Source organism: Magnolia sinica, chromosome 9 (assembly GCF_029962835.1).
Source record: "Magnolia sinica isolate HGM2019 chromosome 9, MsV1, whole genome shotgun sequence".
In the NCBI taxonomy this organism is placed as follows: domain Eukaryota; kingdom Viridiplantae; phylum Streptophyta; class Magnoliopsida; order Magnoliales; family Magnoliaceae; genus Magnolia; species Magnolia sinica.
Window position 1 is genome coordinate 72,966,923 of NC_080581.1, and position 72,089 is coordinate 73,039,011.

A 72,089-nucleotide genomic window follows, 5' to 3' on the forward strand; every position below is an offset into this window, starting at 1 on the left:
ACGGTTCAGCAAATAAATACATATGGCATATGTATCATTGTACTCCACTTCCGTGGCTTACCACATATCGTACGCACGACGATGGGTGACTTAACCAGATAGGTGAGTATCCGAACAGTATATATGAGATCCATCCCGTCCATCTGACAAGAAGAAATATTTTAACCATGTATCTTAAATTTTATTAAAATAAAATAGTTATGTGGACCACAACACAGGGAACAGTGTAAAATCATGTATAAAACCTCAAAATTCATTCTTCTTTCTGTGTAAGGTCGGATGAATGGATTGGATTGCATGACAATAAAGAATATTTTAATGGTGAGATTTCTAATCTCATTTTTTTTTTCTCATTGTGTAGAGAATTTGAACGTTGATTTCATCTTATTTTTTATTCCCAATATAAATACATGGTGGGCCACCTTATAGCGGGTTAGATCTTATCCACATGAGTCTATCCCGAACAAATCAGCAAATGTAACGCGTTCATCCATCCGAAAGTAGCCTAGGAAAAATTTGTAAATTTAGTTACTATTGATTGATGGCAAGAGCAGCCAATGTAAGCTTTTCAAGTGAGCGAATGTGGCCTCAGCCTCACCCAACATGGTGTGGCCCTGAGTAGGGGCCCATATTAATAAATGTATTTTGTATCCACGCCGTCTATCTTTGTTTTCAGCTTATTCTAGAGCTAGATCCCAAAATTAAAGCACCTCCAAATCTCAAGTGGACTACACCACAAGAAAAGTGGGAATTGAACTCTTACTATTTATAACTTATTGGGACCATCAACATTTGAATCAAGCTGATATCTTCGTTTTTCCTTCGTTGGCCTCTTTCTGACCTTATGAACAGGTTGGATGAAAAACAAACATTACCGTGGGCCATAGTAAGGTTTCAACGGTGGGAATACTTATTCCCACAGTTTTTTGTTAGGTGGTCTATTTCAAGTTTGGATGTACTTCAGTTTTTTTCTTTTAATCTAAAATGAGCTGCAAAAGTAGATGACCAGCATCGATTAAACACATAAATTAAGTTAGGCCACAGCTTATCCACAAGCGTGGTGAGATCTTTACTGCATGATCTTCGTCTATGACGGTATACTGGCCAGGAGCCTAGCCTTAGGGGTCGTTTGGTACCTTGGATTGGAGGGGATTGGAGAGGATTAGAGGGGGTTTCAAATCTGTTTGGCAGCATAAAGCATCTGGGGATTGCCAATCCAGGGGGTTTCCAATCCCCTCTTTGAGGGGGTTTGTAATCCAAGGTGAGAGCTTGGATTACACCTAAAATCATTTGAATAGTTGCATGTATAAAGGTATGTCACTGTACACTATCATTCTACTGGGCACATGGCCCACTAACGATGATCAGCACCGTTCCAAACATTGTTCATGTAGATCACCACCGTCCAAATATTGTCCAGCACCGTCCAAACATTGTCCATATCAATCAACGATTAAAAATCGTTGGTTAGTCACTCAGACATGATCTTGTGCTTGCGGTCCATCTAAGACTTGGAATTTCATCATTTTTAGACAAAACATATATTTTAGCGGGCTTATCATAACCATAGTGTCAAAAATTATATATCTCACTAATTGGGAATATTAAAGTTGATTTAGTAATTAAATTCAAACCCTCATGAATATACCATGTATAGGTATTTTTGAATTAAAGTTGATTCACACTCAAGGGTACCAAACACACCGAGAGGATTGCCAATCCAGGGGGTTTCCAATCCTGGGGGTTGCGAATCCAGGGGGTTCCAAATCCACGCTCCCAAACAGGCCCTTAAGTTCTTGCTCGCTGGGTTTGCATGGTACAGCTGTAGATAGAGATTGATGGTCCGTGTGCCATAAATACTGCACTTGCGTGACTTACACTCACCGGGTGCGACTAATGCTACCACCATCATTTGAAATTACTTACAATAACACACATGTTATATCTAAACTGTTCATTTGTTCTGTAACCTCATTTTATGGCATGGGCCTAAAAATGACGTAGATCCAAAACTAATGTGGCTCCAAAGAAGTTTTCAACGATAAGTATTCAATCCCTGTCGCTTTCTATGGTGGGGTCCACTTGAGCTTTAGATTTACCTGACTTTTTGGCCCGTGCTCTAAAATAATCTCAAAAAATGGGTATACTGTGTGATATAGCCCATACATCATGGTGGGACCTACACAACTTGCTAACATTGATTGAAATTGGCACGGGACCATGCAATTCCATCTAATCTAATTCCAGGCTTCCCCATTCTTCCCAAACAGGGAGTGGAATTGGCATAGGACCGGATGAAACCCATCCCACCTAATCCGTTCTAATCCAACTGCCCAAACACGCCCTAAAGATCATTTGCACAATTAGGGCGTGACTTGCACTAATTTAGTCAATATCCTTACCGTACATCAAATTAACCGTTGTATTTTGACCGTGGATACTAATTTTTATTCAAATATAAATCTTAAGTAGACCATAACTTAGGAAATGGAATAGAATTGTTATTAAAACTTCTAGATTGACATGCTGTGGCACACATTAGTTTTTGAACGTATCCAATTTCGGAAAATTAATACGTTCTTGGCATATTTATAACACACTTACTTGAACACAATTTAGAAGATTTTAATGATAAGATTTCCAATCTTAATTATTTCCCTTGATGCAGCCTATATAACCGTTGAATCATCCTAGTCTTTGGGTCTTTATCCTAATATTAGATGGGGCATCTAACAGACGGTGTGGATATTATCTGTATACAGTTATACAGTACAAAGTAAGGAAAAGTAAGGAAACGAATTGGCTACTCCCCCTGCCACCGGCCATTGGCTGGTGGTCGGTGCTCTGTGAGCCCCACCATGATGTATGTGTTTCATCCACGCTGTCCATCTATTTTTATATATCATTTTATGATATGAAAGAAAAAATTAGACATATCTCAATCTCAAGTGGACCACACTACAGGAAACAGTGTTGAATGAATGTTGACCATTAAAATGTTCTGAGGTCATAAAAGTTTTGGATCAAGCTGATATTTACTTTTTCCTTCATCTTCATCTGGGTCTTTATGACCTAATCAACAGATTGGATGTCAAATAAACAGTACAGTGGGCCTTAGAAGGATTTTAATGGTGGATATCCAATCATTATTATTTTCCTGTGGTGTGTTGCATCTAAGATTTATATCCCCATAATTTTTTCTATAAAGCCCTAAAATAATCTTTAAAAATGGATAAACGGAATGGATGAAACACATACGTCATGGTAGGGTCCACAGAGCACCGACCACCACCACGGAGATGATGTCACGGAGAGTAGCCAATCCATCTCCGAAAAGTAAGGCGCCCAATGCAGTCTCGTGACTCTCTTCGGATAGACGACGACAGAAGTACGACCGTAGTTTTGCAATACCGGTTACAGAGAGTTGGCGCTACACGAATTATCGTGGGCTAACTACGATGACCATGTAAAATCCATTCCGTCCATCATTTTCTCCTAATCATGATAGAATGAGATATAAAAAATGAGATAGATCCATTGTCCAAGTGGGCCATACTACCAATAACAGTGAGAACGGAAACATTCACCATTGAAATCTTCCCGGCGATCGCCCTGATGTTTTATGCCATCCAACCCGTTCATGAGGTGATTCCCACCGGATGAAAGGAAAAAATAAATATCGACCTATACAAAATATGCTTCAAAGGCAAACGTTTAGTGCCCACTCTTTTCTATGGTGTGGATCACTTGACCTTTAGATCTCGTTAATTTTTAGTCTTTCTTAATAGAATATGTTGAAAAAACTAATGGACGGATTGAATTTTACGAAGACATCATGTGGCCCAACAGGATTTCGTGTTGGAGGAGGTGATGTAGGGCAGTCGCGTCCGGCGCAGTATGCTGCGACGCGGACCCGAATCCCCAACAGCTCCAGTTTTATTCAGTGGATAAAATGACGCACTTTGGCCAGTGACGGTGCTGCTAGCGAAGCAGCTGGTGGTCGGAAACGGATCGGCTACTCACCCTGCCACTAGCCAATGGCTAGTAGTCGGTGCTCTGTGGGCCCCACCATGATATATGTGTTTCATCTATGCTGTCCGCTCATTCTTCCATGTCATTTTATAATATGATCCCAAAAATGAAGTTGATCCAAATCTCAAGTGAACCGCACAGTATTGATTGAATCGCCCACCATTAAAAACTTCTTAGGCGATATAAGTTTTGGATAACGCTGATATATATATATATATATATATATATATAAGATTTGGGTAACGCTGATATATATATTTCCCTTCATCCAAGTCTGTATGACCTTTTCTTTTTTCTTTTTTTTCCTGATTTAGCTTGTTAGTACACACCCATGTGTGTACACACACTCCATGTTAGCCACCCCCGCTAGGGATCGATGGGAAGACCTCTCCGGTGTTGAAACGAGGAATCTCCACTCAGTCTGCCAGTTGCGCTATGGACACGGGTGTTCCAAGTCCGTATGACCTAACCAACAAGTTAGATGTCAAATAACCATTACAGTCGACCTACGATGTTTTTAATTGTGCACATTTAATCACTACTGTTTTCTCCTGGTGTGCTCCACATAATATTAAGATCTACCTAATTTTTAGATCATGCTCTAAAATTATCTTTCAAAAAGGATGGACGGCGTCACTAGCCACTTGCCACCTGGCTGACGGCAGCGTCACTAGCCAAACCCCGTCCCTAGTGGTCGGTGCTGTGTGAGTCCCATCATGATACATGTGTTTCACGCCGTCCATCTATTTTTCTAGATCATTTTATCGCTTAATCCTAAAAATAAGCAAAATATAAATCTCATGTAGACCACACCACGTGAAAACAGTAGTGATTGAAAGCCTACCATTCAAAACCTCCTGGGCCAACTGTAATGTCTATTAGACATCCAACGTGTGTATGATTACATCGTGCAAACCTAGAAACCTGGACGATGTAATAACATTGAAAAAAAAAAAACAAAAAACATATATCAGCTTGATGCAAAAATTTTGTTGCTCCCATGAAATTTGTAACGGTGGGCATTTAGTTGACATTGTTTATGTGGTGTGGTCCACTTGACATTTGGATTTATTTTATTTTTTTCATAATACCATTAAATAATGAAGGGACGAAATTCGTTAAGTAAAACATAGAAAGATGAAAGAAGTTTGTTGGTATGAACCTTTTTTTTATGCTTCATAAAAGTGAACTTTTATCCATATTTTAGATTAATTGAGACGGTCCCCTCACTACAAACATGACATTCCTACTTTCCTCATATATTAAAATAAAAAAGATGTTCATATATTATTTTATATGTATTTCCAGTAACAAAAATACCCTCGCTACGAAAGTTCTTACCCAACAAGTCATATGTTATATATCTCATTTAACTCTTCAATTAATAATTGTAAATACGTACACATTAACGTCATGCCATATATCATTTTTTTACATGAATTAAAAGTATTAACATAATAAATTTCTTCCACAAGCATAAATGAAATTAAAAAATACACATAACTATCATAACAAACAAACAAATATATAACTTATTCACATTACCAAAGGGATTAAATATGTCGCCGTTACGGCTCTTAACTGAACAATACACATAAATAATAGATGAGCCTGATTTTTAGGCCCTAAGCCTAAGCATTAGTGTGTCATCTAGTGATTGGAGTAAATTGGGCACATTTAGCCCATGAAAAAAAAATAAAAAATCTAAGGCTCCTCAACTATGTTCCTCAACCATACTTTTTACCTGCATCTTTACCTAACCATGTCAGGAACGCCATTGATGCCACTTTGGCAAGGTCGTGATCGTGGGTCCCACCTTAATATATGTGTTGCATATTTGTTATGTTCATCGGTTGTGTGAGCTCAGTTTTGAGCATGGCCCAAAAATGAAATAATTCAAATCACAAGTGAATTGCACTACACAAACAATGATAATTGAATGCCCTCCGTTAAAAACTTCCTAGTACCCATTGTAATGTTATTTGCCATCCAACCTATTAATTAGGTCACACCGATATGAAGGGAAAACACAAATATTAGGTTCATTCAAAACTTGGGCTGCCCTGAAAACATTTTTAATGGTGGTTCACGTGGCATTTGGATCTACTTCATTTTTTAGTTCAGATGCGATTAGGTGGGATGGAATTGCTTTTGGTCTCATGCAAATTCCATCTTGGTTTGGAAAGGACAGTATGGGTTGAAATTAAGTAGGAGTTGCATTTGGTCTCATGTAGGATTTTTAAATCCGCTACACATGAGCTCCACATTGATGCATGCTTAAACCATACTGGTCATCCATGTAAGCTTTTTACATGTGACATTCTACTTATATACATGTACAAGTGACCAACATCTATTGTGAATTTGGTTCATTAATTACAATTTCATGATCCACCAAATGAGATTTTTCTTAATCCAATGTTTTCCCATGACAAGAATTTTATCCCATGGGATTGGATGACCCTAATACCAAAGTATTTCTAAACATGCAATCATTGTGCAATAATGATGTTAATCTCATCTAATTCAATTTCATACCATTTAATCCCATGGACCAAACAAGCATATAAAAAATTGGATTGACGAAGTAGATAAAACACATATATCATAGCGAGGGCAACATATCACTGTTAAATAGCTATTCACAGTAGGCAATCCACGTACACGAATAACAAATACTGGTCTGAAAGCTCTATAGTACCTACCAAGATGTATGTATTTTATTAAGCATACATCCATTTTTTCATCTTATTTTGGGTTATGAGCAGAAAAATGAGGTAGATCCAAATCATATGTGGACCACACCATAGGTAAATAGTTTTGATTGAACATCCAACATTAAAAACTATTGGAAATATACAGATTAATGTATTTCTGTATAATGTGGAAACCGAAAAGTGCAAAATAATCAGAAATCAAGATAGGCTGAAGCACGTCTGAAATGCTGTCCTTAAAGTGTCATTTGCCCCTACTCAAGCGAATTGAGTATGCTGGTAGGTTACAGGCAAATGGCTTCTAGGATACGACGACCTGGTGCGGGTCTGCGTTCAGCAAACACGAAGGCCCACCAAATGGAACTCAATTACACACTTTCTGGCAGTATTACAGTATAAAGGAAAAAAATCCCAAAAGAAGAAGAAAAGAAGAGAAAAAGAGTTTTGACTTCTTGTTAGGTTAATTCAAATCTCCAGCCACTGGTTCAGTTGAACCGTTCTAGACCACACCGCTGGTTTGTTCTTCAAGCTAAGGTTTAAGCCTTTGTATGTTGCTGGAAACACTAAAATATATGAGTGGAGAGGGGTTGGCTGTCTCAGTTCGTATGGGTTTGCTGGAGTGAGTTGAGATGGTTTGGAAACCCATCCAGGTCCTCCTTTTATAGACTATGGTGGCTAGGGGGTTAAAGTCCAGAGACTTAAATTCCATTAAGTCATTTCTAGTTGTTGGAAAACTAGCCGTTTTATGGTCATTTTCTGACTGTTGTGCATGGACCATTAAGCTGCTGCATGCTGACTGTTATGAGACAACAGCTAGCCGTTTTCTAGCTGTTGGGCTAGCCATGCAGCAGTTACAGCTGGACCCTGCACTAATGACTCAGCTGTTACAGTTTCTGCTGCAACAGCTCTTTTCAGTCCCTCTATTTATATTGAGAGATTTTTCTCTCAGTCCTCTAGTCTCTCTGCTAACCAGCCACCCGCCATAGCCACTTAGTCGCACCGCGACTCGCACACGTCTCGCTCTGGTTCGCTCAAGGTCGCGAAGGAGCGACCCTCTGCGACACGATGCGGACGTGCAAAGTGCAAAGTGTGCCACTAGCGCCTTTACAGCCACATTGCCTCACATGCCCACGCCCTCGCACCGAGCCCTAGCCCGTGCCCGTGCCCGAGACCGAGACCAAGGCTCGGGCTCAGTGCGAGGGTGTGGGCATGTGAGGCAGTATGGCTGTAGAGGCGCTAGTGGCGCACTTTGTATTTCGCACTTCCGCATCGTGTCGCAGAGGATCGCTCCTTCGCGACCTTGAGCGAACCGGAGCGAGACGTGTGCAAGTCGCGGTGCGACTAAGTGGCTATGGCGGGTGGCTGGTTAGCAGAGAGACTACAGAACTGAGAGAGAAATCTCTCAGTATAAATAGAATTTTATTATTAAAAAATATTTTATTAAAATCAATATTTTTTGCAACAAAAACTTCACGACGCTCACTGTAATGTTTATTTGCCATCCAACCCATTAATAAGGTTGGCTGGCAAGTATATGTAATTCTAAAAAAAAAAAAAAGACATCTTTGGAAGCCCAACTGATTGGATATGGTTCACACAGCCACTAACTTCCAACCTTTTATGCATGGATGACATCCAAGCCGTTCAATACATTGCATCATCATGAGGACCACCTTATAAAAATTTAATAATATTTGATCATTGAGTGTAACATACTTCTTTTTTACTATCATCAATGGTTAGAAATTATTTTATATGATGTGACTCACTAATGAGTAAATAGTGATGATCTTTGCACTAAGAGTTGTTAGGATACCACCGAATAAGTTACTTTTTCTATTTATAGTAATAGATAAGTAACTTATTTAAGATAAGTTTGGTTTATAATTAGTTATAAGTAACTTTTTTTAATTAAAAAGTACGTAATTACTTCAGGTAACTCACCTTTACCTTTTTTACTTTCAGTAATTGTCGAGGAGAGAAATATGAGAGATGAAGAGAGAAGTAGATAAATATATTGTTTACTAAACATACATATTTTATTAATAAATAGAAACTAAGATAAGCTATTTGACGCATAAGTAACTTATCTTAAGCAACTTAAGATCCAAACTAGCCTTAAATGATCCTTATGGTGAGGCTAACCTATTGGAATGGTCGAATGTTACATGCATTGTAACACCCTGAAAATCGGGGGTCGTGCATACGCTTGACTCCCGAGTTCCCGGGATCACTTATAATCGGTTTTCATTAATATGCGATTAATTTAGGTTTAAAGGTGCAGCATGGAATTACTTGAAACATGAAGCACGATCACAACTAGTCTGCTGAAATGAAAATAGATAATTATATACGGGTCCAAAAGGATATAAAAAGGGTTACATCAGGCGTTGCCCAACAAAATCACAAAAGAAATATCATGTCCAAAAAAATAGGGCTGAGTCCACAACTCAGTGATCCAAATCCTGTCTACTAGGCCGACGGGGAACCATCCATCAGCTGAAAGTAAGAGAACTCGTCCTCCTCCTCGAGGCTCGCATCACCAGGCTCCACGAAATCTGTATCACCTGCATCTATGAACGGGCCTGGTTGGTGTTTTAAAATACCGTCCCAGAGTGGGAGTGAGTGATCAACTCAGTGGGTGCTATTAGCCATGAGTTGTAACAAACATCAATTATAATAAGAATTTAATGAAAAACAATCAATTATAAACATCTATCTAGTCTTGTTAATGCGCATGCATGCAGAATGATATGATGTATGCCCTCGCCACAACACTCCCTCGAGCGACTCCATCTAACGATCGCGTATGACAACACTCCCTCAGTGCGACCTCGACTGCCGAGTCGCCAATCTAGCTAATGCCATGCAATGATGATGTTAACCGGGTTCTTAATTAAGTCCATTCATCCAGCAAATTTGGAAATCTGATACACCCCACGTATCAAATGCTCTGAACTAGTTGCGAGGCCAAGACTCCCCAATGTGTGAGGCCGAGACCCCGCGATCCTTGACTCCGTCGGGTTTCCCCCATCCTCGACTTCAAGTACATGAGGGGTGCTGAATGTGGGGTCGCTCGCGGTCACTACGGGGAGGCGCGTCACCCCAGCGTAGGCCGATAGCTCGGACACAGTGTCCCATTCCACCATGCCCGGCTTACGAGATTGTGGATCAATATTCCATCCGGTATCGATGGGCTACAACGGTGGTAGGGTGTTTCAGTTTCCATATATATGTGAGCAAACAAGGTTAACAAACCAGGTGGGTCAGCCAGTGGACTAAACTGCACGAGCCCAGATAAGTATGTGGCGGAACGACATCGGGTACAAGTGTAACGACCTTGGAATTTTTGTGCTTATCTTTCCTTAAGTAGTTGTTTTGGGGTAATTAGCGCTTTACTCGATTGCTTGTGAAATTCGCATCAATCACTTTAAATTGAATCTGCATGGCTCTAAACGTGTAGATTAGTGAGCGCTACGTTACTCTGAAACCTGGGATCCATCGCTAAATCCAGTTGTTCTGGGGAATTTTTGGAAGATCTGGATCGGACCTAGACCGCGCGTCGAAAGTCCGATAGCGATGATCTTAGGCTGTTGCGGTCACCGAGTTGGGCTTGATCTTCACCTCGAAAATCAAGTCGATCTGATGTTCTGGGTCGATTTGGTTGAGCTCGGAGTGAAGAGTGTGAGAACGGTTGGAATTTAATAAGCTTTTATTGAAATCTGAGTCGTGTCGCTTGCGCGACGATTTTAAGCATTCTGACCCAATTTCACCCTCTGATCAGGATAGTTGGCCCAGGCATATCCTAGTGCTTGTGGACCTGATCGAGTTTCCGTGACCGTTGAATTGAGTGTGGTCCGCCACGGCTGATCTGAAGAGCCGGTCGGTATGAAATCTCTGCTTGACCTAGATCCATGGTCAAGGAGCTTAAGTCCGACCTTTCGTGGTTATAGGCCCACCAGAAGTGCTTCGTTGGATCGAGAAAGGCGTGCTTTGGTTATAACCTAAGTATACCTTGACCCTGGGATTATTTCCATCATTTTAAGGCCTATATATAGACCTTAAACCCTAGCTCTCATTTCCATACGAATTTTCTCTAACCCTAGCTTGGAAAGAGAGTGGAAAAGAGAGAGAAAGTGAGAGAGATTAGTTGGTGAATCATCTTGATTCTTCCTTGTTCTTCTTCATCTTTGAACATTTACTTTGAATCGTTCCTCTGACGATTCTGAGTTCTTTTGGGGTAAGTTAACCTATCCCTAACCTGTGTTAGAGCTTAGATTAGACTTGGTGTGACTTGGTGTTGTTGTATCTCATTTCTATCCTTATTTTAGGGTATTCTAGCGTCGTTGACGAAGACAACTCGTCTAAATCAGTTCGGTGGTTCTTTCTTCGCTTAAGGTGCGGACTTTAAGTGTATAGGTTATGGTTTTCAAGGCTTTCAATCCCAGTTAGTGATTTATTCTTGTTATGGATGAGATTTCACATGTCAAATGTTGTGTTTACATTGCTTTCCTGATATGCATATGCTATATTGAGATTTGTGTATTCTAAGTGTATTTATAAAGTACCGTATACGTATAAAATACGCACTTGTGTTTGCCATGATTAATTGTCATGTATGTATGCTAGATGCATGTATGACAACTCCTTGATAAAAGGAATTGTCTAAGTGCATGTATTTCAACATACGTCATGTATGTTGTTCCTTGTATGCTAAGTGTTTGTAGAAATGCATGAATGATCTAAGTGTAACTGATTACACTAATTGTGGGCGTTGAGAAGTGATTCTCAATACTCCTATTGATGCGCATGTTTCCCTTTATGCAGTTACATTCCAAGTTATTTAAATTCAAGCATCTCCTATGCTTACATTTATGTTAAGTTCATATTCTTCAGATGTGTATGTAACATGATTTGAGTTATTGTTCCATTACTGTTTTACATTCCATATGAATATCTGTAGTAGTGTAGGATATTTGGGACTATGCCTTAGTCCAGGAAATCGGTAATTGACCCTATGAATCGTGGTTGAGATTTCTTTCGCCACGTAGGACGTATTAGACGAACCCGAGCCGTATTAGAGTTGGCGGCAGTAGTTTGGCCACGCGGAGTGTTTGCGCACTCTATGTCGTTCAACTCAACGTTCGCTCGTGCTAGTCGAGTTCGTCAAATAACCCGATTATCCGATGTATGTTAACCATGTATGGACGCTACTGCTTGAATTTAGGGTACCGAACTTACCAGTGAAATCCTAATAACCATGGTACCTGATTCGCTAAGACTCATGAGCCGGACATGGTGGTATGGGACACCGTGGTCGAGCTGTCGGCCTACGCTGGGGTGACGAGCCTCCCCGTAGTGACCAGTGAGCAACTTAACTCGTGAGCCGATTATGGTGGTATGAGACACTATATTCGTGCTGTCGGCCTACATTGATTGGTGACGAGCCCTTTGTAGTGACCTCGAGCATACCTGGATACCGCAAGGAGGTGACGAGCCGATCTGTGGTAGTAAGGGCATTAAAGGCGTGCATTGATTGGTGACGAGCCCTTTGTTACGACCTCAAATATAAAATCGTATGAGATGTCTAGGATTGACGACCCTAGTATGGATCACTGTTTGGATGGTGACATGAGGAATGTATCTTAGTTTCCCAATCCTGTTGTGTGAAATGGACTAATAACAACTTGGCAAGCATATCCATGCATCGCATTTGCATGTGCTTTGTAGATGTGGCGCACTTTGAGGCGATGTCATGCGTAACGTAAGATGAAGACTCTGTGGGTGTACGCGTGAGGGCACGCATCATATTGCATTCATACTTGCATTAACAAGAGTACTTAGGATTTATTTACTTGTCCTGCTTTATCATTACTGTTTGATTGAACTGATAACATGTTAACCAGTGCCTTATTGCTCCACTGAGTTGATCACTCACTCCCACGTTTCTGGGGCGGTATTACACACCCATCAGACTCTGTCTTAGGCTCTGATGTTGCAGATGTGGATGCGACGTCTGAGGCAGAGCGGGAGCTAGATGACGACGAGGCTGCTTTCTCCTATATGCAGTTTTCAGACAGGTTCTTGCGAGCTTCGGTCTGATGCGCGGGATTCCTGGGATATTTTGGGGACTGAAATGATGTAATTTGATACTTATAACTTTGTTAAATAACACTTTTACACGATCTGGTTGTATATGCAATTCAGGGATTTACACTTGTACACATTTTTACTATAAGTCTTCCGCTTGCTTTATTCACTTGTCCCTGAAGCATATCTGTGTTTTGGCTTAATCTATTTCATGTTTTATGCACTAATACAATCAACATACATTCATCATTAAATATGTTGCATAAGTGATGTTTTGGAACTCGGGAGCTGAGTTATGCTCGACCCCCGAATTTCAGGGCGTTACAACAAGCGACCCATGTAGCCTAACTACTGCCGCCCACACATACTCGCCCAAACCCATGGGTTTAGCCTCAAGGTGGTCCTACCAACGGAACCACCTTTGCTCTCCTCATGTTCCTAACCAACCCAAGGGTAGGAATAATGACTTATAGCATGCCAACTACCAATGTAACATCAAGCATATTCATCACCATGTTCTCATGTTGCTCAACATACAATTCAAATTTCTCTAGCAAGCAAACTATAAATATCATGAATAATGTGTATGTGTGTGGTGTGGGTTGGTGAGGAAGTTAAGCACTTCCTACACCTCAAGGGATCAATTACACAAGAACAATGAATCAACACACTAAGAAGCAACACATATGAGAGAAAAGGAAATCAAACAAACACGAGCATGTAATTATCCATACACTAGATCATGAGAGGCAAGATTTAACATCAAGGAGAACTAAACATGTTATTCCATACAATCCAACAATATACCATTCCTAGGTTCCTCTAGATTCTTCTATACAACATACCAAGCAAACAAAATCATTAAACTCCAACTATAATTGGTGCTAGGCCACCTAAGGATAATAGTCCGCACCTTAAGAAGAGATTTCCATTCTTGGAGATCTTAGGGTTTGGGGATTTAGGTAAAACCACCATTTCCTAAATCAAAATCAAGAAAGACAACATTAATGCCTAGAAATCTACACTAAGTTGCTCTATTGAAGGGAAATATACCATTCTTACCTCCACTTCTTGGCATGGGTGGGTTTGGTGGAGGTTTCCTTGGAGAATGGGTAAAGAGTTGCAAGGTTGAGCTTCCTTGGGCCCCGCCTCCTACCACATACTCATTTCCTTTCTTCTTCCTCTCTCTTTCTCCTCTTTTCTCCTCTTTCTCTTCTCCCTTTTCTCTCTTCTCTCCTTCCTTCTCTAGGGCAAATTCGTATGGGGAGAGGGGTGTCCCAAATGAGGCCCTTTTATAATGCCAGATTTGGTGTAAATGGCCCCAAGTGCAAGGTTTTTACTATACTAGACCTATGAGAGGGTCTTTCTAAGCTCTAGGGCCCACTATGGGGTGTACAAGTCGATATACACCGCAAAATAGTTAGCCTTAATGATGATCTACGTATGGATACGATCGGCCCGCCATTTGGATGCGCCGATCGACAGATATGATTAGAAATCCGTTCAACGGTCGCCGATGGTCGATCGGGGCCGCGGCTATACGGATATTAGCAGGAAAAATCCTTACTCCACGGGTAAAGTTTGGTCGCAAACCGACGGTCCGAAATCCTCAACTTTGCATAAGAGTGGACGACTCAATTCACTTAAGTTCCAACTCCTTCCTTTAAGGTATTTGCACTTCTCATGCACTCGTCCTGTGGCTCAAGTTGACCGGTTCTGGGCAGTACCTAAGTCTGACTCTCGCGATGGACGTCAAGCCCAGTGAGACGGACATTATTTTATAGTTTTGGAACTAGTGGCCCACCAACGAGCGGTGTAGAGCTTGTTTGGAGAATCAGGGTAGTTCTGGTGGCCCTCTGGCCATGAAACTAATAGGATAGGTGCTCCATGGACCTATGAAGGGTCATGAAAAATTCAGGGGCAAACGGATGCGGGGTTTTACCGCAACGGTCCGATTTGCGATCAACGGTCACCGTTTCACGATCGGGACCCGGATTTTTGTGGGCGGGTGTAGAAAAATACATTAGACCCTCATCGTAAATTATGAAGAAATCTGACGGCTGAAATGTCTTACATTTCAGTTTTATTTACACGTGCCAGATTCCACTTCTGGGTGTCCATTGGTGGGTCCGTGGTCCGCGATGGTCCCCAAGCCCAGTGAGATCTATGCTCTCTTGAATTTTTATAATTTTCTGACCTTCCCATGTCGCGGTATAGCTCGCACGGGCTGTCGCTAAGTGTAAACGGCCATCTGGCTTGGAGGCCCGCACCAGGTTCTATCAAGGCTCGTCTGGTCTATTCAATTGAGTTAATCTTGGTCTAATTTATTTGTGATACCTCACTATGAGTGGCTTAAATGAATAGTCCTGTGGCAAATCCTACGTGGACGCCCCAGGACACTGTTCTGCTTGGGTGGGACGTTACACTATAACTGATATTCAAGTGATTGGGCGGATTCATTGGCTTCCTACGACTAATTAATCGGACTGGTGCGGTTCTTTACTAGTTCCACCCGTGTTTAAACTATCATTAAGTGCTAATGGTCATTAAGTGATGTTATAAGTTAATTAAATAAAATAAAAAATAAAAATTGATGGATTTTTAGAAATCCAAAACAGTGAAAATCAAGGATGTTACATGCATGCACTTGGATGTTATATGCTAGTTAGACTGTACTTTTATGGTTTAACGGGTTAGACTCGAGACCTTTCCTCTATAAAATAAAAATAAAATTATAATAACAGATTAAACTAGAAAAGGCCAAAGATCTAACGGGAGACTCCATTCATAACGGGCCCCACCACATTAGTCATCTTAGCCCCTACCATATTGTAACATCCCAGATTTTTGCCAACTTGGAGTTAGACGTCTTTAGGCAATGGGTCGATCCTAACGCCTTATTAACTTCTCAGAACTCAATTCCAAAATCTCGAATCCCCTTTCAACCCATTTCCTTCAAAAATCTCACCTTTCACCACCTTATTCTTCAAATTTTTCTAAGTACTTTTATATTAGACACTAATCCTAAAGTTTAAATGATGAAGAACAATACTTAAATTAAAATTGACTGTAAATAATAAATATATAAATAAAATGGGCTTTTTACCATTAACCTTAGGGAATGTCACAAAATAAATAGGTTGTTTGGATAGATCAGCTTCTCCTATCCTAGGACCTTATTCTATCGTAATTAGGGCGAAATTTAGTTAAGTACTAAACTAAATAATTGATGGATTTGGGTTGAACCCCTTTCTATACGAACTACAAGACCTAAAACCATTAGAATCGCTAACCCAACATTACCTAGAAATCTAGGATCAATCTCAAAACCCAGTTGCTCTTGGGAGCATCTTGAAACTCCGTATCGGACCTGGACCGCGCGTCGAAAGTCCGATTACCGCGAAACTATACAGTTATGACCGCCTTACTGGGCTTCACAATCATCTTGGAAATCAAGTCCAAATAGTATCCCGAAATACACAACTTGAGCTCGGAGCGAAGTGTATGAGAAACGTGAATATCTTTAGAAAATGAAATCAGATTTAAGTGATTTGGGTTTTTCGCTTGCAGGCTAAATTTAAGGTTTCAGACTGTCAGATTTTAACCCAACTACACCATTGGATTAGGAAAATTTACCTACACATGTCAGTGTACTTATGGCCCTGATCGAGTGGTTATGACTGTTGAACTGAAACTGGTCCTCCACGGTCGATCCACTAATCCGATTGAACCAAAATCTTAACTTGCCATAGATTCATTGTCAGGGAACTTTCTCTGGACCGCGTGTGGAAAATGGACCTCTAGAAGAGCCCCGTTGGCCTGAAACAATCGACTTTTGATTATAACCTAAGTACATCATGGCCCTGGGGTCATTACCATCAGTTCTGGGCCTATATAAGGGCCTAAAACCACCCCATTTCTATTCCATACAACTTTCTCCAAACCCTAGGAGAGAGAAGAGAGAAAAGGGGAGAAAAGAGTGGAGATCGAAGGGAGGTCCTTAAAGTTTGCTGCCGTAGTTCCTTCCTACTGCTCTACATGTTGAATCGTCTCTATATCTAGCTATACCATCGAATTCAACTTCGATTTGGGTAAGAAATCCTAACCCTAATATTGTTTTAGGAATCCAAATAGAGAAATCAATGAAACAACTAACCTATTTCATGATTTAGGTAGCCATTGTGCTGTAGACGGTGACGTAGTGTACGAACCAAGTTCGTAACGAGCAAACCGATGAAAGGTGCGAACTATAAATGCTTAGGTTATGATTTTCAAGGATTTCAATGTCAGTAATGATTTATGTCTGACTTGATTGCTACCATGTGATCTTAGTTACGATGTATCTGATAACTATACATGTATGTGTACTATGTAGATATAGAGTGCATTTTATGTGTTTGTTGAAATGTTTGAATGAAAGTGAAATTATGATTTATGCTGGCCATACCTATTAACCTAGAATACATGTTCGTTGTATGTGTGACAATTTCTTTATGAAAGGATTTGTCATAATATATGTTATAACTATACTAGTTCATGTATATGGTATTATGTAGCTTAAGTGTTCGATAAATTATTTGAATGAGTGTGAAATCCTAATTTGTTCTTGTCATGATTATTAATCTAGGATTCATATTTGTTGTATGTATGACAATCCCCCTGTGAAAGGATTTGCCCTAATATATGCCGTAACTAATGTAGTATATGTATAAAGTAATGTGTAGTCTAAGTATTTGATAAAATGACTGAATGAGAAATTGCTTGATGGAATGCATTTTAGTAAGGGTGTTGAGATAGGATTCTCAATTACCTTAGTTTCCTTCATGTAATCTAAATTATTACTACATGATCTACGGATGAAATGCATGTGTATAATAACATGTTCAATGTGTTTGTTAAAATACTCAAATGAGATTTAAATTTGAATTGTTTGTTAAATGCCTATATGATTATCACATGTCTCCACATGCTGCATTTGAGTACGATTGAGACTATAACATAGTCCAGGCAATTGGTAACAATTCCTGTTTGAGTGGCTGAATTAGTCTCACCACACTTGATGCGTTCGGTGAATCCGAGTCGTACGATGAATGTCGACAGTGGTACCATATTAATTAATTCAGCGTACGCTCGTACCAGTCGAACTTGTTTAATAAACCGATTAGCCTATTGTGTGTTTATCATGTATAGACGCCACTGCTTGAATCTAAGGTACCACTTATCAATGTAAAACCCGCTCCAACCTTGGTACCACGATCCGCTAAGACTCATGAGCCGGGCATGGTGGTATGAGACACCGTGGTCAAGTTGTTGACCTGCGCTGGGGTGACGAACCTCCCCGTATTGTCGAATGAGCAAACCAAACTCGTGAGCCGAATACGGTGGTATGAGACACTGTATTCGAGCTGTTGGCCTACACTGGATCAGCCTGGCTGTGGTCCCTAGTCGGGTTGGTGACGAGCCTTCGAAAATAGAATGTCAGTTGGTAGTTCGTTGGTAGAGTGACCTCGAGTATACACTAGAACTACGCTAAGGTGACGAGTCTTTCCGTAGTGACTTCGAATATAAACTAGGCCTGCGCTGAAGTGACGAGCCTCTCCGTAATGACCTGGAACTGGCCATTGTATGCGATTTATAACTAGGATTGACGACCCTAGATGGATCATTATATGAGTAAATGATATAAAGGGAGGTACCTTAGCTTCCCAAACCTGCTGTATGAATAGGTCTAATAAAGAACTTGGCTAACACGCACATGCATCGCATTGCATGTGCCTTTGGCGTTGGAGTTGACCACAGCGGGAGTGTTGTATGCACGGCCGTAAGATGATGTCACTGAGAGAATGTAGGTAAGGGTATGCATCATTAATACATATCATCCTTGCATTAATAAGAGTAGCTAGGATTGGTTGATGTATTGCTTTATCATTACTGCTTGACTGAATTGATAACATGTTAACCTTTGCTTTATAGTTCCACTGAATTAGCTATTCATTCCCACCTAGGATGGTGTTTTAAAACACCAACCAGACTTTGTTGTAGATGCAGATGGTGATGATGTCTACGCTGCTGATATGAACTTCATGGGCGATGAGAAAAAATTCTCATATGTTCAGCTATCAGGCGGGTCTTCGTTGACCTTGTTCTGATTCGACGGGGTTACAGGGATTATATGAATTAGTTGGACATTTACATTTTTTTTTTTTTTGTATTTTGTATATTGTGGATCAACACATGTATATATTTAGCCTGATAACATACTCATAATCTGGGGATTGAGAAATACTCATGTACATTATATACTTATCTCAGTCTTCTGCTTGCTTAACTTAATTATCTCTGGAGTATGATATGCTGTTTTAGTATAATTTCATTCATGTTTAATGCACTAATATGGACAACATTTAAACATCATTATCTATGTTGCATAAGTGAGGTGTTGGAACTCGAGAGCTGAGCTTCTGCTCGACCCCCGATTTTCAGGACGTAATTTTCGTAAATGGCACAGAGATATCAGATGGTCAAGATCATCCAACTATGTGATTTTCATGCTGTCATCCAATCAAATGGGACCCATAATTAGATGTTCTAGAATGAAGCAGTGTATGTCGTGATTGCGGTGGATGAGTAAAATGTTTATGAAAACTCTTCAAAACAGATAGGGGAACAGTTGGTTCAACTAAGTTTGCATGTGGGTCCCTTATCGTGTGTACCTATCTCTATCAGGGTGACTCCATCGTGAGAAGAGGGTGAGTCCAAAAATAAGCCGATCCAATTATTATATGAGCCACAACATGAATTTAAAGGTTTTGGGTGGTGGTCAATTGTTTTTATTTATTTATTTATTTATTTATTATTATTATTTGTGTTGTAGCTCACATGTTGATTGGACAGGCTTGATTTTTGGGACATTAATTCCGTCATCATGACATGGATCGCCCGCATTAGATGGCATAAACAAGATAGTGGGCCCTGCATGGGTAACGATGTGCATGAGGAATATGGATTGGGTGCTACCTTGCAGTCCCTGGCTCCGAGGGGCCACCATGATGTATGGGTTTTATCCACGCTATCCATTCGTTTATGTATAGGTTTTATCCACGTTGTCCATCCATTTTAGGAGGCTTTCGCAAAAATTCCTGTGCAAGGATGCTGGATGTGGACCATTGCGATATTTGTGAGAAATCCACCCTGTCCATCCATTTTGCAAGTGCATTTTAGGACATGCGACCAAAAATAAGATGGATCCAAAACTCATGTGGGCCACACGAAAGGAAACAGTGGGGATTCAGTGAACACCATTGAAACATTCTTATAGCCATAAAAACTCCGTACAAGGCTAAATTTTTTGTCTTTTCACACTTCATCCCAATGGGGATAACCTTATAAACGGTTTGGATGGCATATAAACATCAAGGTGGAGCTCAAGAAGGTTTCAACTCCCGGCATTTATTTCCCCGATTTTCTCCCTAGTGTGACCCACATGAGTTCTGGATCCACCTCATTTTTCGTTACATGTACTAAAATAAGCCACGGGCAAATCCACAATTTTAGGTACTGCTCCAAATATAGGCAAATCCAAGCCTCATGGGACAACACTGGAAGAAGTAGCAGTGATAATAAGACCCATCATTGAAGCCTTCCTAGGGCCCACCTTAACTGATTGTTAATTGCCATCCAACATGTTCATAACGCTCCATAGACCTGATGAAGGGGAAAACACAAATATCAGGTTGATCCAAAACTTCCGTGGCCCCTAGAAAGTTTTCAACGGTGGGTGTTTAATCCCCACTGCATGGCCTGCTTGACTCTTAAGCTTTAGAAATGTCTCATCTTGGATCCATACTCTTACTCGGGTGGTAGATTCTCGGGAGTTTCAACACCCGGTCAAGGGTTCGAGCATCCATACGTGGTGAAATCCCGCTACGGAGTGAGTGTGTGCGCGCCTCACTAGTCCGATTCTCTGTTGCTGGTGAACAGGAATTTCCGGATTCCTGCATTTTCGTTGGGCCATGTCATCATGTATTATTAGGAAAGGGAGAGCGGATTGGATACTAAACGGTTCAGTAGCAAAAACGCTACTGAAGTGACGTGGTGAAATTCAGTTGGTTGAATGCCATGAGCGTGTTCCCTCACAATTAATGCTCGTTTCTTTGGAGTTCCGTTAGACGGCTCTCTCCGTTTGCCGGTGCACACACTCGACCAAATAAGAGGTAAACGTCATTTTCAACTCATTTCTTTTCTTCGCTCCCCTAATGAAATGACATCACCACTTTCTATGGGTGCCACCGTGATGTTTGTATTGTATCCACACCGTTCATCCATTTCGTGATATCATTTTAAGGCATAATGCAAAGAGTGAGAAAGATCCAAGTTTCAAGTGCACCCCACCATAGAAAACAATAGAAATTAAATGCCTACCATTAAAACCTCTTTGGGCCACAAAAGCTTTCGACCAAGCTAATGTTTATGCTTTACCTTATTCCACGTCTTTGTTAGCTTATAAAAAGGTTGGATCTCAAATAAACATCATGGTGGGCCCTAGGAAGGTTTCAACGGTGGCACTCACCTCCTACTGTTTTCTGTGGTGGGGTCCACTTGAACTTTGGATCTGCCTAATTCTTTTGCTCACTTCCTAGAATGATCTCTCCAAATGGATGGATGGTGTGGATACAACACATACATCATGGTGGGCCCAAAGAACGTCGGGGACGTGACATCGGTGGCAAGAATAGTTACCGTCTGGTTCAATAGCCAACCGGCGCCCCAACTCTACTTAATCTAAAGAATTAAAAGTCCCATCCTCTGCAAATTACAAAAATGCGGTCACATGAGTATTAAAAGTAGTAACATGTCTAGGTAGCACCCACCATAATGTTTTTAATAAATCTATCCCGGCCATCAGTTTTTCTAGATTATGTTACAACATAAACCTAGCAATGATATTGATCCAAACTTCTAGTGGGCCACACGATAGGAAAAGGTGAGGATTAAGCTTCCGCCATTGAAATATTCAAGTGGCCACAAAAGCTTTGGATTATGTTAATGTTTTTATAATTTCAGTTCATCCCAGTAGAAATGACCTCATGAACCATAGGGATGACATATATACATCATGGTGGACCCAGGAAATTTTCAACCACAGAATTCCCCCACTTACTGTTTCCAAGCCATACGGCCCACATGAGTTTTAGATCTGCCTCATTTTTGAGCCTACATTATCAGATGATATGAAAAAATATGATGGACAGAGTGGATTTCTCACAAATATCATTGTGTGCCCACTTAGCTTGCCGTGGAAGGAAGTTCATGCACGGATCGGAAAAGGAAGCTGGTTGGCTTATGAACTAGACAGATGTTATGTCACCAAGTTCTTTGGGCCCACCATGATGTATGTGTTGTATCCACACCATCCATCCATTTGGAGATATCATTTTAGGGAGTAAGTAAAAGAATTAGGCAGATCCAAAGTTTAAGTGGACCCCACCATAGAAAACAGTGAGAGGTGACGGCCACTGTTGAAACCTTTTTGGAGCCGTAGACCATGATGTTTATTCGAGATCCAACCTTTTTATAAGTTGAAAAAGACGTAGAATAAGGTTAGGCATAAATATTAACTTGATCGAAAGCTTCTGTGGCCCAAAGAGATTTTAATGGTAGGCGTTCAATCTCTATTGTTTTCTACAGCAGGGTGCACTTGAAATTTGGATCTTTCTCACTCTTTTGATCATGCCCTAAAATGATATCACGAAATGGATGGATGGTGTAGATACAATACATACATTACGGTGGCACCCATGAAAAGTGGTGACGTGACGTCAGCAGGGGAGCATAGAAAAAAGAAAGACTTGAAAAATTACGTGGTCGAGTGCGTGCACAGGCAAACGGCGAGAGATGTTTAACAGAACTCCAAAGAAAAGAGCATTAATTATAAGGGAACGTACTATTAGTATTCATCCAATTGTATTTCCCCACTTCACTTCAGTAGCGTTTTGGCTACTGAAGTGTTCAGTATCTAATCCGCTCCCGAGGAAAGGGGGCTACACCCCCACCAGCCAATGGCTGATGGTCGGTGCTCTGTGGGCCCCACCATGATGTTTGTGTTTCATCCATGTCGTCCATCTATTTTTCCAAGGTCATTTTAAGGTATGAGACAAAATATGAGGTATATCCTATTCTAAAGTGGACCACATTACAGGAAATAGTGTTGAATAAGCGTCAACCATTACAAACCTTTTGAGGCCATAAAATTTTTGGATCAAGCTAATCTTTGTTTTTTCCCTTCATTTGAGCCTGTATGACCTACTCAATGGATTGGATGTCAAATAAACAGTACAGTGGGCCTTAGAAGGATTTTAATGGTGGATATCCAATCACTATTGTTTTCTTGTGGTGTGGACCACCTGAGATCTATCTCCCTCTCATTTTGGTATTTATCTGAAAATAATCTATAAAAATAGTGAACGGAATGGATGAAACACATACATTATGTTGGGGCTCACAGAGCACTGACCATTAGCCACATGGCCGGTGGCAGGGGAGTAGCCATTTGCAACGGTGATGATGTCACGGTGATGATGTGACCGATGAAAATAAAGGAAATAAGAAATTCATGGATATAAATCTAAGGTGGACCACACCATAAGAAAATAATAGTGATTCGATATCCACCATTAAAATCTTCCTAAGGCCCACAGTACTGTTTATTTGACATCCAATCTGTTAATTAGGTCATGAGAAAAAAAAAGAAGTATCAACTTGAACTTTTATGGCCCCCAAAATTTTTTTAATGGTCTATGTTCATTTAACACCGTTTCCTATAATGTGGTCTACTTGAGACGGGGACATACCTCATTTTTTAGGCCTCGTACCATAGAATGATCTATAAAATCAGATGGATGGGGTGGATGAAACACATACATCATGGTGGAGCCCACAATGCATGGTTGGTGGCAGGGGGATTAGCCAATCCGTTTCCGTTTCCGTTTCCCGACGAGGGACGATCCGGATTCGTACGGGAACCGGACTTCCCAAGGACAGCAACGTACACATTTCCTTCCCGCCCTTTTCACCTATTTGAAATCTGAAGAACCCAAAACATGACTTCCACACCCTCAATTCTGAACTTTTTCACCCCTCCAAAGCCCCAAAAAATGACTACCACCCCCCAAAATTCAAACCTCTCTCTCCTCTGCCTCTGCACCCACCTTCAAGAAGCCAAGCAAATCCACTCCCTCATGATCAAATCCTCCCAAATCTCTGACCCCTACTCAGCAAGCCGACTCACCGAGTTCTACGCCATCTCCGACCATGGTTCCCTTGGATGTGCCCAGAAAATCCTCGACTCCGTAGAACAATCCTACCCATTCATATGGAACATTGTCATAAGGGGCCACCTCAAGAAACATGACCCCATCAAAGCCATCCATCTCTACCATCAGATGATAAGCCGGTCCGTCGAGCCCGATCACTACACCTTCACATCCCTTCTCAAGGCGTGCACCCAACTGCCCGCGCCTCTGATCGGAAAACAGCTCCACTCTCAGATCATCAAGCACGGGCTCGAATCCAGCATCTTCATCCGCAACAAGCTCATCCATCACTACGCCATCTCTGGTGCACTTGCAAATGCTCGCAAGATATTCGATGAAAGTACTGAATTGGACATTGTCACTTGGAACAGCATGTTAGAAGGGTATGCTAATGACAGAGATGGCAAGTCTCTACACCAACTCTTCGATCAAATGCCGTATCGGGATATAGTGTCTTGGAACACGATGATTGCATACTATGTGCAGGTGGGCCAATTCGAGGAAGCGGTTATGATGTTTCGAACAATGCAAGAGAGTGGAGAACAGCCAGATCCAGTGTCTTTGGTTAGTGTTATATCTGCAGTGGCCCACTTGGGTGGTCTTGGACAAGGAATGTGGGTCCATGCTTATATTGAAAAGCATCAAATTGAGATCAATGAGAACCTCAGTTCAGCACTCGTTAGCATGTACTCAAAATGTGGGTGCATGGATGGTGCCATTCAAGCATTCCAGAATAGCAACCGCAAGAACATTGATACTTGGAATGCAATGATCTGTGGCCTAGCTGCAAATGGGCATAGTATAAAAGCTCTCATTTTTTTCTCAGAGATGAAGAATTCTGGTGTGCAGCCCAATGCAATCACCTTCTCTTGTGTCTTGAATGCTTGCAGTCATGGCGGGATGGTCGATGATGGCATCAAGTATTTTAGGAAAATGACGGATGTTTATGGGATTGAACCTGACATTGCGCATTATGGATGTATGGTTGATCTATTCAGCCGGGCAGGTCTGTTTGATAAGGCAGAGGAGATTATGAGAAAGATACCAATGGACCCAGATGCTGTTATGTGGAAGGCTTTGTTGGGTGCTTGTAGAATCCATAGGAATTTCGAGTTGGGTGAGCGTGCAGGCATTCGGCTGATTGAATTGGCCCCAGTTGATCATGCAGGGTATGTTCTGTTATCAAACTTATATGCGATGGCAGATAATTGGGATGGGGTTTATAAGGTGAGGAAGATGATGTTTGAAAGAGGGATAAGGAAGTTACCTGGATGCAGTTCAATCGAAGTGGAGGGCGTCGTTCATGAATTTGTAGTCGGAGATGCAACCCATTTTCGGAAGAAGGAGATTTATGAAATGCTTGGTGAAATGGGTGAAAGATTGAAGGTTGATGGGTATGAGCCTTATACTGAACAGGTATTGCTTGATATTGATGAGGAAGAAGTGAAGCAGACTTCATTGAGTCATCATAGCGAGAAGCTGGCAATTGCCTTTGGATTCATCAGCACAAGCCCTGGTACGACAATACGTGTGGTGAAGAACCTACGTGTATGCAGCGACTGTCATTCAGCAATCAAGCTTCTATCGAAGATCTATGACCGGGGCATCATTGTCAGGGATTCAAATAGGTTCCACCATTTTAAAGATGGGTCCTGTTCTTGCGGGGATTATTGGTGATGTTTTTGAAATTTTTTTGTTAGGAGTGCTTTTCCAATGAATCTGAGGCTCACTAGTGTACAATATCAGGTGGACCCACCATGCAAATGCACTGGAACAAAAGTCAGGGTAGTCCATTCATAGAGTGGGTCCATCACAGTGCCTGTAATTCGGCAGATGAGATGAAAAAAAAAAAAGGAAAATAGAAATACAGATCTTCTTTATTTACTTCTCCAACATTTCATTACATGAGCTGAGCTGTATCAGTGGCACAAAGATGGGAATATACATCTATCTATAGATTTCCTTCCTACAACTGAAGAACAAATAACTGCCATGCAGCTTGCCATCAGTACACAGGCTGATGACTGGGTTTTAGTAGTAATGGAGCCAACCACAACATATGTTGAAATACATGAATTGCAGAAGGCCAGGTATGAATGCATGGCATGGCTCTCGGTCTTGCAAGGAACTCCATGTTTCTTAACTCGTTGTTCTGTCTTTACCCGCATTCTCAACCTTCATCTCCATAATAGAATCAAATATGGATTTCTTCATCTATAAATCAAAAGCACTAAAGCATCATGCAACATAGTCGGAATATGAAGGAAAAACAAACAAAATAAAGAAAAGAAAAAGAAGGGCTACAATAAATAACTTATACAGCTTCATAGACCTTAAATTGAAAATTTTGCAAACATCTGTAAATCGACCCCAAAAAGCTGGGAGAAAGGCAATGAAATGATAATGGCAATGATGATGATAGAGCTTCATGGCCAACAAGCATTCCATGATATCAACAGCTACAGAATGGATTTGATGCAATCATAAGCTACAACGGCAGTCCACGATATTGTTAGCTTGCATCGTCAAAACAATGTCCATGATATCTATCTACATCTTGAGACGACATCCATGAATAACATTTTATTAATCATCTTCTATTACCAATGGGCCACATTTGTTTTACACAAACGAGCAAAGCATAAGAACTTCAAAGACTATTATGTTTCTCCACATAAAATTCATAGCAAATTGCATCATCATTTTGCTTTGTTTTCAGTGTAATAGCTTATCCTAGGGTGAAAAATATGAAGAAAACAATTGAGAGAGAAAACCTTCAATACACGGCCAATAAAAGCCTACAGATTATAAGATCACGTGAAGCAAGCATACCAAAAATCTCAATAAAACTCTGTAAATTCTCAGTTGTATCTCATGCAATAAACAAAGCAACCAGAGAATTTTAAAGACTATTATGTGCTCCCATTTTTGGTTTTCCACACCATCCTCAGAGCATATCAACCCACCATTTTGCATTGAAACCAGATTATCATAGGGTAGGGAAATGCACAAAATCATGCAGAAACAAAATCTAAGATGCATCCCCAAAAAGGACATAGGAACTACAACGACACATCAGAAACAAAGATAAGCAAAAGGCCAAGCACTAAGAAAATTGTGACGACTATGATGTGAATCTAAATGATGTTCATTGAACTATTTATTGCAATTTAATTCAGTTGTGCACACAGATGCAGCCTCTAGTAAGAAAATCAAGCAATCTCTACAAAGAGAGGGGAAAAAAAGAAGCCATCTTCCGTCTACCCTTGGAACTACTGACTCGGACTAAGAATGACCATCCCCATAGTTCTAAGGGATTGCACTTTTTAAGTTGCCTTCAATAATCAATGTGCTGGATGGATTTTATGCATGTAAGCAAAGCAATCAAAGAACTTTGAAGAACCCCAGCAAAACAGAATCCTAACTATAAGGTCACATCACAAGAAAAGCTGACTAAAGATCTGAATAAAACTAAACACTGCCACCAATTTAAAATTCTCAGTCATATCTTATGGAGTGAGCAAAGCAATCAGAGAACTTAAGTAGGTGCTTCCACGGTTTTCATTTTGCTTTGTTTTTACAAAACCAGATACTACAGGGGAAAAATGAACTAAACTATTTAGAAAAAAAAAAAAAAACTATAGTGCATTCCAAAAAACAATATGGGAACTTCAAGGGCAAATCATAAGCTTAAAAGAAGAAGAGAGTAAAAAGTAACAATCCCATGAACCACTCTCCTTATGAGACAAATTCTCACCCTTATCTCATGCAATGAGCAAAACAATCAGAGAACTTCGAAGAATATTACATGTATGCACATCAACTTCAGAGAATATTAGCTCATCTTGCTTTTCTTTCACAAAAACCCTTGTTCGTAGGGTAAAGAGTTAACAAAATCATGCAGAAACAAAAACTAACTCTGCATTAGGAAGTTTCTCATTTCCCATGGTCAATAGGATAGGCTAGCAGCACTAAATAGCAAGTGTGATGTGTTCATGACATTTCTGAGAGTTGCCTGCTGGTTGTTGAAGGACAGTGATCATGTGTGGCCCACCTCATTGATGGATGATGATGATGATAAGATGGTTTGGCGTGGTTCGTGTAATAGCCCACATATGTTTCTTATGTTAGTTGTTGGTTAAGTGATGTGGGGGTGGTTATGTGCGAACTTAAGACCATAAGGGCAGTTTCTTCCAGTAAGTGTTGCTCTAATATAATATAAGGAGAAGAGAGGGGGCATCACCACCTAATCTCTCTCTCTTTTCTTATCTTCATCTCTTACTCTCCTTTTTTTTCCTTCCTTAGTGAATATGGTATCAGGGCAGGATTAAAATCCTGGGTTCTCTTTGGTCTCTATTCATCTACATAATCCCTTCTCTTTTCTCTTACACTTTTTATTCTTCAAGGTGAAACCCTAGACGTTTTGGGGTTGATTCTCTTTTTCTCTTTGATCTGTTGTTCTACCACCATATGGAGTGTGTTCTTCCTTGTGAGTGTGAATGAGGCCAGCTTTTTCCTAATCCAAGTAGTGATGGTACAAAGTAGGCCTTCATACATTAACAGCCAGACTTGAAGAATATATTTATGCATGGAAAGTGTTGATGTGTGGGTCAAATCCAGTGTATCTAATCCGAATCAATGGAAAATCCCGTGTTTATGCAGTGAAGATCATCAGTTTATCATCGTCCGATGGCATAATTTAGTGAGCTCAAGTTTCAATTTCCCCCTTGATATTCTATCTTTTCCCAATCTCATTTGAATGGAGCAAAAAGGTGATGCCAAGAATAATCTTTTGACTCAAAGTGAGTCCTTGAGTCTGTAAATCAAATCAACTAAAGTTAATGGTGCGAACCGTTTACAATGGCGACGTCAGTAGAACTTTTTCTCACAGGTAAGAGAAAGTTAAATACTAAACTTCTGCAAAGCCTTACGAAACTCAACAGGGTATGATGATTGGATTGCTGAAGATGCTCAAATATGGCCCTCTAATGGAATGACATGGAACCAAATATTAGAGCCAATGTTACTCATTTCATAATGGCAAAGTGTGGGACATTTTGAAGGGGATCTATTCTAGTGAGAAAAATCTGACTCATATTTCCGAGTTAATATGAAAAATATCTTTGTGATACAACATGAGAATATTATTCAAGTCTACGAGGTATGTGGGAAGAACTGAATGTGTATCAACCCTTGTTGGCTGATCATGATTTATGAGACTGTGGAGACAATGAGAGGAATTCATGTTACTAGATCTCTAAGGTCTCCATCCCAAGCCTGGATTCTTGAAGGTAGTGAAATCACGTGTTGAATGTGCGGTCCAAGCTTATTAATTCTAAATTTCTAATTGATTTGCTTTAGTTTCTTCCACCATGGGGAGATAACGAGAGGAATTCGTGTTGCTAAATTCCTCTCAGGTCTCCATCCCGAGTTTGAAGATGTGCACGCCTAGATTCTTGAAGGTAGTGAAATCCCTTCACTATGGAAGCCTTTGCATGTGTGCAATATGCAGTCGGTATATCTGCTCCAAGCTTATTAATTCTGATTGATCTGCTTTAGTCTCTTCATTTTGGTAGAGGTGATGGAGGAACCATGTTGGTGGTGGTGGTCATGGTGTAATGGTCGTGGTCAATTTGGTGATAGAGATTCAGTGGAAAGACGTTTTGGTGGTAGGAACCATTGGGGAGGCAAAGGTGTAACAACCCCAAATTTTGTACGTAATCATGACACAAGTATAACTCAATAAACCGGGTTAAATATAAAGTTTGGTCTTTAAGAATCAACAACCGGCCAGCTAGCCTAGTTGTAAAGACTCCTCCTAGTGGAGCAGGTCGAATGATCAATACCCACCACTGCATAGGTAGAAGGATTGATACCTTTCCTCACGATATGATAGACACAAAACCCGTTGCCTAACTTGTTTTTTAATGTGCTTTATGATTTGACATAAGTGACATGTGGCCCTATCTCACAAAAGATGAACATGCAACTTTAGATTGATTTTTGCATTATTTATTTGGATTGGTTGGAACTTGATAATTGGTTCATTTGGTTTTAGTTTAATTATGGTGGACACAAATTGCAAGATGGACATTAATTGTCATCCTTTGATTTAGTTATTGGTTATTTAATTGAATAAGGCCCCAAATGGGTGGGTCATTTGATGGATTCTTAGAAAATTAGAAATGGATGGAACTTACTTGGATGTTGATTATACATGATTGCTAGCTGTGACTACATGTATTTGTTTGGTATAACTATAAGTACACTTAGTGAACGAGTTGCGCCACGGAACTCGGGACTGGGATGCGTACTCAGTCTCCAAATTTCGAACTGTGACAAAAGGTACAATCGTACAGATTTTGGTAAATCTGGTGACAGTCATGGTAGAGGCTATGGAAATCGATAGTGCAGTGTCATTGTGGTCTTCCTAGACATACAGTTCATACTTGTTCGGATCTTACTGGCAATCAAGCTTGGGCAAATCAAACCTAGTTTTTTATAATACTATTGAATGTTACATCATGATGCCTACTTCTTGATGTAAATCAAGCACAACAAATGATATGGTTACATTGTCCAAGGATGAGTATGTTGGATTGTTAAAGTATCATTCTAATCAAGCATCCTCCATTGTTACTCTTGCTCCTCACTCTACAAGAAAAGTCTACCGGCGGTCAGATAACCGCCGGTAAAAGATTTACTGGCGGTCAAAGACCTTTACCCGCGGCTGGACGCCCTAAGTCGCAAGTTTTTCAGAAAATGGTCCAAAGCTACGAATTAAATCCGTAGCCATAGAATTTAAAAACCCGTAGCCACAAATAAAATCTTTCTCAAAAAAAAATCAATAATAAATAAATATATATATATATATATAAAAGAAATACAACCGATGCAAGAAAGATCCGGATTCCCAGAAATCTGCCACTTGATGTCATACATGAATGATATATTCGTGACATCATTGCCTTTGAATAATTTCAGTAACTGTTTAGATTACCAGAAAAGTTCAGAACATGCAAGTGACGGAAGTCTGAAATTCAGTAACTGCCAAGGAGCCTCACCAAAACAGTCTCCAATCATAGTTTGTGTGGAACTGCACCACGTGTCAAAAGAATCATCATCATTAGAAGCAGTGTTGCCTTGTCCCAGCTAGTTGGGATGAGCTTCACAAATATTGTTTCACCAACCAATTCAAAACTGGAATTCTCATCATTGCCTTTGAAGAATTTCGATAACCAGCTGCCTACCAGACATCAATCCTCCATTACCTGGTCTGTCTACTGGCTGGTGCATTGCCTCGAGCTCATTACACGTGGAAGAATCTCTCTTCTATTTTTTCCAGTTGCAGGTAAAAATAAAAATAAAATCAAATAAAACTTAGTTTTTTTAACGATCTCGACATAATATGGCATCTACAAAGGGGTTTGTATATTTCCCCAATCTTCTGAAAAAAGGCCCATAATATCAAACAAATGCCCCCAAGTTTCCCAAATTAAATGCTATTTCCTAAATTAAAACACAACAAACAATAGCTCGAGGACACTTGGAACTTCTAAACACTTTTCACTTTCAAAGTAAACAAAACTTTCAATACGGAATGAACACTATCAAATCTGACCCTACCAAAATACATGTCACACATGTGCTCCACATATACCTCTCAAAATTAATCACATGAAACCCATGCATGTGGACCCACATATCCCTACAATAGCCCTTAACATAGCCATAGCAACCCCTGCTCAATAAGTGCACCTTTTTTTCTTTTCTTTTTTTTTTTCTGAAAGACCTCAATGGTAGGCATTAAAGCTTCATGAAATAAACACCAAAAATATCCCCCAAGGTCCAGCATCCCACCCGGCATGCATTAGGTATTTAGGAACAAAAGGCCCCTTCTAGTTCAGCACACAGAAAGGCAACACCTCTTCAACCATGTGTTATTTTTTCTACATCTTTGTATGTATTTTAAACTTTCTAAGTGAAAAAAAAAAGGAGTTAACAAGCTACTCATAAATTTTGAGATCAAGGAGAGGAAACACCATTTTTAAAGTAGGGAAATTATCCTGTAAGGAACTCCAATTGCAAATGGCTATGGGAACATGAAACAAAACTACTGTGTTTTGCAATGGATCATTTCCCGCAACACTAATGGTATCAGAGAAATAACCTCTTAATAGTACCCAACTACTTAGTGAAGCTGGTTATACTCATCGCGAGCATGATGGGGGCTCAGGTCTCCTTGATATAGTGATGGGGTGAGGCAAAGGGAACAGAGTAACTAATTTAAATTGCTTTATACCACATTCTGCCTGGTCTTGAACACTATGACCCATTTTTGAGATACGGTGATAATTAACTCAACCAAGCCACTGGAGAGCATTATATAGGAAACTGTTGGAAAATAATACTCACAAACCTTTTGAATACTAAGAGCAGGGAATGACTGATGCTCTAGTCACTTTTGTCTTTAGGAAGAGTTTTGGCTACTTCATATGCCTCCTGGAAAATCAAATCCTCAAATTCTACATTAAATGAGGTGATTAAAATAAGTAAATCACTAAACTAAAATTTGAAAAAGTTCAAACTGAAATAAGACAGACTCGTGAGTTATGTGAGCACAAAAGAAAGCAATAAACCTTACTTGCCAGATTGGCTCTGGTACACAGTATTTACAACACATTTTAACAACCTTGACAGATGCATTGAGAGATATGCGATGTCCAATCAATATGAATATTGGTTTTGAAGAACCTTGAGTACATCGCATTGCCTGCACAAAATTTTGTAATTCAAAACAAAACCATATGATGTAGAGTTAAGTAGCCTAAGCTGAATTCTCTTACCGCTCCCCATATGCGCCCAGAGTTCCCAATCAAAGTGATCAGATCCTTGGCACAATTTTCTCACTTTCCACATATTTCTATCAATATTGGATGATGACAACCAATCGCTAACTTTAAATTACCGTAGAAAGTTTGTTTTTTGTTTTTTGTTTTTTTTTTAAGAAAGGACATTTCTACTTTTTTTTCTTTTTTCTGAAAAATGAGTATGGTTCAGTTTTCACAGGAAATACATCAACTGAAAATACAAAGAAATTGAAAAGACCCTAAATGTGTCTAGTGAGTACCAAATGATAAAGGTTTGTATTGAATTCCTTGAAGCCTAGCAAATCTGCCTGACCTGCAGCTCACAAAATGAGAGAAGACCATACATGAAAGGACTAAGAAAGGTAAATGGAAATCAATCAGTATATTGAAATGAACAATCATACAGCTCAATAGAGTTTAAAGAATTAAACATTCAACATGTAAATCCATGTTTCTAAAGTTACTTAATCAAGCCTACATTTACAAGATGATAAGAGAACAAATCAAACAAATTTACAATTCAATCAACACAAAAGAATGAACTTTGAACCCATTTGAACTACCTCAAGTTGCTTGTGAACATGCAAAAGCATAACATCATCTCTGCCAGCAAATGCTCAACACATTCAGGCACAAGCATGAAGAACGCAAGTAAATAGAAAACAAACTGTTTCACACTCACCCAACAGGGGATGCATCCAGCTCCTTGGAGAAAGTAATCTTGATCACTGACACATGCCTTGTGGTTTCAAGGCTAAAAGGAATGAGAATGCAGCCAGCAACATGAGTTGATAATGAATACAGGTGGTCCTTCCCATCTTTACTACTTGGAACTGAACTTCTAAAACCCTAAAAAAAAAAAATTTAAAAATTTTAAAAAATTTTAAAAATTAAAAAAAAAATAAAATGAAACACAGAATATTGATATAAGATACTCCACCTTAATCAGCTCCACGATCATAACAATTTTATTTATAGCTCTTCCCATCGCCTTGAAGACAATTTCATCTGAGCCCTTCTCCGATGCAAATAGTAAATACAATGTTATCAGCAGGAGTCCAAAAAAAAAAAAAAGCACCATGCTCACAAAAAATACAATACTTTTTTTTTCCCAGAAAAGTAGAAGCACGCCACTTGTAACTTTATTGATAATTCAAACGAGATGTACAACCATTTTATAGAACTAAGATTGGAATTTCTAAAACTTGTTACCTGAAAATTACTAAAAAAGAGAACATAAATCAATGATAAGAAATTATGTTTTTTAGATGACAAAAACAGTGCCTCAGAACAAAATCTGGTAATCTTTGTTTCGATAGAAAAGTGCATCGATTGCAAGTTCACATCAATAGGTAAGGATTTATGTAAGTGTTTAGGTTCCAAATTGATGAGAATACCTGCTTAATTGGAACTACAATTTTTTCCTGCTGAGGACTTTTTGAGACAGCAGCCTGTGTCGTACGAGGAGATTTGACATTCCATCCCCATTACAGAATCCTCCCTGAATAGTTTGCACCATCTCCTTCACCTCCATCCTTGCAGCTACCATGATTGGCCACTCCTGTGTTACTGTCAAATTTTCGTAGGTAATGAACCTACAATAACATAAGGAAGCTACGAAAATTACAAAATTTTGTCTATAAAAGCAACAATCTATATGACAGATTATATCCATCTAATGCCGTTCTCATCATAGTTAATAGTCAAGAAGAAACAATCCATGAACAGATTCCTTTTGATACCACAACAATGTCGGTCTTTATGGCTCTAACACAAAAGTAACAGTGAAAGCACAATCCCAAAAGGCATTCCCAACATTGGAAAAAAAAAAAAAAAAACATATACCCAAAACCTCATTCCCCTATTTTTACATGCTTTTTATCGACAACATGCAACATAAGTGCATCAAATCACAGCCAGTACCACCTCCTCCCCACATTGCTCTCTGACTTTTTAAAGACATTGGAAGCATCCCATGCTTCCCAACCCCTACCAAAGGAGTGTCTGCAAGGCAGATATTTAAATAATGCATAGAAAAAAGGAAAAAAAAAAAAAAGACTCACACCACTGATTTTCTTCTCTCTCTCTCTGTTTTTTTTTTTTTTTTTTTTCCTGGGTCCCTACCAAAATTCTACAAACAACTAAAGAAATACAAATAAAATGAATATTTGGGTAAGGTTTTCATGTATGACAATGGCTATGAACCATTAGATTTACAAGCACAAAACTAAATATATCTCCAACCCTACAGAAGCCAATTCTCAAGGAAAAATCACATATCAAAATCTTGAAAACAACTAAAGAAAAAAAAGTGGATGCTTCACAATTATTTTTAATTATGAAAACAACATAACTTTGAAACATTCAAAGTGAGTGCAATGGTAACATACTGACTGAGGGTAGCAAGCATCTACTATTATAGCATACTGGTTCTCCTGCCATTTTAAATGCATGCAAATTGTCATTAATGGAAATGGAAAAAAAAATTGGACTAGAGTCAATTGCATTCACATCATACTATAGTTAATTGCATTCAGGGTGCATCGTTATACACTCATGTGCAGAACAGAAACAATCCCAAGTGTAAAACCAAAAGGCAGAATGCAAGAAAAATGAAGCAATAGAAGCATTTGAATTAAGGAAAATACACATGGTAAATGAATGTTGGTGAAAAATAAGGTATTGTAAACTATGAGATAAGCATATGAAACTGTAGGCAACACATTTATGTCTGCAATTCAGTTAAAAAAATTGCTGACCCAACTGTGGATGAAGCATAATGAAAAAAAAAAATGCAATGAGAAAATAACATTCGACTTTCACTTTTAAGTTGGACCACTTACTATCTTACTTCTAGCCGGTTGCTAGGTATCTGTAATTGGATAGTTAGGATTGCTTGATTCATGTGATTATATGCTCTGTCCACAATTGACGTGCCAAGACTATATTACCTTCCTTTTGTCGCTGGCCTGAAAATAGAAAACTTTATAATCAACATTCCACATTTAATCTGTCTTACCGGACAGAATCATCCACCACGGGGCCTGCTGCATGAGTGATTTTAGCAGGATCTTCCATCCATTCATCTAGTGTCCCACCATGAAGCATGCCTATAGGTCAAAAGTCACAATTTCCGAATTGCTGTGCTGCATTTTTCCAAAAAAAATGGGCCAAATTTACACCAATCAGCATACCTAAGGACCATTCAATCACTGATCTTTTGGACTGCAACGAAAGCTTGTATGGGTAACATATCATATATGCCAATGTACCAAAAAAAAAAAAAAAAAAAGTGGAGGCAGAAGTCTTGGGTTCTGGTCAATAAATTTGCATTTCATGTTCAGTAATGTAAGCCATAATGAAGCTAACCAAAACATTACCTGTAGACATACCAAAAAAAAATTAATTAATTAATTAATTTTTTTAAAAAAAAAAAATCAGTGTCACTCATCCTAATATGCATCGACTCTGTAGATTGCATGTGAGAAAGAAACTACTTTATTCATTGGGCTACTCCAAAGTTTCCTTCAATGTGTTCATTTACCATCTTGCCGCTATCCATCTCAACTCATCCTTATTTCAGCCACACTCATTTCCTATGTATCAATGTCATGCAGAATTCTTAGGTGAGGTGTAAGAACAATATGAATTGTAATATTGTAATGGACGGATGCTACCTTTAGGTTTTTGCATAAGTTTTATAGAATTTGAATTGCTATGACCAATGATTTCAATGGCGATTATGTTTTAACTGTAAAATTTATACAGTCTAATGACCCTGAAAAAATGTAGAGCATAAACTTCCATGATTACATTAAGGTAACTTTAAGTTTTCAGTAGCATGCTTTATTAAAGAAAACAAAGACTACAACAGAACGGCATAAGAAGAAGAAGAATATTCAAAAAAAAAAAAACCAAAAACAAAAACAAAACAAAGGTTTTGCCAGTTATTGTCAAAATCGATAGATTCAGTGTTACATCATATAGCCCACACAAGCAGCATATCAGCGGGAAAATAAGCAAGATAGGGTACCATTACCTATTTTGGGTTGGCTTTGCCAGAAGAATGATAGGGCCTGACACCTACAAATTGAGTTTTCACAACAAATATACAATAAATTCATTATATTTGACTAACTAAATCATACAAACATTCAGCTCAAAAGATGTCCATCAAAGTAAATGCATTACATAACCAAAAAAAAAAAAGAAGTTTTTATTGAAAAAATGCACTACAGAACTATTCCAATCACATAAGATCTTAATAGGCTATGAGCAATACCTTTCTCTTGCCACCCCCTTGATCAACATAACGGGCAGTATCATTGAACACCCGTACCATTGGGACAATGCCATTGGAGGTCCCATTTGTACCACGAATGTAACTGCTTGTCGCACGAATATTATGAATGGAAACACCAATGCCTCCTGCCGATTTGCTAATGACAACACATTCCTTCAGAGTATCATATATTCCTTCAACGCTATCATCTTTCATGCAAATAAGGAAACAGCTACTCATCTGGAAAAAAAAAAGGCTCATTAAGAAACAAATCAAAAACCAATATATTAGAACAAAAACAAAACTCAGCAAATGGTACCTGAGGCCTCGGAGTCCCAGCATTAAAAAGAGTAGGGGAAGCATGTGTGAACCAACGTTGTGACATCAAATGGTATGTTCTGAGGGCAGAGTCAATATCATCCTTATGAATTCCAACAGCAACCCTCATCAGCATATGCTGTGGCCTTTCTACAACCCTACCCGAATCCTTGAATAGGCAGGATCTCTCAAGAGTTTTGAAACCAAAGTAGTCAGTCGAAGTCTCTGTCATAAATTATTTCACTATCCAGAAGGCCAGCATCCTGGAAACAATAGAATCAGAAAAGGATGTTAGAAACCCAACATTGGAAGAATTAAAAAGAGCAGTATAACCTATCTGTTGATTCTCTAAACCATTTTGTGCAAAAGGAGAATGGCCCAACATGAAATCTTTCACGTGTATACTCTCAAATGGGGAATTCAAAAGAGCACCATAACCTATCTGTTGATTCTCTAAACCATTACGCGCAAAAGGGGAATGGCCCAACGTGAAGTATTTCATGTATATACTCTCAATTTATATCACAACTCAAATGCTTTAAAGAACATAAGTAGGTCCACACTTGAAGAACAGTGACTATTGGATGGTGAATGCCACCTGGATTGTATTAAGCCTAAAATTCACCACAATCAAATGATCCACATCACATAATCAAGAGCATGAAAACAGATGGCCAGACCAAACCCAATCTAGCCCATTTTGCAGGATCTTGCTCATAGGATCAGGATCAACCAATCAGGCTGAAAAATAGGCTAATTCAACATAAAGTGCATCCCTCCTACCCAGCAGTGTACAACATTCTGAGGTGGGGCCCACTATTCAATGCCAAATGATGCACTGGGCACTTATTCTGAGTTTGATACAGTGAGGAGACAATCATTAAAAAGTTAAACCTCTAAATTTTCAATTCTAACAACATGCGGTCTTGCATATTCAAGTCATCCCAATTTATTATCAAGTGTTCAAAATTGCTATCTACCAGTAGAAGAAATCATAGTAATATTCACAACCGAAAAAAATCAGAATCCCAACATTTTTATGCAGAGCAGGGGAGATTACCTTCATGATTATCTCATAAACATCATCTGCAACAAATGGAGCCTTCTGCCCTGATCTTTCATTGAAATGATAATACATCTCTTTGATTCTGCACAGATCATCCAATTCTGGTTTTAAAAAAGTAAAAATAAAAATAAAAAAATTTCAAGCAAAAACAACAAAAGAAAAGTTAAGTCAACAAACACTCACATCTTAGAAAACGATTTCTTCGTGCTCTTATGCAGATTTGAAACAACAATTCTCGCCGAACTGCACGTATAGAGAGAGAAGGCCGATTACAATTGAGAGGGCCGAACTGCAGCAGAGGGCCAAGGAAATAGAGAGACAGAGGACTAGGGTTTAGAGAGAGAGAGAGAGAGAGAGAGAGAGAGAGAGAATCGGTGGGTGGAGAGCGGAAATGAAATTAGGGCTATGCTTCTTTTTATTTTTATTGAGACCCTTTGTTGGCGGCCATTAAAATTGGCCGCGGGCAAACGGTAGCCCATGCGTCGGTTATGCCTCTTTTTCTTGTAGTGTCAATCAGGTATGATGTGTTTTTACCTCCTCTATGAGTGCTCCTGCTCCTATTTCTTCTGTCACTTTAGCTTATGGTACATTAACTAGATTGGGCAATGCTCAACCTATGCCTTCTCCTTCGTAAACAGAGAAGAAATGAATAGAGAAATCAAAGAGGGGAAGAGAAGACTCAACTTGATGGTATCTCCCTTCCACCCATGCTTTATTATAATCAAAGTGTTTTACAGAGATAAGCTTGTAAATAAAAAATAAAAACTGGTTAAACTCAAATACAAGAAGCCCTAAGCACACTTACATTCCCAACCATACTAAGATAAACAAAAGGTATGGTACACTGCATGTGCACAAACATATGTGAAAATTATCATTCCATATGGTGCATTGCAGGTGCATTCCAGATGAAGAGAAAAATTGGTTGAGGACATGACGTTGGCGGCCTTTATTATCTCAATAGTGGAGTGGTTAGCGCTGCACTATAGACAGAGGTTTTCCCTATTTAAGTGGCATTACAGGCTTGTTAATATTTCCTTTAATTTAAAAAGCCTAATTTTGTTCTTGTCTTTTGTACCTAAATTAGAATGTGAAGCTTGTGAGTTAAGCAAGCATCAGAGTCATGTTTCCACCCCATTTGGAAAAACAGTGTAAATCCTTTTTTTATTACATTATGATGTGTGGGAGCCAGTACATGTTCCTAGTTTATTTGGTTTACAGTAATTTATTACTTTTGTGAATGTTCATTCTCATATGACTTGGTTACATTTAATGAAAGACTTATGAATTCTCTTGTTTTAAAGAATTTCATATGAAGCGCTAACTCAATTCAATGCTAAGATTTGTGCACTACGTTCAAATAATGCTAGAGAATGCGTCCAATACTTTGGACTCATATCTGTCTTCTCATGGTATTATTCATCAAACCTCGAGTTGCCAAATGAAAGAATTGGCATCCTAATACTCCTGTGTTAACTATTCCTCCAACGGAGGACCATTCACTTGACAAATTTGAACCCAAAGCCATAGAATTCTTCTTCTTGCTTAGAAGAACTCTCGTGATTTGGGGAAACATGGAAGCAGTGGGTTCCATTTTCTACAGGCCTGAAATGCCAAGTGTACTTTGTCGTCTCGGAAGTCCAATAACCACAATTTAGCAACACTTCCGAATAAATAGAAAAATATCTTACCACATTCACTTTGAGGATTTAGATTGGGGATTTCAAAATCAGTCCTCTCTTTTACAAGAAGGAATTTTAATGTTACATTTTGATTTTTGACAAAAGAGAATCCATGAGTGAAGCATTCTCAGTCATCCCATAGATATAAATACTTTTGCCAATTTATTAATTTAGCACCTTAACACCCAATTTCTCAATATTTCCTTGCACCTACACTTGAGATTGCAAGGGGCTATTTGGTGCGTGATGTTCAAAAACCAAAATTACATCTCGAGTGGATGACCCTAAACATATGATCAAGCTCAGGAAAAATGTCGGCAACAATGGACTACCTATGGGCCACTTATTTAGATTGAATGGTATGATTTTCTATGGTTAAAGTTTCATCTCCATTGGATGATCCTATCCATATGATCAAGAGCTTGCAAAATGGATGGTAACCATGGATTGCCTATGGTTCCATTTATTTGGAAAGGTTGATATGTTGAAAAGGGCACCCTAGCATGGATTACCTATTGTTAAAATTTCTGCTCGTTTGGATCATCCAATGCATATGATCAAGGGCATACAATATGGATGGTAAACATGGACTGTCCATGGGCCACCCACCATGCAATGTTAGGTTTAAAATTCATCTCAATTGGGTGATCCTGTCCATATGGACGATGGTTTACAAATGGACAGTAACCCTAGACTCCTATGGGTCATTTATTTGGGACCTGATGATATGTTGAGGCGAGGCACTCCACCACGGATCATTGAAGAAGAAACTTTTATCTCAATCGGATGATCCTATCTAGTGTTTTAAATATCAACAATATCGGCCAATATATCCCACGATATATCTTGTATCCCACATGTGCGATATGAAATGCACGAGTAGCGAGATATATCCCACGTGTTCGATCTGGTGAGCATTTTTTATTTGCGATCCTTTTTTTTTTTTTTTTCCTGTAAAGCAATGTCAAATTGTTACAAATCCATGAATTTTCATGTTTTGCATGAAAAGTCATGGATTAGGAGCTTCGATTTCAAGATTTGGAGGAGAATGACCAAGTTGCGGAAAATTGAAAAAAAATCAAAATTTTTCCAATTTCTCGCAAATCGGTTACAATCGTTGTGTCCAAACATAAAATCAAACATGTATGTAACCTAATCTAGTGATTATTCTTTTGCTTTTGAATGTATTGCTTGTGTTTCCACACGTCTTCTTACATTTATAAATTACAGGAATAAACTTTGAATATACTTGCATCAATTCAGTTAAACAACGCATACATTAGAAACCCCATAAAAAGAAAACCTGTTATGTGCACTTATTTTTTATAATGTTTTGATTTGTAAGTGTGCAATGAGGTCTTTTTTAGTGATTATTCTTTTGCTTTTTTAGTGATTTGTAACCTAATCTAGTGATTATTCTTTCGCTTTTGAATGTATTGCTTGTGTTTCCACACGTCTTCTTACATTTATAAATTACATGAATAAACTTTGAATATACTTGCATCAATTCAGTTAAACAACGCATAGATTAGAACCCCATACAAAGAAAACCTATTATGTGCACTTGTTTTTGGTAATGTTTTGATTTGTAAGTGTGCAATGAGGTCTTTTTTAACAATCACTAAAATTTCACCGAAAAATTCGACCAATTTCCAATTTTCCCATGTTTCCAATAACAATGATACATTACACGATACAACCGATATCGGATCCGATATATCCCATGCGATAACTGATATGCATCCGTATCCCAAGGGTGCGATACGTAACACGATACCAATATTTCGAACACTGATCCCATCCATATGATATAGGATGCAAAGGGATGATAAGCATGGACAGCCTATGGGCCACATTTGGATGGTGTTATACATTGAAAATGGCCACCCCAATCATATATCATCCATGAGCTTCTTTTTTTCTTTTTTTTTTGAAAGGTAACAATACCAAGGATTGAACCCTGGATCACTCACACACTACACAGTCTCTGCCAGCTCATCTAACAAGCTGGAGAAATGGATTGTCCGTGGTTAAAACTTCTTCCTAACTAGATTCCATCCATATGATCAAGGGCTCACAAAAAGGACACACCCTATGCACCAGCTATTTGGACCATATGATAAGTTAAAAGGAGCACCTCACCACAGATTGCCTATGTTAAAATTTTAGTTTGATAGGATACTCCCATCCATATGACTCAAGGCATGAAAAACAGATGATAGCCATGGACTGCCTATGGGGCATTTTATCTGGACAAGGTGATGCATTGAAATGGGGTCTACACCACGACTTGACTATGGTTAAAGTTTATCTCAATTGGATGAACCTATCCATATGATCAAGGGCACGCATAAAGATTTTCAAAAGGTATTAGTGAGTTCGTGATTTTTCATATTTACGGGGTAATTGACATTTTAGATGGGCATTTTGGTCATTTTACAACAAGAGTGGACGTCCTTCATCAATTCTGGACAGGAAAGTGATTCAGTTGAACCTCCCCAAAAATGTGGGCAGTTCCATCTAATCCCAATTAAAGTGGATGTTTCCCCCTGTATATGCCACAATAAGGATGGCAGTACATAAAAATCCCATTATTATATTTGCTAATAAAACAATGCATGCAACAAACCCAAGAAAACTACGACTAATTCACACTGGCAATGTTTGGCTGCCACTTAAAGATGATTTTATCTTGTTTTAAGTGAGCAGTAATTATGTATTTAGATATCGTAGTTTACATAGATTATGGGTTATCAAGATTTTTCTTTTATCCTTACCAAAATCTCTAATACGCACTTACTGTTAGGGCATGTTTGATTTTCTTAAGTAAATGTAGATGCAGTGGAAATGGGCAATAATTATTTCCCTAGGTAATTACTGCATCGTTCCCTATGTTGATTTGACTCCTACTTTTTTCAACACTAGAATCGAGGATGCTGCCAAATATATGGGGGGCCCACCGTGATGTTTGTGGATTATCCACACCGTCCATCTATCATGCCAACTGAATTTAGGGCATGAACCAAAGAATGAGCCAGATTCAAAGTTCAAGTGGACCACACCATGGTAAAAATGGAATCGAACACTCACGGTTAAAAACTTCTGGAGGCCACCGTTTACTTTGGTGTGGGCCACTCAAATGTTGGATTTTCCACATTTTTCGCCTCATGCCTCAAAATATTCTGGTGAAACGGATGGACGACGCGGATATGTCATATGATGGTGGGGCCCACAAATTTATGACAATCATTTTGGACCGTTTTTCAAAGCAAGAATACCTTAGTATTTTCAAACAGGTGAAATTGTAATAATTGGCTATTCAAAGGGCATTTACCCTGAATTTGGAAAATCAAAGAGGCCCTTAGGGGCCTGTTTGATTTTTCAATGCAAGTGTAAATACCTGGTAAATGGGTAATTACGACACTTTCACCCTTTTGGAAATTTTTGGGAATTCCTGCCTTGGAAACCAGTTCAAAAGTACTAGTTAAAATTTTTGGACCTCACGGTGAGGTATATGAAATATTTGTTCCGTCCATCCGTTTTACCACAACATTTTGAGACACGAGCTGAAAAATTATGTAGATCTAACACTCAAGTGGCCCACACCAAAAGAAACAGTGGCCCTTAGAAGTTTTTAAGGATAAAGTTTTTGATTCACTTTTTTCTGTGGCGTGGTCCACTAGAGCTTTGGATATGCCTCATTTTTTAGCTCATGCCATAAATTTAGCTGGCATAATGGATGAACTGTTTGGATAAGTGACATGCATCACGGTGGGACCCACAATTATTTTGTAGCCTTTTCCATTTTTGCATCCAAAAAGTTAGCGGTCAAATCAAATATAAGGAAGAGTGCGGTAAATACGTAAGGAAATAATCATTACACATTTACACTGCATTTACCACCTAATTGGAAAATCGAACAAGCCCTCAAGTAAAATGACATGACCTCATTTTGAAGTAGCAATAAAAAAGGGCCCAAGTTACCTTTTTTAAGATTAAGGAAAAACTTAATTAAAAGAGAAGAAAATGGATGCTACAAAGATCAGTTTAAGAGAGAGGCAAAGAGGTTAAATATGAAGAGACTCTCTCTTGACACACCTTACTCGAGAAAAGTGTCTACAACCTCATTTGTGTCTCTCAAAAGTCAAAACATGGCTAAAGACAACATGAATGCTTGACCCATGAATCCATGGACTAAGAAAGACAAACTCCACATTCCATCCAATGGATTGCACTTTGGGCCTGTTTGGAAACCGGCAAATAAGTTACTTTTTAAGTTATTTTAAGTCATCAAGTTACTTTTTTCACTTTAGTTTGGTATGCATCACAGCAAAAGTAACTTATCTACCAAAAGCTACTTATTGAGATAATTTTTTTTAAAGCTTCTCAACCTATTACTTTTCTACTATGCTTCTCTCACGGTCCATGTCGAAGGAGTCTCTCTCTCACGATCCATACAAAGGAGGCCCACATGATGGATTGTCCACATTGAAGGTGGGGCCCACACAATGAACGGTCCATATCAAAGGTGGGGCCTATATGATGTATGATCCCATATTAACATGAGCCCACATAATAGATGGTCCACATCAAAGGTCAGCCCCTAATGATACATGTTCCACATCCGAAGCCGGCCTGTATGACGGAAGATCCACTTTAAAGGTGGAGCTTACACGATGGATGGTACACATCAAAGGCCGGCTCTTCATGATGGGCAATGGGCATTGAAGCTGGCCCCCACGTGACGGATGGTCCGCATCAAAGGTCAGCCCTTAATGATGAATGGTCCACATCCAAGGAGAGCCCCGCATGAGGGGCAACCCACATTGAAGGTGGGGCCTACATGATGGACGGTCTACATCAAAGGTGGGCTTCACAGGATGGGCAATTGCTAATGAAGGTGGGCCCTACATGATGGACAGTCCACATCAAAAGTCGGCCCTAATGATGAGTGCCCCACATCCAAGGTGGGCCCTGCATGACGGATGGCCTGCATCAGAGGTGGGGCCCACATGATGGACTAACATGAAGGGTGGGCCCTATATAATGGGCTGCACATTAAGGTTCAGCCCTAATGATGAATGGCCCGCATCCAAGGTGGGCCCTGCATGATGGACAGCCCATATTAAAGGTGGGGCCCACACAATGAATGGTCCACATAAAAGGTTGGCCCCACATGATGTATGGCAAATATGAAGGTGGACCAAACAAACTCGGTGGATAAATACTTATGTGATGTTGGAAACGAAACATGCTTTTCAACTTTTTAATTGACAAGTAGGTTGTTTACCAAACATGCTTCTCTACTTAATAAGTAGAAACCAAGATAAGCTACTTGAGGCATAAGTAACTTACAATCCAAACACCCCCTTTGTGAGTTGCCTTCAACAATTTTATTTGCTGGATGGATCTTATGCATATAATCAACACAATCAAAGCACTTTGAACTCTTCCAAAATAAAAGGTCACATCACAAGAAAAGCTGACCAAAGATCCCGATAAAACTTTTAAAAAAAAAAAAACCCATGCCAAAATTCTCCATCATATCTCACGGAATGAAGAAAGGAATCAGAGGACTTCGAAGACCGTTATGTGCTCCTACATCAAATTCAGAGGATGGCTCATCTTTTCACTTGCTTTTATGGTAGAGGAATGAATGAACAGAACTGTTTAGAAAACAAAATCTGAAATGCATTCCAAAAAACAATACAGGTACTACAAGGCACATCACAAGCAAAAGAAGAATAAACAATTCCAAGAAACACAAACCTTATGAGACCACTTCTCATTCACATCTTACGTAACGAGCAAAGCAATCAGAGAACTTTGAAGACCATTACATGTTTCTTTCCACATCAGGTTCAGAGAATACTAGCTCATCATTTTGCTATCCTTTCATAAAAACACATGATCTTAGGATAAAGACTGAACAAATTATGCAGAAACAAAAGCTAAGACTTCGTTAAGAAGTTGCATGTTTCCCACAGAACAGCAAGTGTGATATGTTCTTGATGTTCCTGACCCTCTGCTTTCTTGTGATTTGCAGAAACATGGAAGTGGAGTTCCATTTTCTACAGGCCCCAAATGCCAAGCCTACCTTGTGGTAGGCTTGGAAATCCACTAACACTTCATAATATAGAGAATCAAAATAAAAATCCCAGGCTCAAATTCACTCTAGGGCCTGTTTGGCCAGTTGCATTGGAAAGGATTAGGTGGGATGGGATTCAAAAAACATAATTATTACCCATGGCAGGGATTGTTCCCTGTTACCATGGGATAAGCTTAATTCCCTGCTTTGTTTTTAATATGGTGGTACATTGAAAGGATATACCCACCATCATTTGAAACTATTGAGAATAACACACGTGTTATATCTAAACCGTTCATTTTTTTTTAACCTCATTTTATGGCATGGGCCTAAAAATGAGGCAGATCCAAAACTTATATGGCCCCAAAGAAGTTTTCAACGGCAAGTATTCAATCGCCGTTGCTTTCTATGGTGGGGTCCACTTGAGCTTTAGTTCTACCTGATTTTTTGGCCCATGCTCTAAAATGATCTCGAAAAATGGGTGGACGGTGTGGATATAGCCCACAGATCATGGTGGGACCTACACAACTTGCTAACATTGAGTGAAATTGGCACGGGACCCAATACAATTCCATCTAACCTACTTCCAAGCTTTTCCACTCTTCCCAAACATGGAGTGGAATTGGCACAGGACCAGATGCAATTCCATCCCACCTAAGCCCATCTAATCCAGCCGGCCAAACAGGCCCCTTGGGATTTCGATGGTGGATTTCAAAGTCGAGCCTATCTTCTAAAGCTACAAGACATTTGGATGTTAGATGTTGGATTTTAAAACAACATTAGAACTACAAGGCACATCACAAGCGAAGGAAGACTAACAATCCCAAGAAACACAAACCTTATGAGACAACTTCTCACCCACCCTACGCAACAAGCAAAGCAATCAGAGAACTTTGAAGACCATTACATATTTCCACATCAAGTTCAGAGCATATTAGCTCATCATTTTGCTTTGCTTTCACATAAACACGTGATCGAAGGGTAAAGAATGAACAGAATTAAGCAGAAACAAAAGCTAAGGTTACATTAGGAAGTTTCCCATTTTCCATGGAATCACAAGTGTGATATGTTCATGATGTTCCTAAAGCTTTGCTTTCTTGTGATCTGGGAAAATATGGAAGCAGAGTTCCATTTTCTGTGGTCTCAAATACCAAGCCTGTCCTGTTGGCTTCAAAGTCCCCTAACCACAATTTGGAAATACTTCATAGTATTGCAGGGGAAAAATTTTAGCCTCAAATTCACTCAATGGATTTGGTTGGTGGATTTCAAATTCAAACCTATCTTTTAAATCTAGACATTTGGATGTTAGACGTTGAATTTTAAAACAATGATTCGTTTCCAAAAAAAATTAAAATTAAAACAATGATCCTTTTTTATTGCCGTTGATGCTTTTATTTCACTAATGTTTTCATTCCCAATCAAACTAAAAATAAGTAATTTGATTGGTATGATCCACGTTTTAATCATATATTTATCATAAAGTAGCACAAATTCTGAGAACCACCAGGGTTCTAGATTCGATATGGGACAAACAGTGGAACTAAAAGGCACATTATAAGCAAAAGAATACTGACAATACCAAGAAACACAAACCTTATGCGACTACTTCTCACCCACATCTTACGCAATGAGCAAACAAATCATAGAATGAACAAAAAAATCAGGGCATATTAGCTAATCATTTTGCTTTGCTTTCACAAAAACACAGGATCTTAGGGTAAAGAATGAACAGAATTACATAGAAACAGAAGCTAAGGCTACATTAGGAAGTTGCCTGTTTCCCATGGAATCGCAAGTGTGATAAGTTTGTGACGTTCCTGAAGCTTTGCTTTCTTGTGATTTGAGGAAACATGGAAGCAAAGGTCCATTTTCTACGGCTTCAAATGTCAAGCCTACCTTGTTGGCATTGAAGTCCACTAACCAAGTTTTGGCCATACTTCCTAATATTGGGGGTGGGGAATCTTAGCCTTACATTCACTCCAAGGATTTGGTTGGTGGATTTCAAATTCAAGCCTTTTTTTTAAAGCTAGAGATTTGGATGTTAGATGTTGAATTTTAAAACAACATTGGAACTACAAATCACATCACAAGCAAAAGAAGACTAACAATCCCAAGAAACACAAACCTTATGAGACAACTTCTCACCCACATCTTAGGCAACGAGCAAAGCAAGCAGAGAACTTTGAAGACCATTACATGTTTCCACATCAAATTCAGAAGATATCAGATCATCATTTTCCTTTGCAACCTTGTGTGTTTTTTCCATTTAAAATAAAATAAAATAAAAAAGGAAAAAAAGAAAAGAAAAGAAAAAAGAAGATGAAGAAAGAAAGAAAGAAAGCAATCAGAGAACTTTGAAGACCTTTACATGTTTCTTTCCACATCAACTTCAGAGCATATTAGCTCATCATTTTGCTTTGCTTTCACAAAAACACATGACCATAGGGTAGAGAATGAACAAAATTACACAGAAACAAAAGCTAAGGCTACATTAGGAAGTTGCCCGTTTCCCATAGAATCTCAAGTGTGATAAGTTCATGATGTTCCTGAAGCTTTGCTTTCTTGTGATTTGGGGAAACATGGAAGTGGAGTTCCATTTTCCACAGGCCTCAAATGTGAAGCCCACCTAGTGGGCTTGGAAGTTCCCTAACAACAATTTGGCAGAACTTCCTAATATAAGGGGGGGAATCTAAGCCTCAAATTCACTCTAAGGATTTGGTTGGTGGTTTCAAAATAACATTGGATCTAAAAAGCACATCACAAGCAAAAGAAGACTATCCCAAGAAACACAAAGCTTATGAAACAACTTCTCTCCCACATCTTATGCAACGAGCAAAGCAATCAGAGAACTTTGAAGACCATTGCATGTTTCTTTCCACATCTAGTTCAGAGCATATTAGCTCATCATTTTGCTTTGCTTTCACAACAACACATGACCGTAGGGTAAAGAATGAACAAAATTACACAGAAACAAAAGCTAAGGCAAAATTAGGAAGTTGTCTGTTTCCCATGGAATCGTGAGTCTGATAAGTTCATGACGCTCCTCCTGAAGCTTTGCTTTCTTGTGACTTGGGGAACAAGGAAGCAGAGTTCCATTTTCTACAGGCCTCAAATATCAAGCCCACATTGTCGGCTTGGAAGTCCACAAACGACAATCTGGCAGAACTTCCAAATATAGGGAGAGAAAATAATAATAATAATAATGTAATCCTCAAATTCACTCTCAAGGATTGGTTTGGTGGATTTCAAATTCAAGCCTATCTTTTAAAGCTAGGCATTTGGACATTAGAAATTGAATTTCAAAACAACATTGGAACCACAAGGCACATCACAAGCAAAAGAAGACTAACGATCCCAAGAAGCACAACTTCTCACCCACATCTTACGCAACAAGAAAAGGAATCAGAGAACTTTGAAGACCATTATATGTTTCTTTCCACATCAAGTTCAGAGCATATTAGCTCATCATTTTGCTTTGCTTTCACAACAACACATGACCGTAGGGTAAAGAATGAACAAAATTACACAAACAAAAGCTAAGGCTAAATTAGGAAGTTGCCTGTTTCCCATGGAATTGCAAGTCCAATAAGTTCATGACGCTCTTGAAGCTTTGCTTTCTTGTGACTTGGAGAAACAAGGAAGCAGAGATCCATTTCCTACAGGCCTCAAATATCAAGCCCACCTTGTTGGCTTGGAAGTCCACCAACAACAATTTGGCAGCTTCTAAATATAGGGAGAGAAAAATAAAAAATGAAAAAATCTAAGCCTCAAATTCACTATTAAGGATTTGGTTTGTGGATTTCAAATTCAAGCCTATCTTTTAAAGCTAGGCATTTGGACGTTAGAAGTTGAATTTCAAAACAACATTGGAACTACAAGGCACATCACAAGCAAAAGACGACTAACGATCCCAAGAAGCACAAACCTTATGAGACAACTTCTCACCCACATCTTACGCAACAAGCAAAGCAATCAGAGAACTTTGAAGACCATTATATGTTTCTTTCCACATCAAGTTCAGAGCATATGAGCTCATCATTTTGCTTTGCTTTCGCAAAAACTCATCCCATTTCCCATGGAATCACAACTGTGATAAGTTAATGACGTTCTGGAAGCTTTGCTTTCTTGTGATTTGGGGAAACATGGAAGCAGAGTTCCATTTTCTACAGGCTCAATGTCAAGCCTACCTTGTTGGCAACTTGGCATTGAAGTCTGCTAATTTCAATTTGGAAATACTTCCTATCTTAGCCTCAAATACAATATTAAGGATTTGGTTCATGGATTTCAAATTCAAGCCTTTCTTTTAAAGCTAGGCATTTGGACGTTAGAAGTTGAATTTCAAAACAACATTGGAAGTACAAGGCACATCACAAGCAAAAGAAGACTAACAATCCTAAGAAACACAAACCATATGAGACAACTTCTCACCCACATCTTATGCAACGAGAAAAGCAATCCAAGAACTTTGAAGACCATTAAATGTTTTCACATTGAGTTCACAAAAACACATGATTGTAGGATAAAGAATGAACAGAATTACACAAAACAAAAGCTAAGGCTATATTGGGAAGTTGTCTGTTTCCCATGGAATCGCAAGTGTGATAAGTTCATGACGTTCCTGAAGCTATGTTTTCTTGTGATTTGGGGAAACATGGAAGCGGAGTTTCATTTTCTACAGCCTCAAATGTCTGCTAAATTTGGCAATACTTCTTAATGGGGGGATCTTTGCCTCAAATTGACTCTTCAAGGATTTGGTCAAGGGATTTCAAATTCAAGCCTATCTTTTATAACTAGACATTTGGATGTTAGATGTTGAATTTTAAGACAATATTGGAACTACAAGGCACATCACAAGCAAAAGAAGACTATCCCAAGAAACACAAAGCTTATGAGACAACTTCTCTCCCACATCTTACGCAACGAGCAAAGCAATCAGAGAACTTTGAAGACCATTACATGTTTCTTTCCACATCTAGTTCAGAGCATGTTAGCTCATCATTTTGCTTTGCATTCACAAAGGCACATGATCGTAGAGTAAAGAAGGAACAAAATTATGCAGAAACAAAAGCTAAGGCTACATTAGGAAGTTGCCCGTTTCCCATGGAATCACAAGTATGATACGTTCATGACATTCTTGAAGCTTTGGTTTCTTGTGATTTGGGGAAACACGGATGCAGAGTTCCATTTTCTATTGGCCTCAAATGTCAAGCCTACCTTGTTGGCTTGAAAGTCCTCTAACTAAAATTTGGCAATACTACCTAATATAGGGGAAAGAAAAATCTTAGCCTCAAATTCACTCTAAGGATTTGATCAGTGGATTTCAAATTCAAGCCAATCTTTTAAAGCTACACATTTAGATGTTAGATGTTGAATTTGGGCAAAAGAGATTCCATGAGTGAAGAATTCTTAATCATCCCTCGGTGTAAATGCTTTTGCCAATTCATTAATTTAGCACCTTACTACCTAATTTCTCGATGTTTCCTTGCAACTAGTCTTGAGATTGCAAGGGGCTATCTGGTGCATGATGTTCAATAACAAAAGAGGGAAGCATACAAAACACCAATTGCAAGTTAGAGCATCTTCAATTCATTAATTTAGCACCTTACTACACAATTTCTCGATGTTTCCTTGGAACTAGACTTGAGATTGCAGGGGGCTATTCGACGCATGATGTTCAATAACAAAAGAGGCTTGCATAAAAAATACCAATTCAGCTCATGAGCTTAGTTCAACGAACTGTAAGGAGAAGTGGCAGCAGATTAGGGTGCACTGCAGGAGCAGGGAGTGTCTATTTTGAAATGTTAGCCAGTGTAAAGGCCTAGGGAGCAAGAGCAAGATTCACAAGCAAGAGCAGGAGGGAGAGAGGTGCCTTGGGTAGAAGGTTCTTGCAGCTAAGCCCAGAAATCAAGCCTTATGCACCATTTTTTATTTTTTTATTTTTATTTTTTTTTCTTTTTTCCTTTTTATAAGGAAAAATGATTTTCTTCAACTTTCAACATTCAAACAGGCATAAAAGATAATGCTGCTATGATGGCTTGGATTCTTTTGAAAAAAACCAGAGGATGGAATCCTGAGACATGGACTCAAGATCTACCTAGGTTGATCAGGTGACCATTTCATCCAATTTCAGGTCATTTAAACTCCCAATATACTGCCCAATATCATAGTGGGGTGCGATGATCAACAGCTAAATGTGCATGCAATCAAATGAAATTAAAGCAATGTACATAGTCCATTCTCTTTGATTTTTTTTTATTTTTTTTTTAAGACTACAACTGTCATAGGAGAATTGCTTAATGAGGTTGTTGGTATTAGAGAAGTAACCAAAGAAAGCGCTAAAGGACACACCAAAATTGATCATTACTCAACAGCAAGGTGTTCCAAAATGGTAATGGTGGCCGTAATGGCCACCACCATCACTGTTATGATACGGGCCATATCGGCCGTTACGGCCCTTTTTTTATTTTTGAGAAAACTGTTACAGGACCATTACATGTCCATTACAGTCCATTACGGGGCCATTACGGCCTGTTTTTTCTGTAACAGCCGTTACGGCTATTTCGACCCCTTAACGCGTAAGGGTTATGACCGTTACCGATTTTGAATACCTTGCTCAACAGGAAAAGGACTGCAACATTTAATTGGATTGTGGGGTCCACAAATCCAATCAGATGGCTCTGTATGCCAATCAGTTAATTTGTGGGGCCGCCCACTAACCCAACTGTACTGTTTTGTAAGCTATATATTCGACTGTAACATCTTATTTGTTGTTCTTGTCAAATCCATGTACAACATCTAAGTGCCATCACACTCTACCTGAGTATCAAAGAACTCCATTATCATTAAGGATTCTAATGCGGGACCGTATGGTCTTGGGGGCCCCACAGTCCATCTGGTTGACTAAAAAAGGCCACCTGGTGCACGTGTTATCAAGTGGGCCCCACTTCTGGTCTCCTCCAATACACACCTATTGTGGAGCTTAGATTATCAGATCTATTTTACGAAAGATGACTAGATCCAATCACCAATCTGAGACCCATTTGATGGGCCACAGCTTGGTTTTCTTATCATTCTGAGGAACCATTTTGATCAGATGATCCTAGCCATGCCATAATAGCTTGGAAATAGACAGTTAAAAGAAAGATCTTAGGTTGGATGGACAGGATCATCCAATCAGTGAGATTTTTTCCTATTGCCCATGCAGTGTAGGATGGACCAAAAGACAATCTAGACCGATCAATTGGACTATTCACATGTCCAAATGCAGATCAACGGTCCACAAGTGGGGCCCACAGCAGCAACAATAAAAACAATGCGAAGATGACAAGGTCGAGTTCCATACAAGTGGGACCCACAGTTCGGTCCTATGGACCGTTGATCTGGACTCAGACTGCATAGTGTTGCACAAAGAGCCGAGTTTGGTAATGTGTGCTGCTTGAAAGGGTCTGCGGCCCCACCATGATATATGTGTTTTATCCACACCGTCCATCCATGATATATGTGTTTTATCCACACCGTCCATCCATGTTGCCAGCTCATTTTAGGGCATGAACTCAAGATTCAGATCCAAATCTCAAGTGGACCACATCACAGGAAACAATGGTGATTGAACGCCAACCATTAAAAACTTCCTAAGGCGCACTCTAACATTTATTTGCCATCCAATCTGTTGATTAGGTCACATAAACCTGGGTGAAGAGAAAACACAAATCTCAGCTTGACCTAAAACTTTTGTAGCCCCCACTAAGTTTTTAATGGTCAGCGTTCAATCACCAATGTTTCCTATGATGTGATCCACCTGATATTTAGATCTGCCTCATTTTTAGGCTCATACCCTAAAACGATCTGGAAAAATGGATGAACGGCGTGGATAAATCACAGACATCATGATGGCACAGCAAACAGTACCGACGTCAGTACTGTGTGAGCTACACTACGCAATCCGAGTCCCGTTGATCTGACAATACCTGCTGTGAACGGACTCTGCCACAAAATCTCCCAAACACGACCATCACGACCACCTGATTATCGGATTTGAAAAATAAATCAATCAATCTACATCGGACGGTCGAAAAAAAGAAGACCAAAGATTGAAAGGACAGGATCTTCCATTCTAGGAGATTTTTGGGCATGGTACATAAACGGTGTCGCCCATTAAAATCACAATGATGATGATGATAGGATTGGGGTTTGAATCTTACGGATGGCAAATGCGCAGATGAAGTCGGTGGGATGCATGGATGCTGCGATGGAGATAGTCAGGAGCGATTGGACGGTCAGGATTGCGTGACCCTTGTGGGAAAAAACAATCCCGGGAGAAGTTCCGTACGGTCCAGCCCCGATGAATCGAGCGGCGGCGTCGCGCTGGCTTTTGCCTCGCCCTGTTTCGGGTGGTTTTTAACTCCGACGAAAGGTTTTCCTTCGCTGCGCTGCATGTAAGGAGAACGTTCGTCGCGGCATACATGACACGTGTCAGGCGGAACCTTGAATCGAGACCGTCCGTGTGGATGGTCCAAAATCTTAAATCAAGCGAATGGATTATCCGGACTCGGATTGGGTAGTGGCCCCAACACCACCCAGCTAGCTGATGGAAAAGCTATCTAGGCCCTCCATGATGTACATGTCCACTTTTGCCAGCTAATTTAGGGCAGGCAGGGCGCGGATTAGGAACTACCCCCGCATGTTCGGAGCTTGGGACAGGCGGAGGCTCCGAGGGCCACTGAGGGGCCACCGTGATGTTTGAATTTTATCCACACCGTCCATCCATTTTTCTGTATCATTTTGAATTATAAACCCAAAAATGTAGAAGATCCACCGTGGGGAATAAATTCCTACCGAATGAAAATTTCTTAGGGCCCGTTTGGCCGGATGGATTGGGAGGGATTGAATGGTATTAGGGTGGATGGCACGGATTTCTTAGTAATGATGATGCTGTCAGTGGATTGTCTAGAGATCCATGGGATTGCAATATCCCTGGATTGCTATATCCAATCTGTTTGGCGCGCCCGGCCAATCCTAGGCTTAAACCTTCTCATCCCTTCCAATCCCTCAAACCAAACACGTCCCGGACAAATTTGAAAGGATTAGGTTGGATTGGATGGGATTTAAAGGTAATGATGGTGTTGTCAGTGGATTGTCTTAAGATCCATGGGATTGGGATCAGATCACCGACTCTGTTTGGCACGCCAGGCCAATCCCAGGATTTGACGTTCAATCCCTTCCAATACCATCCAAGCCCTTCCAATCCGACCGGCCAAACTGGCCTGGAAGCTTTGGATCTCGAGGATATTTGTTTTTTCAATTCACCCCGGTGTATGTGACGATATCAGCAGGTTGGATGGCAAAAATAGAAAACACGGTCGACCCTGAGAAGGTTTCAACAGTAAGCCTACTTAGCACTGCTTCTTTCGGTGGTACGGTCCACTTGAGCCTTAGGTCTGCCTTATCTTTGATCTACCATGAAATGACATGAAAAAAATAGATTGAAAGGTTTGGATAAAATTCATGCATCATGTTGGCCCTCAAAGCCTCGGCCCGTCCATAGCTTTAATAGGCACGGCTGATGCCTAATCCAAGCATAAGCCAAAAATCGAGGCAGATCCAAAGATTAAATGGACCACTCGCTGAGATGTTTGTTTACCGGAACTTTTAGTGGCACTTGGTAAAATTCCATGTGTGTATTCTATTCCCATTGGTAGTGGTGCGGCCCTCATTTTTTAGTTCATGTTTTAAAATGGGCAGATAGCATGGATAAAATGCATACATCATAATGAGGCCACATAAATTATCCGATTAGTGGTGTTGATGTTATCAACAAAGTAAATATAATAATCTTGCACATATTATTGCAATACACAAGATTACATGCATTAATAATAAATAGCCTGCATTTTGATTAAATGTTTGCAATTAAGATAATGTTGGATGTACCAGAGTCTTATTCACTTTCAAAATGCATTGATGGTAAAATGGCAAACATATGAGACTCAAAAATCTCATGGTAAAGAGCGTGATTTAATTTCAATTGAATGTTTGTTACGTTATGTACTAAATCAGTTATAGATTAAACTTATAAAGGTTGACTTAACTGTCCAACCACTAATATTGTAGCAATCAGACATGTTAGAAAGGGGAGGTTAATTCTTTAATGGGATCTTTTTTGCCTTGAGATAAAGACTTTTCTTCTAACAATGATCATAGCACAAAGTTTTCTAAATAATGCAATAATTGATAAATAAAATAAACAATAAAATTATATTGCTAAATTTATTGATTTTGAATTAAGATTAATACAAATTAGTGACAGCAAACTAAAATAAACAAAGAAAGTAAAAAATAAAAAATAAATAAAATACCTACAATCGTTCATGTGAACAAATAGTAAAGGTGAATGATTAGCAGAATGTGACCAATGTGATCTTTCAATTATGTACATAGTTGGGGATACGACTACAAAAGTCATGAATATTTACTCTACTCTTAAGGCTTGCTACAACAATGGTACTTAACAGTAGCAGTTTTAAAATATGCTAAACTTTGAACTTGTTCTAGCAAGGGCTCAATAGAAATAAAGGATCTAAGGCTAAATTTAAGTTAGACAACATTATGTTGTGAGAGGTATCGCATGTGTTGGCTCAGTTGGTTCTGAGAGCTTTTCGTCGAATGCCTCTTTCATATGCTTAAGAAGGGCAATGGGTGTTTGTAAATCTTTGTATTGTGAGAGATTTAGACAATCGATCATAAAAAATTTCATTGATTCTTCACATGCATAAAGACTTGTTTTAGTGAGACTCTTGTTTTTTAATATTTAATGCTCTCATATATTCACGTCTCTAACTCCTCCCTTTGAACCTAAAATTGAAATAGGTATAAATTACAATACAAGAAATGGTGAGGAACGACCACTGTTAATATCTTATTAGGTGTTATGAACTAGTTGGATGGCAAATAAACATAACGGTGAGCCCTAAGAAAGCTCCAATGGTGCATGTCATCATCCTCATTGTTTTCCATGTGGTTGGCCCACTTGAGCTTTGGATTTGCTTCAATTTTAAGGGTCCACTTGAGCTTTGGATTTGCTTCAATTTTAAGGGCCCACTTGAGCTTTGGATTTACTTCAATTTTAAAGGCATAGATGGGGACCTACCCCACTAAGACCTAAATAGAGACAGATAGTCTTACCAGAGACTTTGTGGGCCCCAACATGATATATGTGTTTTATCCACTATCCATCCATTTTGATTGACCAATTTAGAGCATGAGTTAAAAAAATAAGAAAAAAAATAAGAGGTAGATCAAAGGCTTAAGTAAACCACACAATAAGAAGTTATGGTGATAATGACGCCCACTTATGAAACCTTTTTAGGGCTCCTCGTGAAGTTTATTTGTCATTTAACTTGTTCATAAGGTCATATAGACATTGATGAAAGTAAAACATAAATATTAGCTTGATCCAAAAGTTTGCTCCCAATATATTTTCAATGGTAGGCATTTAATCTCACTACTTCTTGTGGTGTAGTTCACTTGAGCCATATATATGTGCATTCATGCCCTAAAAGCTTTAAAATATCTTTCAAAATGAATGGATGGTGTGGATACAAGTACATCACGGTGGGCTATAAAAGCCCTTGATAGAACGATACATACGTATGGCTGGGTACTAGTTGAGGCGGTACCTTCTTCCGTTCACTTTTAAATTCATGCCTTAAAGTGATGGGTGCAACTTTGATTTTTAGAATCTGAATCTACGGAGGTGGGTGGGATTCATTCATGGTTAGATCCCACTGGGATGTACACGCCTTGTATTTGAGTTCAAGCGGATTGCGTAGCAACTCACCACACTTAGCATATTGAGTATGAGGTCCATCATGACTTATGTATTTTATCCTCTTTGTCCATCTATTTTCTCAGATATTTTTAGGGCTTGACCCCAACTATTCCAATCAGGCCAAAGCGGGGTCGACTGGGTCAACCCGGTCGACTGGTTCAGTTGGACAGTGACTCGGGGTTGACCGGGTTGCAACAAATCCTGTCTTGTACCTGGCCACTTCATTACCTACAAAATAATGTAGCTTACCCAATTCCTTAGTCTGGAAATGATTCTTGAAATACGCTTTAAGACGAATTATGCCCTTGCCATCACTCCCTGTAATCACGATGTCGTCAGCGTACACAACCAACACAATCTCACATGCACCTCTACTTTTCTTAATGAAAACCGAGTGATTGGCTTGGCTTCATACTATTCCAAATTCTAACCCCATTTGGCTAAATTTCTCAAACCATGTCTGATGAGATAACAACTCGTAAACGGATTTTTAAAGCCAACACACCTTATCTACTCTCCTTGAGCAATAACCTAAGAGGTTGCTCCATGTACACCTCTTCAGACAAATCCACATTCAAGAATGCATTTTTAATATCTAGCTAATTTATAAGCCCGTTCAAATATTAAACTTTGGGTATTAGAACAGACAGAATAGTACAAAGTGTATTAGTCTAATCCAAAAATAAAAAGAAAGGGCATGTGTCCAAAAGAGACGGTCTAGATATCAGTTTCTATATACTATGATAACCCTCTTTCTGGGTTTTAAGCTAACACTGTTTAGTTCATAAACCAACCTTGTACAGGGTCGTATTCTTACAATTGTTGGGGTGACTACTGTTAGAAATTGATGTTTGGATACACTGAAAAATTTAAAAAAATGTACGAAAAATTATTTCACTAGGCTGAATCATGTATAGAATACATAGTCCTTAAAATGTGATTCGCCCCTTTATCAACTACTGATGGGTTACAGGTGAATTGCTTTCAGGATAAGACAAGCCTTATTTGGATCCAGCGTGCAGCAATCACGATGGGTCCACTATAGAACAGTTTCAACGTAGCAGATCTATTCTGACAGACTCAGACGGTAGAGATGTTCACAGTATTCTATAATGGAGGTTTGGATTGTATCTGATCTGATGGGAGAGATAGTGTGTTGAGATGATGAAATTGGATTGGAATGGTCCAGTTTATATAGGCATCAGGCAGTGGACCATTGCTAGACAGTTTTCAATGGTTCAGAACGTTTGGATAATGTTTCTGACCATTAATCATTAACTCCAGCCGTTTCTGGTCGTCGGATCAAAGGATCTGACCGTTGGATCATCATGGTCGGTCCGTTTTCAGACCGTTTGGCTTTCAAAGCAGAGAGCCGTTTTTAGAAATTGTTGAACGTTTTGGATTTATGATCCGACCGTTCTCAATTTTCTATAAAACTCAGACCATTTCAAACCCCACTGCACGCAGGCATTGACCAGACCTATCGCACCATCTCGCGTAAGGTCGAAAGTGCAAGTGTGCCATCTAGCGCCACTACAGCTACACTGCCTTATTGCCCACGCCCTCGCCTATGCCCGTGCCCATGGCCGAGCCCGAGCATTCACACGCGCGTGCGCATGCCTGCGTGTGTTCCAGTGCTACACACTAGAACACGCAACCCGAGTATCACCTCCTCCAAAAACTCCAAGCAAGAATACTCTTCACAAGATCTCATATAAACCACAACACTTTTCTTCACACTTTCGATGTGGGACAAAGCACACACACCACACTTTTGCATTCAAAAATTTCAAAAAATGTTTTAACGGGAAATATAGTTGTAATTTCTTTTTTATTTTTTTAGAAAACCATTGATTTTCAACAATTCCTCACTGGTTTTTTAAAACAATGAAAACTCTGCCATAATAATAAAAGTTATTATGCATAAAGAAAGATATCTTGCGATTTGAATCTTTCCTTAGTCTAAGTATTTTAAAGTTATTTCGAAATTTCTAGTTGCCGCAGCATTGAACCAGTTATTTGTATATGATATAACTGAAAATACCACACATATAATAGCTCTTACGTTACGTGTTCCTTCATAATCTCGCTTAGCACTTTTAATGGCTATATGCTTATCCTGTTTCATGAACGATCCCGAGATAACTCTAACTCTTATGAGAAGTGGCACCACTTCTACGTTCACATAGGTGAAATCCTTCTAGTGTTTCCGTTAAACACTCCTGTTTGACTAGACTTCATTAAAAGTTTAATACTCATCCCTCTTTTATAACAGCCAGCACTATCATCCCGGATGAGGTTATTTAATTTTATTTAGTGCCGAAACTTTTCACTTATCAGTGAATTGTTGTTACCCATTAAACTCAATCTTTAGAGATTTTCTAATTTTGAGTTAGCTTTCACTGGTAAAACTTTGAGTAAAGAGTTTCAACCTCATTCCTCTAGATGTTATCCTTATTACCTCTCTCGTTAGAGGTTTAGTAAAATGATCAGCCAAGTTATTACTCAATTTTATATATGAGATCGCAATGATTCCATCTTGAATTAATTGTCTTATATAGTCATGTCTCAAACTTATGTGTCTGGACTTTCCATTATAGGTACCGCTATAGGCTCTCGTTAGAGTGGCTTCACTATCACATTGAAGTGAAACAGTCGGTATAGGCTTCGCATAGAATAAGATTTCTAATAGAAGATCCCTTAACCACTCAGCCTCTTTACCTGTAGCAGTCAAAGCTATGAACTCAGATTTCACAGTTGAGTGCGTTATGCAGGTTTGTTTTTTGGATCCCCAAGATACAGTTACACCTCCTAGGGTGAATATCCACCCTGTAGTGGACTTGTTGTCCCCTGCACTCGATATCCAACTTGCATCGGTATATCCTTCAAAGACTTCTAAAAATTTTGAGTAAAATAACTCCAGTTATTTAGTTTCTTTAAGATAACGTAGAACTCTACTTATTACTTTCCAGTGTTCAACACTTGGATTACTCGTAAACTTGTTTAGTTTACTCACAGCGTATGCTATATCCGGTCTTGTGCATTGCATTGCATACATAAGACTGCATATAGCACTAGCATACTCTAGTTGTGTAATTGCTCTTCCATTGTTTTCTTTTAACTTGATACTTAGATTAAAGGGGGTCTTTACCTCTTTAATTTTCAAGTGATTAAACATGTTTATTATTTTCTCAATATAATGAGACTGACATAATGCAAAACCCCCACTTACAACCTATTGGTTTAGAACCTGAGGTAGATCTACCAATTCCCATGTTTGGCTAGATATTATGGAATCTATTTCATCATTAATGACCTCTTTCCAAAAAACGAAGTCTCTTGAAGTTATAGCTTCACTAAAGGTTTTAGGTTCATCTTTTACAGTTAAAACTATAGATATTTTTCTAATCACCTTCTCTCTATCACCCTCAACTAGATGAAAAGAGAGTCGTTGAGAGTCTATTTGATTAGGATAAGGACTCTTTTCTACTCTTACTCTTTGATTCCTACGAGGTTTACTAAGAGTTTTTTTTTCTATTTGTGTTTCTTTTATAGTTTCATTAGGAGATTGAATCTCAGCATTCTTTTTTTCCGTGAATACAGAATTCTCAAAGAATTCTACATTTCTAGACTTTATGATTATATTGGAGTCTAAGTCTAGAAGTTTATAGGCCTTACTATGTTGTGCATATCTTATAATGACGCATTTGATAGCTCTTGGTCCTAACTTAGTTTTTCTAGGTTATAGAATTCTGTAGTATGCAAGACACCCCCACACTCTAAGATACCCTATGTTTGGTTTTTTTCCTTTCCACATTTCGTATGGAGAGGTCTTGATTTTTTTAGATGAAATTCTGTTTAAAATATGACATGCAGCTAACAGTGCTTCTCCTCATAGGTTTAATGGCAACTGTGCTTGTATTAGCATTGAGTTGACCATTTCTACTAATGTTCTATTTTTTTCTCTGCCACACCATTTTGTTGTGGTGTATAAGGTGTTGTGCACTGATGTATTATGTCGTATTCTTCACAATAGTTAGAAAATTCATTAGAGAAATATTCTCCTCCTCGATCACTATGAAGGATTTTAATATTTTTACCTAATTGATTTTCTATTTCAGATTTATAGATCTTGAATGCATTAGATGCTTCATCTTTCGATTTTAACAAATATATAAATACATATCTTGAACTAGAGCTGGGCACCGGTCCTGTTCGGATCGGATTAGGTTTAACTCAACCAGATCTGAAATTCCACATGCTTGACCCGAATCCGATCCGATCCATGCCCAGATCTGGGCCACATGATTCGGACAAATCCGATGCAGGGTTTCTGTGACTCGAACAGTGTCCGACTCGGTTAGGAAAACCAAGTCTGATCTGGTTGGGTAGAATTCGAATATATAAATTTAATTAAATTGTTTCATGTGGTGTGGTCTACTTTAACCTTTAATATACTTACTTTTTATACTCAATGGCTAAAATAATATGTAAAAATTGATGAACGGCTTAGATAAAATATACACATCAAGGTGGGCCTCACATGGCTATGAAAAAACTTTCAATCAACCGTGTCCAGCGTTTTTATTGAATCGAATCTTTAACGTGCAGTGCACGAAATCAAACAACTTGCCTTTAACGCAAGCAGAGCTCTACAGGGGGATTTCTTAATCCAAGTGAGCAAGGCCTATAGATCTAATCATAGGGTATGTGTTATATCAAAACCGTTCATCTATTTTCCAAGCTTGTCTTAAGGCTTGAGACGAAAAATAAGATGGATCTAACTATCGAGTGGACCACACGAATGGTTTAACAGTGAAAATCATTCTATGCTGCTATTTGTGGTGTGGGCCACATGATGTTTGGATATTATATATTTTTGGAATAATACTCTATAATTATCTCTAAAAGTATATAAACGGTGTAGATATGATAAATACATTACTGTGGGGCCCATATCTTTGATCTCCTTTGAACCGTCCGTACAGCACGGAGCTCGAGGAGCACCTGCAGCTCGAGAGGGCAGACGTAGTACAGCTGTACTCTGTACTGGAAGTCTGGAAACGGACTGGCTACTCCCCTTGCCACCGAACGTCCGTGCTCAGTGGGCCCCACCATGATGTATGTGTTTCATCCATGCCCTCCATCGATTTTTATAGATCATTTTAACTCATTAGAAAAAAATAAAGTATATTGAAATCTCAAGTGGACCACATTATAGAAAATAGTGTTAAATGAATTTTGACCATTAAAAACGTTATGTGGGCCATAAAAGTTTTCATGCATTGTGGGCCCCAGTGGCATTCATGCATTGTATCCACCCCGTCCATCTCTTTTGAAACATAATTTTAGGGCATGATCCCAAAAATGGAGTATATCCAAACCTCAAATGGACCACACCACCGGAAGCAGTGTGAATTGAATGTCTACCATTGAAAAATTCTTGGTGACAACATAGGGTTTAGATCAAGCTGATATTTGTGTTTTCCCTTCATCCATGTCTTTCTGATCTTATGAACAAGTTGGATGACAAATAAACATCATTAAGGGCCTTAGAAAATTTTCAACGGTTGAAATCAATACTTCCACCTTTTCCCGTGGTATGGTCCACTTGAGCTTTGTATATGCATCAATTTCGGGTTGAACCATAAAATGATCTGGCAAAACGAATGGACAGCGTGGATGAACTACATGCATTTCATGGTGGGCCCAACTGAGTTTACTCAGTGCGATAAGAGCGTAGTAACTCAGTGCGCTCCAAGAAGTACCACCTAATATAGGTTATATAGCTCACCCAGCTATACGTACCTGCTCTAGGTACGTGTCGCTCGAAGACGAGCACTGACGCTCCTTGAGCTCCGAGTTGTACGAACGGTCCAAAGGAGATCAAAGTTACATGGCCCCACAGTGATGTATTTATCATATCTATACCGTTCATCTAGTTTTAGAGATCATTTTAGAGCATTATCCGAAAAAATGAATCAGATCCAAAGATCATCTAGACCACACCATAAATTGCAGCAGTGGACAACACATAAATTGCAGCGGAGATGATGATTTTCACTGTTAAGCAATTTGTAGGGCCACCATAATGTTTATTTTCCATCCAATCTGATCCGTTCTTGAGGTCACAAAGACTTGAATGAAGTGGAAAAACAAATTTCATGTTAATCCAAAACTTATGTGAACCCAAAAAGGGTTTCAATGGTAGACGTTCAATACCCCACTGCTTTCCGTGGTGTGGTCCACTTAATGGTTAAATCTATTTTATTTTTGTCCCAACCCTTAATATGATATGGCCAAATAGATGGACGGTTTGGATATAACACATACCTCATTATTAGAGCCACAGAACTTGCTAATATTATACTAGCCAATCCGCTTCCGTCTATGAGTTGGCTGTCAAGACAACGCCTGTAAACGCGGTATGCTGACCTTCTTCCATCCTACCAGTCTCTTCCTCTTTCTCTCTTCAGTCCACCGCTATCCAACATATCTTGGTGTATATTTCTCTTACAGAGAAGTCTCCAAAATCTAACGGCAGAAAGAGGTATTTGATCTACCGCATATCTAACTAATCTTCTACTCACTTTCATCTTCAACAGAAAGGGGGAGACAGGTATAAAGAGAGAGAGACAGATATCAAGAGAGATAGAGAGAGTTGGGGGCTAAAGTGTATGTTGGGCGGGTTTTTTTTAGCGCCAAACGAAAAGCCAAAATACAAGGATATTTTCTAAAATAAAGGGATATTTACATCCCGGGTCGGGTCGGGTCAGGTTGGACCCTTTCGGTTCAGATTTTCGGATCGGTTCTGTCCGGATACACCACTATTCGAACCTGATCCGAAAAACGATCGGATCTAGATGGACAGACTCGATCAAGTTGATCTAGATCGTTGGTTCTGTTCGGAACAGTACCGAGTTGGGTCGGATCCACTAGATTGGGTCCAACATACCCACCTTTATCTTGAACAATCATCTATAAACATTATGAAGTACCTTTTACCTCCACAGATAAGAATGTCATTTAGTTCACATAGGTCAGTGTGCACTAGGTCTAATATTTGAGATGACCTCTCAACGCTAGGGAATGGTTTCTTTATTATTTTAGACCAAATGCATACTTTGCATTTATCTTTATTACTATCATTGTATGATATTAGGTCGTTCTTAGCCATGAGTTTTATGGTACTGTAGCCTATATGGGCTAGTTTACTATGCCATAGCGTTACAGACTCAATCATGTAAGTAGAAGAATTCTTTTCATTTAGAGATAATTTGATCATCCCATTACAAGCGTATCCCTTACCCACAAAATTTTCATTCTTGGGCAAGATCAACTTGCCCGATTCAAACACAACCTTAATCCCAGGTTTGCTTAAGAGATCCCTTGAGACAAGATTCCTCCTTATGTCTGGGACATACAGTACGTTGGTTAGGATTACCTTCTTTCCAGAGGTAAAGAGTAATTTCACGGTTCTTTTGCCTGTAACTTTCGATCGTCCTTCATTTTTCATTTAAACATCTTGACTATTGGTCTCGTCTTCATAGGTTTTGAAGGCAAATCGATCATTGCATACATGGACTGTGGCACCTGTATCATACCATCAACCAGGAATTTTTTCTTGAAATAGGTTCACTTCTGTGACCATGGCTATGATTTCATCGTCTACTACATTAGCTTCTTTCTTAGGCTTTATTCGGTCCCTACAAACTCGGGCGAAATGCCCGGTCTTGCCACAGACATAGCAAGCTCCCTTAGGTTTTCCATTTTTCTTCTTTTGGGTTTTCTTGAATTTTCCTTGATTTTTGTTAGGTTTAAGGGAATCAGCTTTCTCAAAGAAATTATTTTGGGATGGTCGTTCTACTACGTTCACCTTGGATGGGGATGCACTATTAACGTCATCCTTTTTGTCTCGGTTACGGGATTCTTCTTCAATACGAAGATACTTCTGGATTTGTTCCAGGGAGAATTCTTTGGATTTATACAGTAGTTTCTTCTTGTAGTCTTTCCAGCTCAAAGGCAATTTTGCGATTATAGTTCCGACTTGAAAGGATTCAGGAAGATTAATTTTTATGGCTTTATTTTGTTTACAATAAGCTGCAGTTCTTAAATTTGGGCAAGCAGCGGTAGATTGTCTACCATCATGAAGTCGAAATACCTGGCAATTAGAAATTTCTGTGTACCTTCCTCTTCTGCCTTATATTGTATTCCAGTGCGCTCCAAATTTATTTCACTTATATGGTCCCCGTGTACAAATCGTACAACTGATCAGAGAGAGCATTGAGGATGTGGCCACGACACAATAGTTCATCTTCTTGTCGCTTGATCGTAGCATCAGTCTATTCTGTAGTGTCAGTATCATTTGCTTCAGTTAGAGGTTGGAGAGTCGGGTCCAGGATGTAGAAGATCTTCAGAGCGGTCAGCAAGAATTTCAACTTGTCCTGACATCTAGTGAAATTTGAACCATTGAATCGGTCTAATCGAATCAGATCTTGGTTCATCAGTTTGACTGATGCAACACTTTCAATGTTCATGAACTCATGCTTTAAAATTGTTATAAATTGATGTGTGGATACACCGAAAAATTTTAAAAAATGTACGAAAAATTATTTCACTAGGCCGAATCACGTATAAAATACGGCGTCCTTAAAGCGTGATTCACCCCCTTATCAACTGCTGATGGGTTACAAGCGAATTGCTTCCAGGATAAGACAAGCCTTATCTGGATCCAGCGTGCAGCAATCACGATGGGTCCACTATGGAATAGTTTCAATGCAGTAGATCTATTCTGACAGATTCAAATGGTAGAGATATTCACAATATTCTATAATAGAGGTTTGGATTGTTTCTGATCTGATGGGAGAGATGGTGTGTTGAGATGATGAAATCGGACTGGAATGGTCCAGTTTATATAGGCATCAGATAGTGGATCGTTGCTAAATGGCTTTCAATGGTTCAGAACGTTTGGATAACGTTTCTCACCGTTGATCATTGACTCCAGCAGTTTCTAGTCATCGGATCAAAGGATCTGATCGTTGAATTATCATGGTCGGTCCGTTTTCGGACCATTTGACTTTCAAGGCTGAGAGCCATTTTCAGAAACTGTTAAACGTTTCAAATTTATGATCCGACCGTTCTTAGTCTCATACAAAACTCAGATCATTTCAGACCCCACTACACACAGACACTGACCAAACCTATCGCACCGGTTCGCATAAGGTCGCGAGGGAGCGACCACTCTGCGACGAAGTGTAAAGTGCGCCATCTAGCGCCACTACAGCCACACTGCCCACGCTCGTGCCCGAGCGCGAGTGTGTGCGCGTGCCTGCATGCGTTCTAGTGCGTAGCAACCCGAGTATCACCTCCTCCAAAAACTCTAAGTAAGAATACTCTTCACAAGATCTCATATAAACCACAACACTTTTCTTTACGTTTCCGATGTAGGACAAAGCACAGACACCATACTTTCGCATTCAAAAATTTCAAAAAGCATTTTGGTGGGCCCCATTTGCTGCCTTTTCAAATATGGTTGCTCTGCCCCATATTTCTTTTTTATTTTTTTTATAGAAAACCACTAATTTTCAACAACTATAGCTATTTGCTCTGCCTCATTTGCTGCCTTTTCAAATATGGTTGCTCTGGCTTTATGGCCGACATGGGTTGTGGTGGCTGTTACTGAGACTCTGCGAAAGGTGTCCTGTAAAATGTTGTTTAGTTCAGCACAGATGTTGTTTCCATTGTTTAATGACTGTTTAGAGAAATTCCATGCAAAACGTTATTTTACTTGGATTTTTTTTTCCCTGTGCGAACTCAATTGTATTTTCTAGGCTGTGGTTAGATGCACAATGGAATTGAATTGTGAACGGTTATAGTTTAAATGAGGGAGGTGACCAAATTGCATGATGTTTGCTAGTACTCGTAATTGATGAAGAGTCCTCAAATTGTAGTTGCAGTCCTTTCAAGTTCTCTACTTGAAAACATTGCAATTTGGAGCCCAATTGCTGCAGTTCAGTTCGATGGTACATCCAAATGCACTAGTTATCACCAAGACTCAGGTGTAAGATTAGAGTGGCCAGTCACTAATGACGAGGAACAAATGCATATTTTACATTTCTGTCTAAAATGTTACTTAAAAACTCTAGAAATGATGGAACAACAACATTTTTCTTTGTTATTTCTCAAGCATTTCATTACATGAGCTGCACCCATGCAAGCACATCTAACGGTAGATTTCCAGCCATATAATGAATGGCTAAACATAGCAAACTTTACATAATCACCGTTGAAATATCTGCCATCATTCATGTCGACGCTATCAATCATATCACCATTTTGTTACTTCATGGCAATAACAGAAACTCAACAATTGTTTGAAACTCAAGTGCAGTGAGCAATGCAAGGCATATCCGTTCTTTCTCAGGGCTGGTTCTTTTGTGGCAAAGGTGCTAAATTGGCCATGAAGTGAAGCGAAATCGCTCTAATTGACTGTGAAATGCATGGAATTGACCGTGATGTAAAGGGAATTGACCATGAAATGCATGAAATTGACCATGAATTGAAGGGGAATCGCCGGAATTGACTGTAAAATGCATGGAATTGACCGTGAAATGAAGGGAATTGATGGCGAAATGCATTGAATTAATCATGAAGTAAAGGGGAATTGCCGGAATTGACCGTGAAATGCATGGAATTGACCGTGGAGTAAAGCGAATTGACCGTGAAATGCACGGAAATGACCGTGGAGTGAACGGAATTGACTGTGAAATGAATTGAATTGACCATAAAGTGAATGAGAATCGCCGGAATTAACCATGAAATGCATGGAATTGACCGTGAAGTGAAGCGAATTGACCGTGAAATGCACGGAAATGACCGTGAAGTGAAGGGAATTGACCATGAAGTAAAGGGGAATCGCCAAAATTGACCATGAAATGCATGAAATTGACCGCGAAGTGAAGCGAATTAACAGTGAAATGCATGTAAATGACCGTAAAGTGAAGGGAATTGACCATGAAATGATTGAATTGACCGTGAAGTGAAGGGGAATTGCTGGAATTGACCGTGAAATGCATGGAATTGACCGTGAAATGAAATGAATTGACCGTGAAGTGAAGGGGAATTGCTGGAATTGACTGTGAAATGCATGGAATTGACCGTGAAGTGAAGGGAATTAACGGTGAAATGCATTGAATTAACCATTAAGTAAAGGGAATTGACCGTAAAATGCATGGAATTGACCGTGAAGTGAAGGGGAATCACCGGAATTGACCGTGAAATGCATGGAATTGACAGTGAAATGAAGCGAATTAACCGTGAAATGAATTGAATTGACCGTGAAGTGAAGGGAATTGACCGCGAAATGCATGGAATTGACCGTGAAGTGAAGGGAATTGACCATGAAATGAATTAAATTGACTGTGAAGTGAAGGGGAATCACCGGAATTAACCGTGAAATGCATGGAATTGACCGTGAAATGAAGGGAATTGATCGTGAAGTGATTGAAATTGACTGCGAAGTGAATGAAATTGACCGCGAAGTGATTGAAATTGACCGCGAAGTTAATGAAATTCACCGCGAAGTGATTGAAATTGACCGAGAAGTAAATGAAATGAATAAAATTGACGACGAACTGATTGAAATTGATTGCGAAGTGAATGAAATGGATTTTCGACCATCGACCTGATAGAATCTTGGAAAATAACTAGGTTGGTTGCCTAAAGTAGCTTCTCCTACCCTAAAATCATGTATGGTACATCAAGTAATTAATTTTGGTTTAGAAGATGTTCTTGTTAAAGGAATAAAGAAAGAAATGAAAAAAGAAAAGAGAGAAATTTTTTTTTATATGCTTATACATACATATTTATATAAATATGTATTAGAGAAAAATGTAGGTAGAATAAAGTTCTTTATGTAAATAAATAAATTTTTTAAAAAAGAAGGTGAAGTGCATAGACTGGCGTTACCGTAGCCATAGACCGCTCGACCAGTTCCTAGGTTTTTTTTTTTGTAATCCCCACCACTTTTTGTGGGTCCCATTATGAGGCATGTGTTATATCCAAACCGTCCATCTATTTATAAAAGTCGTACTAAGTATCGAGACTAAAAATAAGATAGATCTAGCCATCAAGTCGACCACACTGTAAAAGGCAGTGGAGGATTGAACGTCTACCATTGAAACCCTTTTAGGTGTCACAGAAGTTTTAGATCAATATAAAATTTGTTTTTCCTCTTCATCCAGGTCTTTGTGACCTTATGAATAGATTGGATGGAAAATATATGTTAAATATATGTTATGGTGGGCCCTATGAAAGTTTTAACAGTGAAAATCAAGTTTCCCGCTGCTATTTGTGTTGTGGTCCAGTTGAACTTTGGATGTGATTCTTTTTTTCCGATAATGCTATGAAATGATCTCGAAATATGGATGAACGGTGTGGATATAATAAATACATCATTGTGGGCCCATGTCAGGAGCGTCAGCGCTCCTCTGCGCACACCAGCCAATCGGCTTCCGGAAGGAAGTAATGACGGGGGTACTTTGGTCCCGTGAAAAGTCGCCCGTACACAGGGGAGTATTCTTGGAAGCTTAAAAAGAAGTGGGCTTAAAATGGCTGGTGGGCCATAAATGGGTCGTACAGTAGGAAATTTCTCCAGACCAATCCATCAATCGCTTTGCCTTTTTCTGGATGGAATGTTGACCGTAGACTACGTTTGTTTACTACCGTTGCTTGAAGGCCACTGATCAGATAGCAATAATCATCTAATAGATGTGAAATTTGAACTGTTCTCTATCCACAGTATGGGTAAGTAGATGGACGGCTCCGATTGATCCATCACTTTCCACGTGTACTGTGGAGAGACCGCAACACACCTGTCTGCACATTGGCTCCCCTTTTCAAATAACAGTAATTCAAAATCTCAACGGCTCTCAACCGCTACAAGGCATGAATACCAAAATCCATGGCACTCACCACTCCACACCTTCTAACGAGACTACTTTCCTTGCTACCTTCAAAATACCCCCACAAAAACCTCTCCACCTCTTCTCTCTCCCCACCATTTTCAAATCAGACACCCCCCATGAAGAAAACCTTCTCTCACATCTTCCAAGAATGCTCCGCTGGAAGATTGCATGGCTCGGGTAAAAAAGCCCATGCAATGATGATCACATCGGGCTTTGTCCCGACTGTCTTCGTCTCCAACTGTTTGATCCACATGTATATCAAATGCTTGAACATGAATTATGCTCGTGAAGTGTTTGATAGAATGCCTCAAAGAGACGTGGTTTCTTGGAATGCAATGATTTTTTGTTATACTAGCATTGGCTTCATGGATTCAGCACAATCTATCTTTGATGCAATGCCAGAAAAGGATGTGATTTCCTGGAATTCATTGATTTCGGGGTACTTGCAAAATGGAACTTATCAAGCGTCGGTTGAGCTCTTCTTGCAGATGCGGGAAATGGGTATGAAACCAGATCGGACCACATTGGCTGTACTTCTTAAATCTTGTTCAGTTTTGGAAGACTATGAGCTTGGAACTCAGATTCATGGTCTTGCTGTTAAGATGGATTTGGATGCCAACGTGGTAACAGGCAGCTCTTTGGTTGATATGTATGCAAAATGCAAGAGTTTGGACGATTCACACCAGCTTTTTACAGAGATGCCCGAGCGAAATTGTGTGTCTTGGAGCGCAATCATTGCGGGGTATATTCAGAATGATCGCTTGATGGATGGCTTGGATTTGTTTCAAGAAATGCAGCAAGCAGGAGTTCAGGTGAGTCAGTCTACTTATGCGAGTGTCTTTA

At 39.3% G+C, this 72,089-nt stretch overlaps 3 protein-coding genes, 1 long non-coding RNA gene, 7 other non-coding genes and 3 pseudogenes across 13 annotated transcripts in view; 2 read left to right on the forward strand and 12 right to left on the reverse strand.

Moving 5' to 3' along the window:
- Positions 1 to 23,819: 23,819 nt before the first annotated feature.
- Positions 23,820 to 26,028, forward strand: LOC131255664 (pentatricopeptide repeat-containing protein At5g48910-like). Its single transcript, XM_058256446.1, has one exon. It carries the CDS (start codon positions 23,936 to 23,938, stop codon positions 25,823 to 25,825), a length of 1,890 nt encoding a protein of 629 aa, XP_058112429.1. The 5' UTR covers positions 23,820 to 23,935; the 3' UTR covers positions 25,826 to 26,028.
- Positions 26,003 to 35,845, reverse strand: LOC131255665 (uncharacterized). 3 transcript variants are annotated; one of them, XM_058256447.1, is made up of 8 exons: positions 35,409 to 35,845; positions 34,415 to 35,263; positions 33,959 to 34,038; positions 33,701 to 33,867; positions 33,279 to 33,331; positions 32,841 to 32,921; positions 32,568 to 32,650; positions 26,003 to 26,362 (listed from the first exon to the last, which is right to left on the reverse strand). In XM_058256447.1, exons 3-7 carry the CDS (start codon positions 34,004 to 34,006, stop codon positions 32,640 to 32,642), a joined length of 360 nt encoding a protein of 119 aa, XP_058112430.1. In that variant the 5' UTR covers positions 34,007 to 34,038; positions 34,415 to 35,263; positions 35,409 to 35,845; the 3' UTR covers positions 26,003 to 26,362; positions 32,568 to 32,639. The 3 variants fall into 3 exon arrangements, with proteins under 3 accessions (XP_058112430.1, XP_058112432.1, XP_058112431.1); XM_058256449.1 differs by lacking the exons at positions 32,568 to 32,650; positions 32,841 to 32,921; positions 35,409 to 35,845 and adding an exon at positions 33,582 to 33,621 and having other exon boundaries at positions 34,415 to 35,226; XM_058256448.1 differs by lacking the exons at positions 32,568 to 32,650; positions 32,841 to 32,921; positions 35,409 to 35,845 and having other exon boundaries at positions 34,415 to 35,226.
- LOC131257259 (small nucleolar RNA R160) lies at positions 26,782 to 26,857 on the reverse strand. The gene has a single exon (XR_009177267.1). It is a non-coding gene; the product is annotated as a small nucleolar RNA R160 (small nucleolar RNA).
- Positions 27,928 to 27,998, reverse strand: LOC131257256 (small nucleolar RNA R160; annotated as a pseudogene).
- A 10,332-nt stretch (positions 35,846 to 46,177) lies between the features above and the next one.
- Positions 46,178 to 46,255, reverse strand: LOC131257251 (small nucleolar RNA R160). The gene has a single exon (XR_009177262.1). It is a non-coding gene; the product is annotated as a small nucleolar RNA R160 (small nucleolar RNA).
- A 1,077-nt stretch (positions 46,256 to 47,332) lies between these two features.
- LOC131257250 (small nucleolar RNA R160) lies at positions 47,333 to 47,406 on the reverse strand (annotated as a pseudogene).
- Positions 47,407 to 48,621: 1,215 nt separating this feature from the next.
- Positions 48,622 to 48,695, reverse strand: LOC131257255 (small nucleolar RNA R160; annotated as a pseudogene).
- Positions 48,696 to 48,793: 98 nt separating this feature from the next.
- Positions 48,794 to 48,871, reverse strand: LOC131257249 (small nucleolar RNA R160). Its single transcript, XR_009177261.1, has one exon. It is a non-coding gene; the product is annotated as a small nucleolar RNA R160 (small nucleolar RNA).
- Positions 48,872 to 49,290: 419 nt separating this feature from the next.
- LOC131257247 (small nucleolar RNA R160) lies at positions 49,291 to 49,368 on the reverse strand. Its single transcript, XR_009177259.1, has one exon. It is a non-coding gene; the product is annotated as a small nucleolar RNA R160 (small nucleolar RNA).
- Positions 49,369 to 49,851: 483 nt separating this feature from the next.
- LOC131257254 (small nucleolar RNA R160) lies at positions 49,852 to 49,929 on the reverse strand. The gene has a single exon (XR_009177265.1). It is a non-coding gene; the product is annotated as a small nucleolar RNA R160 (small nucleolar RNA).
- A 492-nt stretch (positions 49,930 to 50,421) lies between these two features.
- Positions 50,422 to 50,499, reverse strand: LOC131257248 (small nucleolar RNA R160). The gene has a single exon (XR_009177260.1). It is a non-coding gene; the product is annotated as a small nucleolar RNA R160 (small nucleolar RNA).
- An 882-nt stretch (positions 50,500 to 51,381) lies between these two features.
- LOC131257252 (small nucleolar RNA R160) lies at positions 51,382 to 51,459 on the reverse strand. Its single transcript, XR_009177263.1, has one exon. It is a non-coding gene; the product is annotated as a small nucleolar RNA R160 (small nucleolar RNA).
- Positions 51,460 to 52,682: 1,223 nt separating this feature from the next.
- Positions 52,683 to 54,839, reverse strand: LOC131255666 (uncharacterized). The gene is made up of 2 exons (XR_009176239.1): positions 54,656 to 54,839; positions 52,683 to 54,475 (listed from the first exon to the last, which is right to left on the reverse strand). It is a non-coding gene; the product is annotated as an uncharacterized LOC131255666 (long non-coding RNA).
- Positions 54,840 to 70,889: 16,050 nt separating this feature from the next.
- The window catches only part of LOC131255667 (pentatricopeptide repeat-containing protein At3g02330, mitochondrial), a 3,662-nt gene continuing 2,462 nt past the window's right edge, over positions 70,890 to 72,089 (forward strand). The window contains exon 1 of the mRNA XM_058256450.1: positions 70,890 to 72,089. This exon is cut by the window's right edge and continues 2,462 nt beyond it. Coding sequence (XP_058112433.1) covers positions 71,243 to 72,089 — 847 coding nt within the window. The 5' untranslated portion in view covers positions 70,890 to 71,242.

Excerpts from the sequence above, each read along its gene's own strand:
- LOC131255664 (XM_058256446.1), top strand. The coding sequence starts at position 23,936 with ATGACTTCCACACCCTCAATTCTGAACTTTTTCACCCCTCCAAAGCCC.
- LOC131255665 (XM_058256447.1), bottom strand. The coding sequence starts at position 34,006 with ATGGGAAGAGCTATAAATAAAATTGTTATGATCGTGGAGCTGATTAAG. Across the intron at positions 33,868-33,958 it reads TGATCGTGGAGCTGATTAAG|GGTTTTAGAAGTTCAGTTCC; the intron begins GTGGAGTATCTT and ends TTTTTTTTTTAG. Across the intron at positions 32,922-33,278 it reads ATACAAACCTTTATCATTTG|GCAATGCGATGTACTCAAGG; the intron begins GTACTCACTAGA and ends AATTTTGTGCAG.